The following is a 72,089-nucleotide window of genomic DNA, read 5'->3' on the forward strand; positions in this document are numbered from 1 at the left end:
ATCTCTTATCTACCTCACGAGTGGAAGATCGATGTCCTTTCCGGCCCACATCGATGATGGTTTCTCTTGCATTGCCTACCCACGTGATGGAAGACTGATGTCCTTTCCGGCCCACATGTGAGGGGGCGTGTTAAATTCTCTAAATTCTGTCCCACATCGACTTGGTGAAGATCCAATCTAATCTATATAAGTGTGGATAAGGGGCCTTTTAAGGGGTGAGTTGCCCATTTCTAATACGCCTCCTCCTTTACTGAACCGGTACGAGTGGGGAAAGACTGCCAGTGTATGGCTGCAAAATAGTTGTTTTGAAACATTATGTAAAAGATTAGACCAAATGTTATTTTAAACTGGAAAGAGAGAGAAAACAAATAAACTTATAGGATTTTTAAGGCCTTTGAGTATCATCTATTAAAAGTGTACTCATTTAATTCTTTATACACTCCCTTCTTCCACGGGAGACCACGCTCAACCTAATAAATGAGACAAGACATTAAATGAAATTAAAGTGGGTTATTTTGTCTAGCAGATGTGATCACATAGTTTCTTGGTATTTAAAATGTCATCACATTTCTGGATTTTAAATTATTCAACTATAACAATAAACTATAAAGTGAAGATATATCACCAATTGTTTGTCATCTCTTTGATCGGATTCTCCAACCAAGAAAGGTACGGTTTAGAGTGGATTGATCCTGTCCCTCTTGGTAAAACTCCTTCCCTTTGAAATCTACGAGCCCCTTCACACAATTATAAAAACTAATACTAGTACATTTTATCCTTTACTATATACCATCAAAAAGTTCCATAAACAAAAATTCCATAAATAACATTTAAATTTAAAATTATCAAAAACTAAAACTACTATAACAAAAGTGATAGTGACCCCCAATTAAAAAATTTAATCTTATCAAAGTTAATTCATAATAGTTAATACATGAAATATCTCCATGGTTTCATAATAAAATAAAACAAATAATGTTCTAATATAAAGCTACCATTTTTGTATATTTACGTATAAAATGACTTGACAATAATCGTGATGATGATTAATTATTTAAATAAATAGAAGAGTGAACTGCACCAAATGGCCCTAACTTTTCGCTGTGTAACGGCAGAGGCCCCTAACTTTTAAAAATCCCACCAGAGGGATATAACAAAATATGTAATCACAAATCGTGTATTTTCGGACCATAATACCCTCAGGGCTTGGAAGGGCAAAACCGGCCTTTTGTATGGCCGCCGCTACTGCATGGACTGTTGATGGGACCTGCGAAAAGATTTGATGTGACTGAAAAGCATGGTTCTTGTCCCCTATTATTTTCAAACCCTCGGACCTGCATTGTAATTTCCAATTTTGTAGCCATTTCGCCAAAACAATTAGGCGGTAGTTTCTCTTTCATTTTTCCCTCCAATCCACTTTAACTGCATCATTTTCGTCTGCATAACCGTATCTCACCACAATTTTCTACTAATTCTCGGAAAACGCCGCTGCCTTTCACGCCATTTTCATCAATGCCTCCAAAACGGAGATTAAGTTCCGGCCGTAGTTCTTCAAGGGGCAAAAAGAAGCCGCCAACGCCATCTTCTGCGTCACCATCACCTCCGGCATCACCTGGATACGGTAGAAGGGGTCGACCGGAGATAATCGACGTAGACCCAGAAACGTGGAGCATTCGCGATCCTCGGCTGGATTTCTTTGTTCCGGAAGACGAATATAGTAAGTTCAAATTTAAAATTCCAAGCAAGCGATTTTGACTGTGATTTAGGGCTCCGAAAATTGGTTGTTTTGTGAAATTGTTTTGATGTCGTCGCGTTTGGGAAATTAGGACTTTATATGTGAAATTGTTTGGTTTAAATTTGGAAGTTTTCTAATTCGATACAAACCCCCTAACAGGGGACCATGTCGGGATGTTTTCCGTCGCTTTTAATCACGGAGGGTCAATCTTCGAAATCAATGGACAGAAGAAGTATGTTGGGGAGCAATTGACATTCTTCGACTATTGCTGGATTCGCCAATTCGAGCTCTTAGATCTTTCCGCAATGGTGTTGCGGTTGGGGTACAATAGGAAAACCATCTGTGAGTTCTATTACGTTCATCCAATGTACAGTTATGGTTGTATGGGCGTGGACATAGGAGGTCCATTGCTGCCCATTACGGACGATCCACATCTGGCCCCTTTTCTCGAAGTCGCGGCTACTAGCACAAAGCTTGTTCACATTTATCTCATGGAGCTGACAAAGGCGGCCGCCTTGCTCAAGAAGAGGAGGAGCTTCTAAATTTTGTGAACGCTTGTAAAAAAACCACTGTGGTCATTGAAGAGCTTGACGAACCGGACCCAATTGTGCCGAAGAGTAAGAGTAAACCAAAAAGGAAGAAACATCAGCATGAGGAGCAGAGGAAACCATCGGCACCATTATTGATGCTTGAGTGGTACCCCAGGGATATCGAGTTTGAAGAGTATTTGACCAAAAGCTTAGAAGACAAACGTCGCGAATGGAAGAGGGAAGATGATGCACCAAGTAAGAATTTGATGGATGCATTTGCATCATGTAGTGCAGACCAAGCAGAAGCTGTTGTGGTGGAGGTTGAAGAGAATGATGCAGTCGATGAGTTATTGGACAAGGAGATGTCCATGAATGCAAAGATGGAGATGAGATTGAGGTAGAAGATGGAGATGAAGGTAGCAAAAGTGAACACGTTAAACAACATGAGGTTGAGGTTGAAGCAGATATAGACCATGCAGAGGTTAGTACACCACTGTGGAATATGTTTGTGATTTATTGTTTATGTTTGGTATTCATATGTGATTCATCTTTTGGTCAGATTCTCCTGCATGAAGATGAAGCAATTGTAGACCCTGATAGCGTGGCAGAGGTTAGTGCACAACTTTTGTAATATAATTGTGATTTATGCTTGTATGTATGGTGTTCATTTGTGATTTTATGTTAAATCAGATGGGGCAATCTATTCATAGTGAAGATGTTCAGCATGTTGACGATAGTGTGTACAACCCGACCCTGGATTTTTTAGTCGAACCGCAATGTCAACTGCATGCGGAAGTTCCCATTATAGAGGAGATTCCAGATGAATTGCTAATGCCCGGACTTGAACGTGATGTGGAACAAGCTGGACAGGAAGTGCATGATGGGCCTGAAGTGCATGTTGGACCGGAAGTGCAAGCTGGACCCGAGGTACAGGGTATTCCGGAAGTACATGATGTTCCGGGAGTAGAACCTCAAGAGGAGGTATACATTCCATCGTTTGAGTACGTTCCGGACGGCTGCCATCTACATAACGAGGGACCGCCGACTGATGATGAAGATGATGAGATGGACCATTTTATCTCGTTGGCACACATGTGCCGAGATGAGCAGCTTTTCACCTCATATTACGAATCCATTTTCCAACAACAGGCGAGACAGGAGCCAGAGAATGCAGACCAGCCAGGTGAAGGCGAAGCCCAACCAGTTGAAGGCGAAAACCAGCCGGGTCAAGGCGAAGCCCAGCCAGGTGGACGCGAAGACCAGTCGGGTGAAGGCGAAGACCAGCCGGGGTCAGGGGGGTCAGGAGATAAACGGCGGAGGAAGTATTCGCCTTATGTGGACAAGAGGAACATGACAGACAACCCACTTTTCGAGGAAGAAGCTGTGGACGAGTTACAAGATGTTGATGACCTCGAGGATTTGGAGGGTTTGGAGGGTTTGAAGAAGAGCGGCATAAAGTTTACCCCGTTCAAGCTCGAGAGTAATGAACTTCCGGTGTGGAAGCCGGGTGATGTTTTTAAGTATAGGGATTTCTTCTATGACGTGTTGAGACAGTACACAATAATGACCAGAAGGCGGGTGCATGTGAAAAGAAATAACGGCGACAAGCTTCGAGCCATTTGTAAAGGGCAAGGGTGTGAGTGGTATGTATACTTGAGGAAGCACGAAATACACAACGGTCATGATTACGTTGTGATGAATATGCAACGCGATCACGCGCACACATGCTCCCAGGTGTTGGATTCGAAGTGGCTGACGACAAAGTGGCTAGGTGAGCGTTATATGGAGAAGATCAAAGCCAACCCTCACATTCCACTTGCAGATATACGGCAGTGTGTCGATGAAGATTTTGGCCTGAAGATAGGTAGGATGAAGGCATATCGGGCCCGAGAGCACGCACTAGATGGCATATTCGGCTCTGCGGCAACCCAATAGAGAAACTTGTTCTACTACAAAGCCGAATTGGAGCGGCCCGAGATTCCTGAGGTTCTACTGGTGCCTAGGACCATTGAAAAATGGATGGATGCAATTATGTCGGCCAATTATCTTCTTCGACGCTTGTTTCTTGCGAGGGATGTACAGAGGACAGCTCATGACAGCAATGGGGATTGATCCCAACAATGGCTGGTGGCCGATTGCTTGGGCTATGACTGAAGCCGAGAGTTATATCTAGTGGAAGTGGTTCGTGGAGTACTTGTCTGATAACCTAAACTTGCATGCAAATGGGCCACGATATGTGTTTATGTCTGACCAACAAAAGGTATGGTCACTGTGATTTCAATATTACATAATGTACGTGGTATGTGATTTTATTTTATCTGTGATTTGATCAATACATGATGTACTTGAACTGTGATTTTGTGATAATGTTTTGTTGTGTTGCATCAGGGGCTTGCAAAATTGATTGCTGAGGAATTCCCACAAAGCGAGCATCGCTTTTGTGTGCAGCACATATACAACAATTTCAAGAAGAGATTTGTTGGAGAAAATTTCAAAGAACGTTTGTGGGAGATTGCCTCGAGTACCACCCTCGAACATTATGTGGACAAGATGGATGCTTTGCAGACCGAGTATCCCCAAGCACATAAGTGGCTTTCTGGAGTTGCTCCCGAAGAAAATTGGGTTAAGGCATTTTTCTCTCCACACACTTGTTGTGATGTGCTCCTGAACAACTTTTGTGAGACATTCAATTCGAAGATTACATTGGCTCGAGAGAAAGCAATTATCAGCATGTTGGAGGAGATTCGAACAAGTCAAATGGAAAGAATTCAGATCAGAGGCCAGTGGATCAAAAGTTACGATCACGCAGTCCCTCCTGTTATCAAGGAGATTGTTGACAAGTGGTACGCGAGGGCGTCATCGTGGAGGGCTACATGGAACGGACAGTCTTCGTACCAAGTAACTGGGCCGTCTGGCCAGTATGTAGTCAACATGCGTGATTTCACATGCTCCTGCAGATTGTGGCAGCTAACCGGAATCCCATGCACGCATGCTATCGCAACAATCAACAAGAATGGCGACGACGTGACGCGATTCGTCTCCCGATATTATTTGAAGTCCACAATGATCATGATGTATGAGAATGTCCTTTACCCCATCAATGGGGTGGACAATTGGTCCAAGTCTACTTGTGCTGGTGCGTTGGAACTGGCGCCCCCGCGGACAAAGCGACAGCGTGGTAGGCCGAAGAAACGGAGACGTGAAGAGCCCCAGATTCGTCTTCATGCGGACGGAGGTGAGTCATTGCGTCGCACCTTCATGATGAAATGTCGTCGATGCGGTCAAGAAGGTCATAATAGGAGGACATGCAGCAATGATCCTCGGACAGATGCCCGTTCTCAGGTTGGGGAGACTTCGCAGCCCAACGAGTCGCGTGAACGTGGTGAGAGTACTTTGCCTGAATCGTCAAATAATTGCCGAGAGGTAATATGCAATAAACATATATTCTCTAATTGTACACAGTGCTTTCTCGTATATACTTACTATGCTGTTAAGTGTTGCAGCCTAATGTTTCAAATCCGGGACCAAGCACTCGGACCAGAACTCAGCCCCAGAGATGCGGCCGCCGCGGTATCAAGATTGACGGGCTTTACTTAATATTAAAACTTTGTGTTTGTTTGGGATGGGTGAACAATTTACAGTGGCAATGTTGATATGATGTGTATGGTAACTACGAGTTTGTATATTTTGGTGGCAGTCATGATATGATATGTATGTTATGTATGTTACAGACTATTTTGTAACAAATTACTCTAGTATTTTGGTAGAAATGATATCATGACATATTTTGGTGGTATTTGATAAGAGTACTTCGTCGGTTTGTATCCATTTTTTACATAGTATGTGATTGTGATTTCAATCATAGTTGGGTAACTTCATTCGTGATTTCAGGCATAAAGAAAACAATCATCATCAGACATTTGTGATTTCGGTCATATTTTACTAACCTCAGTCGTGATTTCAGTCATAGTTGAGTAACCTCATTCGTAATTTCAGGCATAGATTAAAACAAAGCTTTGCAAAGCGTAATCAATCCACAGCAGAAGATAACGACGGAGTGAACACGACATAGCTATGTTATAACAGTAGAAAAATTACAATACATAAGAACAAGATAGTGATTTTTAACCGTCGGAGAGTTTTTGCCGTTTTACCAATTGTTAGCGCCAAATCATCACACTCTTCAGTTTTCATGCCCAGTTGTAACTTCAAGGTTTCAACCTCCTCAGTTTTCATGCACAATTTCTCCTGCAGAACACCTTCAAGTACCGATTTGGCTCGAACTTCAGATTCGAATTGGTCTCGCTCAAGTTTCACTCTCTGAAAGTAACTGTCTTGACTTGGGGATAGACTCGCATCAACCCATCGAAAAAACTTGCAATCATCTTCCTGCATAATACTTCCTCATTAATCTTTATGCCAAGAAAATTAATGGAAAAAGGACCAAAATACATGGTTTTAACCTTCCATATTGGACAGCGATAGTAACGTCTACCCGGGTTAGCAGCCGTCCTAGATGTCACAAGCTCAGCCTCAAGATCGTGATTACATTTCACAATTTCGGGACGAGGCCAATTCCAATTGAAGCTTGAGCTGAAAGATTAAGAAGAAGAAGAAGAAGACATTGCAACACGACCTGAATTCAATTTGACAATATAAAATTCAACTCAGCAATGCAAGAATTCAACACGGCCTGAATTCAATTTCGTCGAAAAGATAGCACATAGCACATAGCACAAAAACTAAAATTTCTGCCCAACTGTAAACTTCAACCAAGAACAGCAAAATTTTCCACATGCCCCGACTGTAACCCTACAACCATTAAATTCGACCAAGAATTGCAAATTAGTTTTTCAGATGCTAACCCTACAACAAAAAAATCAACCACCAATTGCAAAATAAAATTCCAGCTGAAATCGCTTAAACCCTTGTGGATACCTTAAATTCAGTGAAATCCAGATGAAAACCCGTAATTTCCAGATGCCGAACAGATGCCGAACAAAATATAATCGTCTATTATGTTAGAGATGGAAATATGAAAAACGAAAATGAAACGGATAGGGAGGGAATGGAGAAAGAAAATAGGAGAATGGAATTATGACGACTATACTGTTTTACAAGACAGCCCCTGCACATGCAGACTATGTGCAGGCATAGGGAGCAGGTGTAGTACGTAAAAGGTCTAAACTGCCCTTCAGCCCATTTGGACATTTTCGTCCGAAAAATGGCAAAATATACACGTTTTGTGATTACATATTTTGTTAGATCCCTCTGGTGTGATTTTTAAAAGTTAGGGGGCTCTGCCGTTACACAGCGAAAAGTTAGGGTCATTTGGTGCAGTTCACTCTAAATAGAATAATGGATATCTCTTTCATATATAGTGTATTTATTATACATGGAATCTGAAGAAACTTTCCATATAATTTAATGTTTTCCTTGTTTATATATCTAGTTGAAGCATAGACTATATATGTATTTTCCACTTGCAGAATATCTATTAGTAGGGTATATCAAATAGGATTGACACCTTGGTGAGGATTGACCACTGATTTTTTTCTTGTATTTTGGAGTATTTGTAAGTTTACTTTTATAATGTAAACTAAATCAGTAAATCTTTGGTGACTATGCACACTATTAAATTTGAGTATGTGACACTTCTTTTTTTTGTTATTCTCTGTCCACCGTTTAAAAGAGTCATTTTATTAGTTTGGATTATTCATAATTTAAAGAATTATTTTCAAAAAATGAAAATGCATATCTTTATAAAATGGATTGTTCATAATATTAAACATATTTTATTTGTTAAGTTATTTGAAAATACAAAAATGTAAAGTACGATGATTTTAATAATTATATAATTGAAGTGTGGTTGATTTTTTTCTTTATTGATTTAAAGTACTTTGATCTATTTTTTCAAAGAATATTTATTTATGAATTTCGTTTAAATTTATTAATACTTTATTCATTTGATTTGTTGATCATCTCCAATTAATGTGAAGAAATTAATGAATTGTATTTAAAAAAAATTATTACTCCCTCCGTCCCATAAAAATAGAGACATTTTCTATTTTTGATGTCCCATAAAAATATTCCCTTTTATTTTTGGTAACTTATTTCTCGCTAATAAAGTGGACCTCATTATCCACTAATAATTATGCATTAATTCTTATGCCGTTCTAAATATCCATATTTTTGTGGGACGGGGGATTATATTTTACAATTCATATGATAACGCCCTCTTAAAATAATACAAATTGCTTGATACTCTAAAATGGGAAAAATGATGTTGTTCTTATCAATAATGATTTTAGTCTAATAATCATAATTTGGAAATAGAGTATCCAGAGATTAATAGTATTATTTTTGTGTAAGACGATATAATATTGCTACGAAAGTCCAAAATTATTTTCAATTCAATACAAATCATTATTGATGAAGCAAGACTCAGTATAATTTTCAATTCGATACCTCCATTTTGTCTTTTTCATTTCAAAACCAATCCATATCTTTTTCAATATTATACAAAATCATTATCTATGAAGACTAATATCATTTTCCATTTCATAATATCATTCCTAAAGTTATTGTTATCATTTTAAAAAGGAATGCTCATTAAATTACTTTCTATAAATATATATACTAAAGTTTTATTATATCTATCTTTCATTTTCATTTAAGCATTATCTATTGTCATTTTTAATTGCAATAAGAATAAACGTAACAAATTAATTTATAGGCGGATGAATTTTTGGCATGCATGTGTTCTGTTGTGTACAACTGGAAACTAAAACATGGCAATAAACTAACAAATTAATATTTCATGAGTGAAAAGTGGAGTATATTTTATTTTCATATGAGAATTTTCCGACAATTAGGACACGAAAGACAAAACGATTGTAGATTTAAGTAATCAACCTTACCATTAATCCAAGGATTTTGTAGGCTGACTTATAGAAGCATTAGAGCATCCGCAGCGGTGGCGAAAGACGCCACCGCCGTCCGCGCCGTTGGCAAGGCGCAGGACCGCCGCCGCTGCAGCCGCGCCGCTGGCACGGCGCTGCTCGATGTATCGAGCACGTCCGTGCCAGCGGACGCACACGTGGCGCGCTCCCATTCGTCAACGGCATAGCCGTTGTGTTTAAACTTTTTTTTTTTTTTTTAAAAATCGGTATTTAATTATAAATAATGCTAAAAAATAAAAAAAATATTTTCCAAATCCCAAAAATATGGCCGTTTTTTTCCCGTTTTTTCTGAATTTTTTTGATTTTTTTTGATTTTTTTCCCCAAAATCATCTATAAATACACACATTCATCATCCATTTATCACATCAAATCATCTCTCATTCATCTCTCATTCATAATTCTCATACAAACTATCAACACATTCATCACCCACTCAAAATCTCAAATGGATTTCACAATCAACTACAAGAAGACCTTGAAATCCACAATCAACTACAAGAAGACCTAATCAACTACATGTGGGCGAAATTCGGCAACGAGTAGTGTCATTTTTAATTTTTAGGATTTTAATTATGTAATTTTTAATTTTTAGGATTTTAATTATGTAATTTTTAATTTTTAGGATTTTAATTATGCAATGTTTAGTTTTATTTGTCATTTGTAATATTTATTGTGGGTTTTAAATGAATTTTAATATTATGGAAATGTTTTTGTGTAATTGAATTTTATATTAATTGTGCTCGTCCTTGCGGAAGAGCACAGTTGTGGGTGTTGTGCTCTTGCCAGAGAGCAGGCATGAATAGTACCGCCCGGGCCCACAACCGTGCCGCTGGCAAGAGCACGGTTGTGGATGCTCTTAAAATCCTTTGAAATTGAAGTTGATAAATTTTAAATCAAAATTAGAATTAATTGTGCCAGCATAATATGATTTGACTTGGATTACACCTAAAATATGTCATCTGTCAACAATTCACAAGGGTACATTATTGATGCGCACGTGTCACCAAAAGCGTATGGTTTTTTTTACACGATGTATTGCTTTACTATAACATAGACGATTAGACGTCGTTTCAAAGAATGAAACACAAACTTTTTATTTTATTTTTCTTTATTTAGGTTTTGTATGTTTATTTTTATTATGGGATATTTTTCATTAAAAAGTTTATAATACTGCAACATTTAGTTAGATTCATAAATCAAAATACTGAATATAAAGCAAATCAAGTTTTTTTGTTCTTTTTTTTATATAATATGTTTATTTTATTATAGAATACTTTTTCATATAAACATTTAAAAATACTCCACTTAGTATTTTTGTCAGATTCGTAAATTAAAAAAATTACCAATTCTAATTATCATAGTATCAAATATTATATACACATATTGTATTTTTGTTAAATATATTTATTTTATGATTTTAACAAATCAAATAGTGCATGTTTTTGTAAATATAAATAAAAATTTAAAGTAAATACATCTACCACAGTAAAAATAAACTTAATAAAAAAAGAAAAAATAAAAGTTGAAGCTGCGTTTCGTTCTTCAGTTGGTGCGTTTTTGGATCTCATTCCCCATTTAAACCAATTTAAATTTACTGGAGATGAAAATAGAGAGAGAAAACCTTTACACAGGAAATCTCTCCCTTTCTCTCTCCGACCAGATCGGAAATCTCTATTCCAATTCTATATAGAAGAGGAAGGATTGTGTTTCCCTAGTTTAAAAACTTATTGTTTTTTTGTTGTTTGCATTGATTTATTGGTTTGTCTAGTTCGCAGTTTGATTGTTGCGTGTAACGGAATTCGTGGGTGTATCTGTAGGGAAATTAGTGGTGTGATCTGGTTAATTGAGGAGAGTTATAGGGTTTTTTTGTGACGGAATTTTATGAGAAGGTGAGAATTTGGTGGCTAAGAATTTTCGATGGCGTCGGCACAGGTATTGAAGAAGCAAGAGCATTTGGAAGCTGGAAAGAAGAAGGTATTTTTCGTTTTCTCTGTGTGGCATCTCGAACGGCGTTGATTGGGATCGTTTTGTTTGTTTAGACGTTGTTTTCACGATTTTACCTCTAGGAAACTTATTGAATAAATCTGCATTTGTTCTATTATTGATTTCAATTCACGTTTTAGTAGAATTCGTAGATTGATCTGATGCTTAATCGGCATTTTTTTTGTATGGCATTAGCTTTAAAAGTTAAGCGGCAAGTTTTGGCACTTTGTGTTGCATCCTCTGTTTGATAATTGTTTGGTGTGCTGATTATCTTCCCATCTTGATCACATTTGTCTTCGCGTGGATAGTTTATTATTTAGCAGTCTTACTGTTGTGTAACTACTAAATTGCAGCTAGAGGAGTTTCGTCGAAAGAGAGCTGCAAAGAAAGCTTCCTCTACTAATGTTATAAATGAAAAACAACCTCCAGAAACAGAAAATGTACGCCCCACCGAATCTAATGGAGTAGGTACTTCAGATACGATATCTGAAGGTCGACCGGAGACGTCAAATGATGTTCCTAAGATTGCTGAGAAGGAATATGATATTCCTAGACAAAATGATTTTATTTCTTCTAGTGATAAGAATGCAACTTCCTCTCTTTTAGACAGAAACAATGACATAATTGCATCCGACTTCGTGCATTCTTACTCAAATAATGAAGGTTACAGAGATCATGCTTCCTCCGTCCATTTGGAACAATATCAAAGCCCTCAAGATAAATTTCAGAGCAGGAAGGATGAATATGGAATATCAGTTGAAATTGCTTCTGGGGAAAACCATGCTTCCAGTTACCTTACTTCTGATGGATTAGATAAGTACCCATCAAATGACATTCATCGTCCAGAGAAGGATGTCCCGCTTGTTAATTCAAGTACGTCATCTATTTATACAGCCAATTTTAAGCCGAAAAATTTCGTCAGCTCTCTTGGTAATAGCAGAGATGAGGATTTCAAACTAACCATGCCATCTTTCATAGGTAAAACCATTCGCTGTAACACACTCATTGTTTTTGTTCTGATATCTTCTGAAATTATATGATAAGGTATGTTGTTTGTTCTGTATGTCATTCTGTGGTCTTCCTCTGGGATGGTAGAGCCTCAGCATTCTTCCTCAAATATAAGCGACCCGGCAATCGGACTTAAAGAGAAGTTCTCTGTGTTATCTGGTATGGAAGGGAAGAAATTTGGCAGTGCTTTTAATCATTCAGAGAGTACAAACAATTTGTTTTTGTGGACCTCTGATAATAAATCTGATTACAACTCCGAGACACTGAGCTCATCAAATCGTGGACCCACATCTCCACCCGCATCTGGGAGAAGAACCCGTCCATCTTTTCTAGATTCCATTCAGATCTCAAAAGGCCCTTCATCATCTCCTCCTCTCTTTAGCACAGAAAAAGATGATATATCGAGTTCCAAAGTTCACCCAGTGGATGGTTTGGCATCATCAGTTCCACATAGATTCACTAACACTACATTTTCATCTGGGGATGGCGTTGGCTTATTTAATATCACAGAACAGAAACATGACTTCTTTTCCCAGAAGCAGAATGAAGACTTTGCTGCTTTAGAACAGGTTCGTATACTGCTTGTTGTCTCTTTCACAATATTTTTGGTTGACTGAGTTTTCTTTAATTTCTTTTTGCTGGGGAGGCGATAACGGGAGCATTGCGTTGTTCTATTATCTAGATTTATGATACATCTTATTTGCGTGTGATACTTTTTCTTGTCCTGGAAATCTATTAAATATCAATATTCACCAAAACCGTGAGTGTGAATGCAGCCCTCAATATAAATAATGACAACATTTATTTCCAGAAAAATAGATGCTGATTATTTTCATGCTATAACTAAATATAGCAAAAGTGTTGCAATCATTGATAATAAGTTATGAACTAGAACGCCATCTTCGAAATCCAAGCAAACTATAAGGAAATAAATTACTCACTCCGTTCTGCATTAATAGACTAGAGTCGTATTTCCTCTTTGGGACGTTCCATCCTAATAGAGTCATATCCATTTTTGGGTAAAATTAACACATTTATCTCTTCCCTACTTTATTCTCTATGTACTTATTACATTATTCTCTCAGCTCTCTCCTACAATCTCCCCCCTTAACACACTAAACATCTCTTTCTTAATCTCCATGCTGAAAAGAAATTCCCATATTTCTGACCTCAGCATTCATATACAGTACCAGACACTTATTTGACATGCTCCACTAACCCCATAATTTATAGTCAGTTAGAGAGATCAAGTACAAAAAGTACATGTTCAATTTACGCTTAAAACTTATGTTTTAGAGCAGGACCACTTCTGAACACTTGATAACCATTCACCTAGTATATAGTATGATATCATCTGCCTCATTCTTTAGATATTAAAACCGTACTGCATGATCAAAATTGTCCTTAGAGCTGCCCAAATGTGAGATCCTACAAATGAAGCAGAATAAGGCTTATTATGCTTCATTAGAATCGTGCAGTATGTTTTTAATATCTAAAGAATGAAGCAATGCCCGCAAGAAGATAACACTCATTATTGCAAGTTGCAACACTTATGCTATATTTAGTTGTACCATGAAAAATATCTGGTATCTATTTTCTGGAAACTCATACCACTAGAAATGTTGTCATTGTTTATGCTGAAGGCTGCATTCATACTCACGATTTCAATGATATTTTGATCAAAGAGTCTACTACTACAATATAATCTGCATCAGAATGCAGAATAGTGCCTTCTGGTCATAATTAGTCCTTTTTCGGTAAGTTAATTTTTTGCGAATATAAAACAAAAGATTCTTTAGTAATCTATAAAGACTAAAGGGAATCATGCAGGGTGTTGGTGGTGGGGTGGTTTAAATTGTGCAGTTTTTTGAAAAATAATTAGTCCTTTTTCGGTAACTTAATTGTGCATCTACTTTTTCCTTTCTTCATTTTTACAATGAGAGAATTGATTTCTATTGCATTCTTTTGGTCCTTAAAGAAATAATTAATAACTTGTCCCGTTGCAGCATATCGAAGATTTGACACAAGAGAAATTCTCGTTGCAACGTGCTCTTGAAGCTTCACGGGCATTAGCAGAGTCTTTGGCTTCTGAAAATTCAGCTTTAACAGATAGCTATAATCAACAGGTTTGGACCTATCATTCTCAGCATTTGTTGCAGTTTTAGTTGCATTGCTAGTCTACATTCATTGCTGGTTCTCCATGTGACTGGAAATAAGTATTCCTGTATTGCATTTTTTGTATATCAACTGCTCTGTTTCTCAAAGTAAAGCTATTGCTCTTACCATGTGATTTTATTTGTATTGGGTGCCTTTGTGCGTGTGTGGCTAACACCAAATATCATAATATAGCTTCAGAGGGGAATATCAGAGTTTTGGCCTCTGAAAACTCAGCTTTAACAGATAGCTCTAATAAACAGGTCTGAACTTGCCATTCTCGGCTTAGGTTGCAGTTTTACTTGCTTTGTTAATCTGCATTCATGCCTGGTTCTCCACGTGTTGAATATGATAATAAGCTTATTATATAAAAGCTTCTTTTTATACCCATTTGAAGCTATTGCTCTTAAAACATGATTTTGTTTGTTTTGGCTAACTTCTATTGCAATATCCTAATAGTGTCATATGTCGACTCAAATGAACTGGTTTGAAACTCATTCCAATTCCTAAACTAGTAGTAGTGATTGTTTGTTCTAACTTTGACCGGGGCTTGGTCATTGATAGGAGTAACTAGATGAAAGGTAATGCACCTCTCTGCATGTGCGTGCATGCAGATAAATTCACACTATTCTAAACTAAAAACTTGTTCACTCTTGTGGAGGATCTTGTTCCAATATAATTTATTATGATATTAAGCACTATAACATGTTTATTTCACTCAAGCATATGGAGGATCTTGTCAAAGCGTGTATGAAGGCTGAGCCTGAGCTTATTTTTTCTGCTGAACAACAATTAACATATGTATCCCCGCTTTTTTGCTTACTTTCCTTGTATTAGTAACACACCAGATTTTACTCTGCATATGAATGTGATTAGATCATAGATAATAAATGACCTTAAGTTCACTCCCTCAGAGTTGTACCTTTTTTTTGCATTATTAAGAATCTCACAAAGTTATCTTTAGTTGAGTGAATCATTGCAGTAATTTTGAGGTCTATGAAGCACAATACTGAAACCAGGAGCTAATGTATTATGCTATTTGCCTTCTTACACTGGTCTAATTTTGTCATTTTTAAATGCTGCATTAATTTCTTTCTTTCTTTCTTTTTATTGAATGATGACTCTTTGTTCTCTGTTCCTTTAACTTCAGGGAACAGTTGTCAACCAGCTTAAGTTTGACCTTGAAAGGTTGCAGGAAGAAATCAAAGCCCAACTGGTTAGTGTTTAAAAATTGAGACTGTCAATATTACTATTGTGCACTGAGTAATAATTTTGTTCCCTTAGTGTCCTTTTACTGTTGTATGTTTGTCTGAACACCTGCATACTAAAACTAGTCCTTTAATTGTGTCTTAAATTTTCTTCAAATTAACTTAATTCCTAACCATTAATATCTTTTGGACTTAGTATCTTAGATTTTTCTCCAGCAGACTGTAGTAAGTAGTCTGTAGTTAAATTTCATAGTCTTTCCTGCTCTTCCGTGAATCACACCTCACCAACACATGTTGAAAATCTTTAGGTAGAACTTGAGGCTGTAAAAATGGAATATTCTAATGTCCTGCTGGAATGCAATGCTGCTGATGAACGCGCAAAACTATTGGCTTCTGAAGTAATTGCACTGGAAGAAAAGGTAAATCATTTCACAGATATAAATCATTAATGTGGTCTTGACCGTGCGAAGAAAAATGTAAATACGATGAGTTTATTTGGGTGTATCCTCTCGTTCAAATATTCAATCACTTCATCTTGTGTTTTATATGTGTGTCACATGATGAGGAAAATGATAAAAAAAATGTCATGGGCTAAACCACATTTTTAGGGATCCATCCAAAGAGTTGGGATTTGTATTCACGCATTAAATATATAATTTTAGCATAATGCTGTGGATATTTATAAATGATGTTAAGGTAACTATGTTGCCAAATGACAAAAAGGAATTGTCATAATACTAACCTGATCTGTTATAGAAATAAAGACTTGCATAATTATAAAAAATATGTATTGATTGTGTCAAGTCTCTTAAATGTTCTCTCTCTCTCTCTCTCTCTCTTCATATGCCTGGACATTTGATTAACACACTGTGCACATTGTTGATATGCCTATTTTGATTCTGTAGCATCAATGATGTCTTCTTCTGGTATTACTTTGCATTCCTCTGTCTCCCTTTTCAAATTTGTTGTAGTTCAAATTTAATTCTCAATCTTGATCTCTATCACTTTATTTTTTGTTTTGCATCTTCGTGTCTATGTAGGCATTGCGCTTGAGGTCCAATGAGTTGAAACTAGAGAGGGAGTTGGAGAACTCCCAAGCAGAGATTTATTCTTACAGGTTTGAAGTTCTCCGTTTATTATAATTTTTCGTTTGATTGGTTTTCCTAAAATAATTTTTGGGCGTCCTTTCTTTGTCACTAAACACTACTGTGTTTTTTTTTCTTTGTAAAAGAACTCACACATGTATTTAGTGATTCTGAGCTAAATTAAAAATACATGCAAGTCAAGTAAGCTTGATTGTGAACGTGAAATATGAAAGTGGAAAAAAATTGAACAAAGTACTCCCTCCGTCCCGGGCTACTCGCTCATTTCCTTTTCGGCTCGGAGATTAAGGAATGAGTGTATAGGAAAGTCAAAAATGACGGCTGTAGGTGAAATTTTTTACTAAAAATGGAAAGAGTGCAAGTAACTTGGGACGCCCAAAAAGGAAATAAGTGCGAGTAGTGCGGGACGGAGGGAGTATTAAATATCAAACGATAATGTAAACAATTGATATATTTTATTGATTATCAAATGGAAGTGCAATTTACAACTTTTGACTACAATTCTGTTAAAATAAAAGGTTTCAACTTACTAGTAAAAATAATAAAATTTCCTTACAACATACAAATAACGAGTTAAATGGAAAGATAAAGAAAACAGAGAAAAGAAAGAAAGCACTTGGATTTAATTATTAAGTATATATCAAGAATAGAGGACTCTGAAGTTTATAGATAATTATTGTTAATTAATGAGAGTTGAGACATGAGAATTGAGAGAGAGAATGAGAGATTAGAAGTAGGATCAGAATTAACAGCTGTAAGATTGTCATTACCTCTGTTTCAACTTTCAAATGTTCAAGAGATCTGACCTCTGTTCAAAACAATTTTTTTAATATGATGAATACAGACTGTTTGCTTTGCCTCCTCCCCCATGGTTGTTTCACTCTATAAATCTTAGCCATTAATTTCAAGCATAATGACTACAAGTCAAATTGCGTTGGATATGACAGATAAATGCGGTTAACCAGCGCTTCACTGCTGGTTTCATGGTTTCTGAATGACCCTAAGAAGTAACCTTACCTGTTAAACCATAGCTTTGGTTACACATTCAACTAAGAAACGCGGTTACGGTTGGTCAAAAGTTTGGTTGACGGTTTCAACCTGACTTTTCGTAATGGTCGAACATGTCTAATATCTTGTGCTAGCTAAGCCCCGCTTTATAGAATGTGGGAATACCGGAATAATATTGGAGAACATGGTTTAGTTTGTATTTTCTATTTTTATCAAATTATTAATTGCTTTTACACATGAATTCCACAGGAAGAGAATGTCAAGCCTTGAGAAAGACCGTCACGATCTTCAATCTACTATCGATGCCTTACAAGAAGGTAGATTTTTTATTGTTCTCTGTGGGGTTTGCTTTATCTAGAGAATTGAAGAGAGAAATTTTTTTGTAAATTAAGTTGATAACAAAAGTGGTGGCTTTCATGTGAAATGAATAATCTAGTCCGTGATCAAATGAAATTGCTTGTGAGTGTTCTTTCTCCTTACAGAGACCAACTAGTTAAGTGGCAAACTGGCGAAAAAGCTTTGTTCAGTCCCATTCTGAAAGTAGTTTGGGGAAAAGCCCTTGAAAATCCAATAAACTAACCTTGAACTTGTGAGTGGATGAACAGGTTGTGTTTTTCTTCCAGTCCGTGTGCCTGCAGCAAATTAATCATGTAGTTCAATAGCTTTATGGTTTAAATTTCCATTTCTTGTGGTTTTTTGCTTGCTTCCTCCTATATTAGGACACTAGGACTAGGAGTTGAAAATACAATTATTTACAATCTGGAATAGTAATTGTGCAGAAGAACTGGAAATTTCAAGATATTTTGTGTCTTGCGTTAATATTACTCTGCTACCTAGATGGAAATATACAGAAGATTTCAAACAATGGAGATATTAAAATTGCCTTTCCTATCTGATCACGTCCCAACTTGTCCATTTGGATTTTGGTCGAACCAAATTGGTTCCAATGGGAATGCATTGGAGCAGCATATGTTCAATATCATCTAATTCAAGAGTACCCAGCCTCAGTCGTCTTGGTTGATTACTATAGAATTAGGGTTTCATTTTCTGCTACCCTTAGTGGATTTTCCCCCACTCTATAAAAGTTTTACTTCAGTTTTCGTAAATAAGCTGCTACAATCCCTATTATTTTCTCAATGGTCTATTTTTCCTTATCTGTAGAGAAAAAGCTGCTACAATCCAAATTATGGAAAGCTTCGTCAACATCAAGCGACTTGAGCAAGACTTCAACCCCTAAAACAGATGTATCAACTTCCACGGAGGATCTTGGTAGGGATTTCCCCCATGTACTCAGAGATTTCTCTTCATATATGAGCAACCTTTATCCCGTGATGAAACTTGATCTCTTTTTTTTCAATATGGAAGGCTAATGATGAATATAATACCTCACTTATCATGAGATAGAAGAAACCTGTTTATATGGAAAGATAATTTCGTTGGGTGTACCCCAAGTTTGATAGCTTTATTTCTCTGTAGATTCATGTTCTAACTTTTGTCTATCTTCTGACTAACTGATTATACAGATACCAATACAGCCACAGAGTCTGCAGTCTCGGCTTCTGGTACTGTCGGGATTGGGGATGAGGGCCCTCGTTCTCAGTTTTCCCCTGAAAATGTATACCTCAATCTTGAAAGTCTACCTGTGGCATTTCCCTCTGATCAAATAAGAATGATTCAAAATATCAATACATTAATTGTGGAGGTCAGTTCTCTTACTTCGATTGCAAGATGATAGTGTGCTTCATTGAGTCTTTCTACCATTTGCTTTGTATCAAAGAATACCTGTATTTATCTTTGGAGAAACAAAATGACTAATGTAGATCTTTGATTGCAGTTGTCAATCGAGAAGGATCAGTTAATGCAAGCCTTGTCAGCAGAATCATCTCACAGCTCTAAACTTCTGGTAATTTACTCAGTTAATGTTGCCTTTTATGGGTGTCTTTTAGCCTACTACCTACCACACTAATTTAGATAAAATCGTGTTGGGAACTTCTTTATTTTGGACCTAAATGATTCATATATGGTGTCATGGGTATATGCCTAACTGAGCTTTGTGAACCATGAGAAAATTATGTTTTATGGCTTAGCTCCACATGATACGAAGAATGTCGGGTTTTTAAAAATAATACTCCCTCTGTCTCTCTGTATTAGATGCACGTTTCTGTTTGGCACGAGATATAAGAAAAAATGTTTTAAGTGAGTTAAGTAAAGGGAGAATAAAGTAGAAAGGAAAAAGGTAGGTGGATGAAGAGAGAAGAATAAAATATAAGGGAGAGTAAAGTAAGAGAGAAGAAATTTTTGCCAAAAAAGGAAATGACTCAGCTATAGTGGGACAACCCAAAAAGGAATACGACTCAGCTACCTGAGGACGGAGGGAGTATTATTAGGCTGCGTTTACTTTGAGTGATAGGGTGGATTGATAAAATATAATCCAAGCTAATCCATTGTTTACCTTGACGAGTGGATTAATTTTGAGCTTGTTTGACCATATTATCCTGTAAATGCTCAATCCTATGTTTTATCAATCTATCATATATTATTCAAAGTAAATGCCCCCTTACAGATAGGTTTATTTTAAAGCTTGTCAAACCTTGAGAGAGTTTGAACAAAAGGATAAAAAGAAACTGGGATATAATCTTCTATGAGGATCACCATTTATGTTTTTGATAGTAATCTCTCAAGAGCATATTGAGAAAGGTTCTGAGAAGGAAAAGAAAGAAAAAGAAAACATAACTTTTTTATGATCAATCCATCCTCACTTTCTATCACACTTTAGGTTTAGGTTAAAATTCTTAGTATATGTTTATGGTTCAGGAAATGTGGGGGAAATTGTTTTGCTTGATTGGCATGAATTGAGAAATCCACAATTAGATTTTGCATTTAAGATGTTGGTGTGGAATGGAATCAATAAGCTTCTTAGTTTGAATTGGTAACTTTGTACCCTATTTTTCTGGTATGGACGTATAGGTTTATGGTCTCTAGTTTCATTTCATATCCACTTCAATTCATCCTTATGATTTTTCTCTGTAGGAATTGAACAAGGAATTGACCCGAAAGCTTGAAGCTCAGACACAAAGATTAGAGCTCTTAATGGCTCAAAGTATGGCAAATGATAATAACCAACCGAGACATCAGAATATACAGACTTTGCCTGTAAGCATAACGTATGCTGATGAAGGAGATGAGGTAATATATATTCAACAGTTGTATGAATTTTTATTTATCTTCTTTTATTTGTTATTCTGATAAATGATAATCAGACCATAAAAATTGCTGATACGAGGCATACTGTTAGAATTAGTTATGGAGTTAGTATTAGCAAGGACCTGAGAAGTGAACCCTAAATGTTTTTTTACCCCATTTCCTGGTCCTTCGCTGATAGGTTATGCTTCTGGTGATTGTTGGTTATTAATGACTTGAACCTTTTACAGTGACCTTCTACTTTTTTTCCTTGCTACACAATGATATTTTATTTGTGTTTTTTCTGAAAATACACCTCCATTGAATGTTCAGTCCCTGGGCTAAACTTTGTATTGTGTTCAGCCGTATGTACAGAGGAAATGACTAAATTTTCTCAGAATAACCAAATCATCTAACATTCATCATTATACTATTAATCAAGTCTACAAACATTTATAATTCTTTTGCATTTATTCATGTCTGTCCAGGTAGTTGAAAGGGTTTTGGGCTGGATCATGAAGCTCTTCCCTGGTGGGCCATCAAGACGGCGACCAGGCAAGCATCATTGATTTTATATCATACACTTCCTAAGCACAAGCTTTTGTGTGGATCTTCGTTCTCCGTTCCCATTTTTGGTGGCTAGATGGAGGCTGCAGTTTGTATACAATGAGTCGTCCTACACTTCCATTCATTTCCTCGGAAGATGAGAGGACTTGGTGCATGATGGTGCCGTTTCTTTGCCAATTTTGTAACGGAGTTGGTCTGATTTTTTTCCTGGCCAATTGATTAAATGTTTTTTGACAGTTGATCAGAAAAGGGCGAAAGGAAAATATTAGGAATTTGGAAATGAAAGGTGCAATGCAGTTGCTTGGAGTGATATATATATATATATATATATCTCTGTATTCTTTATTTTCTTTTTTGCCAGATTTTTGTTTGTGTAATCATCTTGTATACTGACAAGTTGACTTAAATGAATGTGGAAAAGGATACAACTTATCCCGTTTGTTCATTTTCGGTGTCACAGTATTGTACTCAAAAGGAACATAGGATATCCTAATTCTCGAACAAATATAGCTATTTAAATTGTCTTTTTGCGCATGTATTTTAGTATTTTGTTGATGAACAGTTCCACACATCTTGCGACTCTGTTGACAACTTATCTAATACTCCACGCAATTTCATTCAAGACTATATATTTTTCCTTTTAATTTTTATTAAAGGTTAATAAAAATAATTTTTTTCCCCATTAGTTGTGTCTTCTCATTTCTTATTAAAATATTCAAGTATCTTCTTTTTCTTTAACTTATAACTTCCTTCCGGCCTATAAGATATGCACTTTTAGTTGGATATATATTTTACACATAGTTGATTAAGTAGGACAGAGATATAAAGAAAAAAGTAATAGAAGTATTAATAGTGGAGAATGAGTCTTACCTCAATAAAGAGAAAAATGTTTTGAAAATTAGAAAATATATATTCTTATGAGATGAACTAAAAAGAACATAATGCATATTAACAGAAGGAATATAAGTGTCATCTAAGAATATGGTCATCTTGAATGAGTTATGGACAGTTTTTAATTTACCGTGATATAAGATTATGTACTGAAAATCATTACTACTTCCAGTTTTAAATTTTCACATCTTTTTACAATTTTAATAATTCACGAGCCTACATTAATTTTTTCCCCTGCATGTAATATTTTTATGTTTATAATTTTCTTTAGTTATATGATTCCATAAATTACATTAATTATCTGAGTAATAACTAATTTTATTAAAATTTACTTAAATTATTGGTCACAATGTCACATTAATAAGATAACAAATGCCTGAATTTATTTTTGTCCCTCGCGATTGGCTACCATTGCGACGGCTACGAGGGAACTTGCCAAAATGGAAAAATGAGAGGGAATAGAGGGCGTATTTTGACATGTTAGAATAATCCCAAAACTCCAGAAAACGACGTCGTAGCAAAATTATGTGATGGGAAATCTAAATTGTGTGGCGCAAAATCATCAGCTCAGTTTACCAGTCTCTGACTGTTGCCATTGCTACAACCTACACTACAACTATGGCTGCTGCCGGAATCCTTCACCATAATCCCTTCTCCCTCTCCATAGTTTCACAGTCTTCTACAGGTATATATCTCTCTATCACTTCCGCACTTTTCCTCCTCTTCTTCTCCTTCTCTGTTAACATGTACCTCGAAACATGCAGAAGGTACAACCTCCAACTCTCCCAAGCTGAGAGGCGACTGGAGGCAAAAATCTAGACCAATTACCCCTGGTGGTACCTACCCCGCCAAGGATCACTGCAGGTTCTTCTGTCGATAATCCGCAAGCTTAAGTTTATAATCATTTGTTGTTCAACTATGCCTTATGTTCAACCAACTTAAGCTGATTGAGCCTTTTCGTGCTGAAATGTTGCTTGTTTTTGATGGCGCAGCCGCTGCGGGCTATGCGATACGTACTACATTGCCCATGTGAAGAACGCTTGTGCTTTTCTTGGAGATGGCATGTCTAGAATCGAAGTAACTTCTGTTTTTGCTCTTGTGGTTATATTTTTCTGGCAATTTATGGTTCTTGAACTATGTTATCAAAATATTGTCTAGTATGTGGATACTGAAGATATATTGTCATGAAACACTTGCAGAAAGACATCTTTCTATTGATGTACTAGTGGTTGATCTTATGTACTGTCTCAGGTTCTCGAGCCAAAGGTCCATGGCCGAGGCAGGAAAATTGATTCACTAGATGAGACTTATATGGGTGTTTATGAGGATCTACTATATGCTCGCAAAACACAACCGGTAGAGGGTAACGTTCCTTAGTCGATTCAAGTCACTTTGTACTTCCAATACTCAACGAGTTCTTTATTTAATCTACAGTTCATTATAATGTTTAGCATTGCTTATCTTATGTGGTTCCTAGGGTAATATACCTCTTGTAAGACATTTGGTTATGATTGTGGGTTCGGTTATGATTTTTCGGATTTTAAAGACTACTTTAGGAGTTCCCAGAACTTTATAGGTAGATTAATTTAGAGCTTAAGAAATTGCCAAAATTTGGAAAAATAAGATTATGTATCTATATTAGTAGGGAAATAGCACCAAGACCTTCATTTTATTTCTGAATTAACAAGGTTGAGCTTTACCGTCATAATTATTAAATTATTTATTTTTCTCTAATCAAGAATTTGGTATTCTATGTGTAATAGTAATAGCGAAGGCCGTGTCTGGAAATGCCAAGTATCAGTCCTGGTCCTAGAATAAATCCAACAAAAGCTTACTTTGATTTTAAAAAGTTATAAGAGTTGAACAAGAAAGTATGACAGCATTAGTGATATTGCAGATTTCTTATGCTAGTTCAAAGATATATGATTAGCCCTTCACTCGGCATGGATAAATATATACCACTTTCAAAACTACAGTCCTTTTAAGAATAACTATTATCCTTGAATATTCTATTTTACCTTTATTTATAAGATGTTTTACTTTATTTTTAAGTAATCTGTATAATCTTTAGGTATCATTTGAATATTTTAAATATTACTAAAAATGTAGCACCACAAGCAGTAAAATATATCAGTATATTTCGCAATCAAAGTAGCACATGATAACTTGTGGTTAAATTTCATCTTGTAAACTGGTGTTAAAGTTTCCAATTTGTTTTCTTGTTATTGGTAACCATAATCAGGGTATTTCTAAAACAGATCATTGGCACATTCGTATATTGGCAGTGAGGTGTTATTTCTACTTGTCGAAACCAATTCTATTTGTGTATAGAATTGAGCTGATATTTCATACACATTATTCTTTTGGTCCATATCCTACATAACTCTACTTCAATAGGGGCCCAGTGGACGGGCATAGTGACCACAATTGCAATGGAAATGCTCAGAACTGGCATGGTCGAAGCTGTTGTATGTGTGCAGAGGTGCTGGACTGTCTAATCATCCTATCCATTGCACCGAATAGATATTTATCGTTATTTAATGGTGTATGGTTTTTCTTTGCATCTCTTCTTTGTATGATTACAGTGATCCAGAAGATAGATTTACTCCTAGACCTGTATTGGCAAGGTTTGTTTCATGACATTCCAGATCTGTTAGGATCTTTAGATAGGTTTCTAAAGTAAGACATCTTTCTAGAATGTAATCAAACAATTTTTTTGAAATCAGGACTCCAGAGGAAGTGCTTGCTGCCAAAGGAGTTAAACCAACACTCTCTCCTAATCTTGATACTCTTGCTCTAGTTGAGGTTTACCCTTCTTATCTTTTGCCAATATCATTTAGTATTATGTTTGATGTAATTAAAAGTGAACGGACTTAAAACCCTAGTATTTGACTTAAAACTGCATTGCATGGCATCCTGCTGCTATAGTTAAATTGTTGGCATAGTCATGCAAGCTTGTAACTGCTTTGTAATCTTCTGAACTATAATATATCAATGAAGGAATCAAAGGGTGTTCGAGAGTCGAGAGGAATATGAGACGGGGTTAAGTATAAACTAATTGTAATGGTTTTAAAGCATAGTTTGTATCAGGTATTATCTGGATATGCTGTTCATTTTAGGGAATAGGGACTACTCTACGGTACCTATTTCACCCGACTTGTATGCACCCATTCTCAGCGGATCTGTTTAAATCTTCTACTATGTATTTGAGTGTTCAGTATCCTCAAATACAGTACTTTTGTATTTTAAGTCATTATTTCACTCCAAACTTCTTCAGTATTAAATCCACTAGTTAAGTGGAGCTTGTTTAGGATTAATTATGCAAAAATAAGTAATTTTTCGGTTACCATCTCAGGCTGCTGGTGTAAAACGTCTACTTTTCTGTGGAGTTGGCTGCCAAGTGCAAGGTATCATCATCATAATCATATAATTATATGAAATTCCTTCCTTAATAGCTTAATGGTGACTCAGACTATTTTTAATGCAGCATAATTTCTTGAAGTGCAGCCTTAAGATCAGTGGAGCATCATCTGAATCTGGAAAAGCTTTATGTTCTAGGAACTAATTGTGGTATGCCTGTCATTTTGTCCAACTCTTTAGCACCTTCAAACCTTATTTCTGATTGAAGTCGTGGAGTTGGTATTAAATTCAATTTGGAATGCTGTGTATTCTCGAAACAACTTGTAACCTGCTGAAATCTAGTAGTTGTAAATAATGTACTACTATACTGTGAAAATCTATAACTTGTACCATGGTGGTGTTATAATTTTCTTTGTTTTGTTGCTGAAGTTTCTTAGGTTAACATCTTATGTGATATAGTTCATTTTTCTTTTGTAGTGGATAATGGAACCCGAGAAGGCTTAGACAAATTTCTGAAGGCTGCTAGCACTGAACCAGAAACTGTACTTCATTATGAATTCATGCAAGATTACAAGGTTTGGCTCCTTCTAGATGTTTCCTTGAAACTTTTCTGGAACTACGTTATTGTTGGTTTTTATATGTTTCCTATGATCAGTATGAACTTTCCCACAAGTCGTCAATATCAAAGACATTGCCAGTAAATATCATTACAGTCCCTAGTTGTGTTTTATTATTGAAAGCATTTTTAATGTGATACACTAACTTGCCATGAGTAACTCATCAAGTAATTTTGCTAGGATATTAATGTAATGATTCTTAAGCTACTTGGTTGATGCTTTTATATTTTATTTTTCTTTTGTTTATCCAATAGGTTCACTTGAAGCATTTAGACGGTCGTATTGAAGAGGTAACCTGGTTTCATCATCTTGTATGTCTTTAGTGCTTAATAGTGTAATGCTTGATTCAACATGTTCTTACTAAGCAGGTCCCGTATTTTTCTCTCCCAGCCAATGAGTTAACGGATGTGATTGCTCCTTCTTGCTACAGGTATCATGCATGTTCAGCTATATACTTAAGTGACAATTATTGTGCTTGAAGGCATTATCTACAATTTGCATATTCTTCATTGCTGATGCATATAATATGTTTTTGCAGTTGTTTTGACTACACAAATGGTTTAGCGGTAAGTGTACCCTACTTTATCTAGAGCTCATTATAGTATTTTTGGTTTCTATATCAACAGTAAATAAAATCTTATTTTCTATACACTTCTGAATCTCTCTTGAACCAGATAGTCTTATTATATCCCATCTTTTCTCAGTTAGAGACTCCTGTATACACATACCTTCTTTTATGAAGTTTGTCAGCTTTATGTTGAATGTGGAATCTTTGCTGCATATAATACATGGTTTTCCACCTTTCTAGTTTCAGTAATTAACCTTTTTGGTGTGTTTTACACTTCATATTTCTACGTACAATATTTTGAAATTTGTGCGTAGCACGAAACACTACACACAACACACATGCGGCCAAGGTTGTAAAGTTAACATTAGACTTTAGAGTGCTTTTTTGTTAGTACAATGTATATACTGGGATGACACTCAACTATATATGGTTCACACTTACTATTTTGCTAGAAGAAAAACACAACTCTGTTGGAATTTAAGAATATGTCATCTCTCATTGTTCTAAACTATTCCAGGATTTGGTAGTAGGTTACATGGGCGTACCCAAATATGCCAGAGTTAGCATGACACAACATCCACAATACGTCACTGTTAGGTGATATGTGAAACTAGTGCATTCACCTTCTTCTTAGTGATGCATGCTCGCTCTAGTTGCTTATACAATTTTTTATTTGCTCAAATGGTAGAAACGAACGTGGAAAGGAGATGCTAAATTTGGTGAAAGATCTTCTGGAAATCACCCCCACAATCAGTTCGGTAATTGACATCTTCATCATTTCTTTGTGTACTTCTGCAGTATGTTTAAGATTCTGACTAGTTGGATTGCTTATTTCAGGGTAACAGACGTCCATTCGTAACTGAAACTGTGAAAGCTGATGATAATGCTAAGTTAGGTATGCAATGGCACTCTTTATAAAAATTACTCCACTTTATACATCTGCAATATAATTTAGAGCTCATTTTTCCCTCGTAGGCAAAGGTCCATCTCAGCCTGCTCCAAAACTTGTTGGTGACCTAATAGCGTTTATCTTGAACCTGGTAAAGATTGTCCCATAACTGAACAATTTCAAGATATGTAAAAGGTTTTCACATTCCAACCTTGCTTTTACGCTGCAGGTTGGTCCTAAAGGTCTTGAATTTGCTCGCTATTCGCTGGACTACCACACCATTAGAAACTACCTTCATGTCAATCGCGCATGGGGAAAAGAAAGGTATGCCAGAAAGGGAGTATGGCGAAGTAGCATAGAGATTGTGATTACTTAATGATTCTTTTGACTTTTTTGGTGCAGAGCCGAGAAGCACATGCCGTCGTATGCAAAGAAACTAGTGTCCATGTACAACCAAAACGGAGAAATCGATCAGATGCTATTGAATAAGTGATGTTCAGAGCAAGATTTGGATGTAGAGTGCAATTCATTGTATGTCAATGTCATCTCAACTGATAGGTTTGAAAACTGCAGAATGTGTTGGAAACCTACTATTTTGAGTAAAGAATTTGATGAGCTATAAATGATGAAGATTGTCTGATTAGAGCTAACCCAAGTTGTCAAGAGTCTATAGAGTTACTTTCATTACCCCCTTGACGTGGGACGTTACACACATGGGACGACGAATATTGTGTTCAAGCTTGTATCATTCTCAGCCAAGTTCTACTTCTTAAACACTTGATGAAATCAATTATATATGTAGGGTAAACATCAATATCAAGCTTAAAGAATGTAGTTTTATTTATTTATTTATAAATATCTCACACATTCAATATTGACAGATTTTATCCGAACCCATGTTGGCCACAGAAAAATGTAGAAAGACTAGCTCTAGAATACATTTCTCTTGTTTAATCAATTTGTGCAACTAAGCCACTGAGGCATGAACACATACGAGATATTTCACACATGCAAGTATTAAAGAAGGAATCCAAATGCATCCAACAGAGACTTATGGTAAGGAAAAGAAGAGCTTGAATGGCACGTTGTAATAGCAGGACAAAGTGAACTAGGACATCAAGACACAGCCGCCAACCTTGGACAAAATACACTGATTTCAATGAATGCAAAGTGCATCAAATGAAGCTTTCTCAACATCAAGGAATGGGCTTTCATCTTGAGGTGACGCACACACTTGTTGACTCGGGGTGTTAGGGGGGGCACCAGCACCCCCAACCATTTTATCGATTGTTTTCTTTTTTTTGATCCCCCCCTTCTCCTGGATTTGAGCTCCTCTTGAACTATTTTCTGTGTTTGCACCTGATCCCCACGTGTTTTCTCTTTCTTGTAGCGGATCACACGATCTAACTTAGGAAACTTCTGAGGTGAAACTTAGTTCTGTGAGCCTTTGCTGGTGATTCAATTCTACCAGCTGATGCAAGTTGGAATCTTTGTTTTCATCATGTTGGAGTGTTTTGTTTTAGCTAGATTCTAATTATGTGAGGATATGAAAGTAGTGCTAGATATGTGGCCCCAATCAAGAGAGAGAGAGAGAGAGGGGATTTGGTGCCTGAATCAGCAGGCATGGGAGTTCATGGAACATGTAAATATATGTACTATTTGGGCATCCACTGTAGTAGAAAGAAGAAAAACCACAATCTATGTTCTAAATCAGCAAAATACCTAATTTTCAAATCCCCCAAATTTCCTTCATTATATAAATCCTCAAATTACTATTTTGTGGCTCCTACCTCATAATTCTATTTTTTCATTACATCCACACATAAATTATTATCTTATTTTTTGTATATATAGAACCATTTAAAAAAATTAAATTAATTAAAACGAATAAATTATTAAATGAGCAATAATTATCAAAATTTTATTAAATTAGAAATGAGTACAAAGCATTTTCTATTAATTAATTAGCCAAAATTAACAAAGTTCTAATTAAATTATTAAATAAAACAATTAAAAAATAAAACAAAAATATGAATAAATAATCAAAGAAAATTGAGAAAAGGAAAAGGAAAGGAAAAACATGAAGAAATCATTGATAAAAGTAAAAGAAATGAAAACATAAAGAAAAAGAAATAAAAAATATAAATATGCGACGTACGCAATGAACTGCACGCGCTCATGCTGTATGCGTTAAGCCGCGTCCTTTGACTACTTCCTTGTGTGGGCCCCACGTGGCATAAAACAAGGTAGCAAATTTGCTACCTAATATTCTCTTGGTCAGTCAATAGATGTCTCATTTAAAAAAAAATTAAATATTAAAATTAAATATGTCATTTCATTTTTATTATACTATTTTCAAATGAGTCTCACACTTCGGCTAGCTTATTTCAATTTTATATAATTATAAAATTAATAGTAATATATAAAAATAAAATTTACATTTTATTAAGTTTTTTCATCCACAATACTTGATTTTTCTAAAAATCAATTCACCAAACAGCTCGAATTCTATTATTGGACGAAGTGAGGACGAAAGACTCATAGCCAAAAAACCACATTTCTATTGACTTTTCTTGTTTCTAATGATGATATTGAAAAGGTGAAAAGGTGAAAAGGTGAAGTCATGAGTGATGCTATAGGAAAAGGACTCAGATAGAGAGATGATGAAAGTGATGCTTTACTAATTCATACATTTTAGATTCTTCTTTACATGAAATCATTAGGCAAAGAATGTTAATTAATGTTGGTGTTAGGAAAAGAATAAATGTTTCTTGATCCATTTTGGGCAGGCAGCTGTGAAATCCACCACTACAGAAATGAAATGTCTTGGCCTTGATATCTATTTTTTGTGGATCAAGTTTCTCACTACTGACAACGACTTGCAACCTAGGGTTAGATCGAATTAATTAATTCTTTTCCAGTAGTATTTCTTTTATTCTTTCTTGTGTAAATTGTAGCATGTGCTATTGGCAAGATGGAAGTTCTTCAATTTTATAACTATGTACTTGTTCCTAAACAAAGCTAGTGAAGAGTCTGCATCACATTGAATACAACATTTGATGCTATTGAATAATGGTTACATGGTCCACCATATTATTGGACCAATTTCTGGAGATAGGTTCCCATCACTTCTATTGTAATTTAATACTACCAAATTGGACCATTTTAATTCCCTTTCGGTATTAATTTGGTAGTAAGGTCTTTCTCTCAAGTCATAGGTTATTCACCATTGGTCTTTCATCATAACATTTAAGGGGGTGGGGGAAACACCAAAGAGAAGTGAGCATATACCAAATAAATTAATCTCTTGACATTAAAGAAAAAAAGTTTAATCAAGAAAGCCTCATCTCCCTTTTTACAAGAAAATAAATGCTAAAATGTAAGGTTTTTTGGCACTCTTATTGAAGAGGGCTTCTGTTTTTGTTCTTTTTTGTTTTATACTTTCTTTTCTTCTACCATTTGCCTAACCAAACTCCCCTTATCTGTCAATGTGCTGGTAAAACTAGACCAAACACAAGAAAATAAAGGTAAAAAAAGAAAAAAAAACTAGAAAAGAATTTGTCATCAAATTATTTGCATCATCTTCTATTGCAGGCCACTCCCACTGCATGGCTCTTGTGCTTGATTTCTTGATTCCAAATCTCAGCTATGTCTTGTGCAACTCGGACCGCGTCAGCCGATGCACCCGAGAGGCCTCTCCTTGTAAAACCAACTGCATAAAGCCCATCTTTGCCCTTCCAACCATTTGGAAATGGTGATCTTGGAAAACCATCCTTTGTAAAGAACTCACTTTCCTACAAAGCACACACAATCATGTCAGAAACAAAGCTAATTAACATGCATTGATGAAGTGAAACATAAGATTCTAATACTTAGACTAGTGTCTAAGATTCACTTAAAAAGAGTAGTACTAGTATTTTACAAGCACCAACTCCCATAAGTATCACATAAATCTCCTCCTCACCTTTAACCATGTGGGCACATTGCTAGAGTATCCAGTAGCCATGATGACAGAATCAACACAAAGAATCTGTCCATTAACAAGCTCAACACCTTCCTCCAAAAACTTGTTGATCCCACAGACCACCTTGATGTCTCCTGACCTTATCCTTGCAAGTGCACCTATGTCAAGAACAGGGGTCTTCCCCTCAGTATGCTTCAGCTGCAACGGCCCCATCGCCGGCCTCTTCAGCCCATACCTCTCCGTGTTCCCAAGAATCAGCCGCGCCGCCGCCACCAGTATCTTGTCCGCCACCCAAAGCGGCAGCCATTTTGTCATCAGACCAGCTAGCTCAAATGTCGACACCCCAAACACATCCTTTGGCAACACATGTATCTGTCCATCAAAACAAACTTACTTTAACATGTCAGAATATTCACAAAATAACTTAAAATTGACCTTTTATTTGTTCAGTTATGTCTCTCATAAAATAATCTTATATTTTCAATGCCAAGCATGATTAAGCTTTGTTAAATGTACTTACAGAGCTGCGGACGACCATAGATGGAAGAGCACGATGATTGGAGAGATCAAGAGAAACTTCCATGCCGGAATTCCCACACCCAACAACCAAAACCTTCTTCCCGGAAAACCCCTTCCCGGACTTGTAATCACAGGCATGCACCACCTCTCCGGCGAAGCCATCCAGCCCTTCAAACTCCGGCACCACCTTCTCCGCATTCTCTCCGGTGGCCACCACCAGCCACCGGCACAAGTAGTCGGTGGTGGAGCCGTCCACGTTGGCGCTCCTGACGCGCCAAAGCCCGCATGCTTGATCGTACTTGGCGGACTCAACAGTCTCATCGAACATCGGAGATATGGCAAAGTGTTGGGCGTAGGCGTCGAGGTAGTCGATGAAGTGGCGCTTGGTGGGATATTCAGGGAAGTCGGCCGGGAAAGGGATGTAAGGGAGCTGGCAGAAGTGCTTTGGGAGGTGGAGATTGAGGCGGTCGTATGTCTTTCTCTGCCACAGCGAGGCAATGCAGTTGGCTCGCTCCAGGATCAGGAAGGGGACGCCTTCTCGCTTTAGGCCCGCCCCGACTGCTAGGCCGGAGGGGCCCGCTCCAACTATCAGGGGGCCGTTCACGAGTATGCAGCGCCGCCCGCCCGTGAACAGCTCCTGCTCTTCCTCCTCATGATCATGCTGATGCCTCATGGAGAGAAGAATGTATGTTTTAATTTGATATTGTTTGTGTGTGAGAGAGAGAAAGAGAGAAAGGGGATTTGATTTGATATGATGAGGAAAAGGAGAGGAGAAAGGTGGAATGAGTGGAGGGGGAAGGAGTACTTGAATGAGGTTTAAATAGGGTGGTGGTGGTGGTGGTGATTAGGATTTGTGAAACTATGATTTTTCTGTTTTTTCCCACATGATTGGATGCAGTGTGTGTGTATGTGAGTGAGAGAGAAAGAGAGGGCTTCTATTTTGTTATCGTAGGTTAATATTCCCCAGTCTTCCAAGAATATGCACTTTCTGGTTTTGGAAAGTCTTTTCTCTCTAATGAGGTGAGACTCATTCTCTATTAACAATACTTTAATTACTTTTTCTCTCTACCTCTCTCTTACTTTACCAATTTTACATTAAAACTCGTGCCAAACTTAAAGTGCATATTCTTTGGGGACGGAGGGAGTATTGTGCTAACTTAGGTTTAGGTACTTAGATAATGTTACGAAAATATAGGATCTAAGAAACCTTTGGTAGTTATGTTTTTTTGGTTCATTAGTGTATAGTACTTTTCTTAGAAGAGGAATATGCTTCCACTTAAATTTACGGTCGACAAATTGTTTCTTTTGTATCAGAATCTACTGCAATTATGCTACAATGATAAGAAATAGAGGATCTCAGATCCAAAAATATCGCTATAAATTCTATCCAAGGTTTCTACTCTGAATGATTATATTCGGATCACAGACTTTCTCCTCTATTTCTTATCCACATTGCAGTATAATTACAATAGATTCCAATACAAGTGAAACTATTTATGGACCATAAATCTCTTTAGAAGCATATTCCCTTCAAAGAGTTTGACTTTATGTTCGCCGATCTTATTAATTTATTACTATTATAAATATATCCAATTATAATTATTAGGTAATATATAAGATCGCTAATATACATGTACCAATCATAGAACTATTTTTCAAATTCATATATTATACACCTAATAACATGGGATAAATATAGATATTTCAATCAATAATGATAATCTATAAGTTGCTTTCTAGAAAATGATTCTATAATTTGGTGTGCCCTTCAATCAATATCTGAAAATGTGGGAGAAAGAGACTAATCTCTCAAAATAATACTATATTGATTATCATGATTGCAAATCTCAAAACTAAGCATACATTCTTCTCTTCTTTCTTCCTCTAACTAGCTAGAGCAGTGTCGAGTATGATTTTATCACCATACATATAATATATTCAAATGAATTAGGTACAAATTTAAATTGATCGAAAAACGTGAATCTTGAGATTTGTATTTAGGAGCAAATGTTGAAGTTAAACTATTAAAGTACATTCTTCCATAATAGATTTAGTGAAAGCACTAAATTTGATTAGCAACTACAAACACTTGAAAGATCTTCCTTTTTGTGTTCTTTTTTCTCATTTTTTTCTGCTTTTTTTATCTGTTTAGGTTGAGAATTGTCATAAATATTTTTGAGTTTGTTAGAAATCAATATCTCGCCTATGAGATTGTTCGGAACTCAATATATAAGCAACACAAACTTAATTAAATTTCATTCTTCTCAAAATATAAATTAATTAGAGGCGTGTATATATATAGTTTCCAGGGACACCCCCGAAAAGTTTAATACTAAAATCATATTGAAGTAGTGCTTATTACTTAAACATTGCTTGCAACTTTACTCAATATCTGGGACGATGTGGTTTGTATCCGAAGAATATCGATCCATATATATTATAGTACTAAGTTATAATGAGAACATTTGTTATGTGGGGATTATTGCTCATAGTGAACATATGTAATTATGCACGATTTTTAATTTTTAAAATAATACTCTCTTAATCTAATTGGATCATATTTTTTTTGGGCCAGTCTTATTATAATTGTATTATTATTTAAGAAAAATATAAGACACTTGATTGTTGGGTTACAAACCTATCCCACATTGGATGAGTGAGGGAAGTTGGAAGGTGTATATAATTCATGTCCAACCCTAATTAGTTTGAGGCCTTTTGGGAGTGACCCTAAAAGAAATCCATGCGGGCTTGACCCAAAGCGGACAATATCAAACTAATGTTGCAGTCGACGATCCTAACAAGTGGTATCAGAGCCCAGGTGGCTATGGGTTGTGCCTGGATGAGCCCCGGTTAGGGTCGGGCCTTGAAGGACTCGGGTTAGAGTCGGGCCCAGGATGACCCATGGGCCAGGGCTGGAACGACCCATGTTTGTGTCGACTGCGTTCCCGATGTGGTCTCGGTTTGAGGGGAGGTTTGTTGGGTTACAAACCCATCCCACATCGGATGAGTGAGGGAAGTTGGAAGGTGTATATAATTCCTGTCCAACCCCAATTAGTTTGAGCCCTTTTGGGAGTGACCCAAAAACAAATCCGTGCGGGCTTGACCCAAAGCGGACAATATCAAACTAATGTTGCAGTCGACGATCCTAACATTTTTCATGGTTCAGAGACTGAAAATAGTTCTCATATTCACAATTATGAATAATTTGCACTTCACTCCCTGCTATTTTTATTATAATGGGAATACAGAATAGTCAAGGAAAGTATATATAGCTAGGTTTACAAAAATAATTTTTAAATAAAAAGAGAGAGTTTCTTTCGGAAAGAAAAATAATAGTACTAATAACACTTTAAGGTCTTAAAATAGCTACATTTTAATCATAGTACATAAAGTAGCGTCTTGTTTTCAAAGGCCAACTAACAAACTTCGTCCGGACTTCTAAAAAGTTGAATAGTATAGTATTTATTTCATTTAGCCATTGCAAAGTAAAATACAAACTTGTACTCCAATTGTAATTTTAGTTTCATTATCAAATCGATGCAAATAATGGAGTACTACTCCCTTCATCTAATCAGTGTTAGCATGTGAGGTCATGTTTCTTTTGATAAAAAATAAATTTTTTAATGAGTTAAGTGGAGTGAAAATAAAATAGGAAAGAATAAAGTAGGAAAATGGTGATAGAATAAAATAGGAATAATAAAGGAGTAGTGTGTGTGATTTAGTTAAGCAGTAGAGTGGTAATGTCAGAGACCCAAGGTCTCGGATTTAAGTCCACCATAGCACGACCTTTAAATTTGTACATTTGCTCATTAAAAAAAGGAAAGAAAGAGATATCAATGTTAGGATCGTCGACTGCAACATTAGTTTGATATTGTCCGCTTTGGGTCAAGCCCGCACGGATTTGTTTTTGGGTCACTCCCAAAAGGGCTCAAACTAATTGGGGTTGGACATGAATTATATACACCTTCCAACTTTCCTCACTCATCCGATGTGGGATGAGTTTGTAACCCAACAAACCTCCCCTCAAACCGAGACCACATCGGGAACGCAGTCGACACAAACATGAGTCGTTCCAGCCCTGGCCCATGGGTCATCCTGGGCCCGACTCTAACCCGAGTTCTTCAGGGCCCGACCCTAACCGGGGCTCATCCAGGCACAACCCATAGCCACCTGGGCTCTGATACCACTTGTTAGGATTGTCGACTGCAACATTAGTTTGATATTATCCGCTTTTGGTCAAGTCCGCACGAATTTGTTTTTGGGTCACTCTCAAAAGCCCTCAAACTAATTGGGGTTGGACATGAATTATATACACCTTACAACTTCCCTCACTCATCCGATGTGGGATAGGTTTGTAACCCAACAAAAAATTTACTATGAATACATTTTATAAATTCGATTCCGAAAGGCAGTGAAAATCTTCATATTTTTCAATTTGTTGCACTAAGTTTTTTTTCTTTATTTATATATTGTTTGTGCTTAATTCTTTGATTGGCGGTGCTTAAGTTTTAATATTTTAATAGATAAATGAACGAGTAAATTAGGAAATGTAGTACTCCATATCATTCATCAAAGAGAGGGGATAATTAAATGAGGCATTATTTCCTATAAATGTTAATTATGTTATTTCTCCATATCCTAATCCAGAAGATTACCGAAATACCCCTCTCCTAAAGGTTCGGGTTCTACGTTGCATGCATCAATCATCATCACCGTCTTAATTATTGAAATTGGTTTCTATTGTGAAAGATATATTGATTATACATCATATATGTAAATGTAATGGTCCTGTTTCAAAATCTAAATTCAAATCCAAATCCAAATCCAAATCCAAATCCAAATCAAGCCGTCATAATAAGTTTTCTCATTTTTATTTATTCACTTTCAACAAAATTGACTCTATTCTACACATGTGCGGCACATTATTTTCATTTGGAACGAATAAAATCGCTATATATAATTTTATTTTTCAACTCAAGCTCAATAATCACCGGTTTCACTCTTCTCTGCCTTTGTATATTGTGTAGGATTCAACCAATATATATTCTGTATAGGAACTGATTTTTTGTTATTGAGTTAATACAAAATCTCTAGGCTTTGTTGAGCCACGTCGTTCAAAATTTTGATTAAAACTAAAATATTACTATTGGTAAGGGATAAATATTATAAACACATTTTCCCACATGCGGTGAAGATATACATACTTGTGAACAATTTCATTTTCTAACTTTCAATATTTTCTGTGCAGATTTTGTTACGTAGTATTATAATCACTTTGGCTTGATTATTTGTTTTGCTTTAAATTTGTGACTGATAAGTTTATTCACGAATACCTTTTTATGTCAATTTGGAATGATTTTGGGGCTACACATTCAATTGGTCCTAATCTTTAATTAGTCATGCGTAGTGCAATTTTGTCATAATCCTTTTAATGGTCCAATTGTACGATTTTCTCATAAATTTTATGCAATTATTTCAACACAAGGTGACTCATTGGACTTAATTAATTAATATACTGTGGGCGAATATGCAACAAAAAGCTCATCATGTGTGAATTGTGATGAACTTTCACCTTATTTTAGAACATATGTGAATTGCGCATATTAATAACTGAGTTACGATGATTACATGTGTCATATATGTCAGTTATAATAAGAATATATTTGTAATAATAAATATATAAGATGATATATTAATGACGCTAAATGATAGAGAGAAATGCTAATTAAAGAAAAAAACTATATTTAAAATATTAAAGAAAAAATGCTAATTTGTTTTAGAAATTAGACTATTTTTACAATTAGATTGGTACCACAAAATACCTTTACTGATCAAAGCTATATAATTTTATAAAAGTATTAAAATGTGAGAAGCTATAAATGTGTTTGGGAAAGCACGTGAAGTGGGTGCGGTCCTCACATTAATCCAAGACTTTGCACTGTAGGTAGTTCGAACAATCTTCTTTGCTCCACAATAAAAAATTATTCTCCCCACAAAGAAAATAACATGATGTTACTGTCAATATTAAATAAATAAATATACTATATTAAAGGAAAGTAATTAGGATGGTTATAAATATATATACAAAACTAGTCAATTAAATATTAGTACTTCTTCTTTTCCATTAATATTGTACTTTTTATTTTTTTTATTGTTTCATTTATAACGTCTCGAACTAAAAATTGTCTAAAAGTGGTCTTAAAATTGGAGTTTTATTTTATAGTCACAAAAATCGCATTCCTTAATCTATCAAAGGATTGTTGATTGTATATAACTAACAATGGCAAATATAAGTGACAATAATCATCAAATAAAAATGATTGTTCCTATCACCTATGTGCATCTGTTTATTTAATTATTTTTTAAAAAACTTTCAACACTAATTATTCTTAAACATTTTTCCTACTTTAAATGCATCATTTTTAACATATCCTTTAACACGAAGACTCAATAAATGAGAACATCCTAATTATGCGAATATTCTAAAAGTGTCAATTATTATAAAAAAAAATTACATTTGTCCAAGTAAAAGAGTTCTATCATAGTAAAGAAAAATGTGATAATGACATGTCTGCTGTATTGTAACATACATACGTTGTCGTAGGAGTCAACCTCATCTTTTAAACCCACACACATCACTACTTGTTAGAGTCATCAAATATGGTCCATCCAAATAAATTGACGGGTCGAACCGACACGAAAAAAATTGAAGTCTCGGGTTGCACTCGGCTCACAATATTCCGGGATCCGATGACTTTGACACATCTAGTGATTGTTATTTTTTATCTCGATAATATATAACCAACTAGTACATATAAAATCCCAACAAGACACATTAAAATAAGATTAGAGAGATCTCTTAATAAATATCAGGTGAATTTGCACTTATCAAGTAAGAGATGTGGAATCTTCTTGCTTACTTAGGTTATTGTAAAGTAATATCTGTCACAATTCATAAGAATGCAAAGTAATGAACTATATTTTGCCAAATCATATAGATTAATTTATTGGAAAACAAGAAATAAGATTGTGGTATGCAAATTAAGATGGCAAGACGGAGCATGTGCATGGAGACCTAGGGTTAGTCGAGTCTCTTCTTTTGATGCAAGAATATCATCAACTTTGCATTTGTTGTTACATGGTAGTTTCTCTTCCAATGGCTTTGGAATGGGAGTACAATTATCACAATCCTTTTAATTTAATACTACTATATATTACTCCAAACATCTAAATATACATAAATAAACCCAAGTTGTTCTCGTGTGTGTGGAAGTGCGTGACCACACTTCGATTTTATTTGGGACTTTAATTTACAAGTACTTTTCCTACAACTCAGATGTTGTGGACTCTATTTTAACTCGACATGGAGTTGTATTAAAAAACAAACATGTATATTTGTTTTTGAAGTAGTGGGTTAAAGCTAATCATTAGTTGTATTCTTGTTGAGTAGGCTGAAACTCCAGTAAAGTAATTGGATATTCTAGAACGAAAATATTTTATGAAAGTAGCAAAATTGTTTAGTTTAGACATTTATTAATTGGTTTGATAAGATATAAAATTTGCAGCAATATCCCAAAAAAATTTCAGTTCAAATGACCCTAAATTACTAGAGAGTATGCAATCAGATAAAATCGACCCGAAAGTAGCCCGAACACAATAAAATTAGATCTTCAAAATGAATAAGTTCTCATTATGGAGTAAATTTTCAAACTCTTTGTTTTTCAATAATTTGAAAGTTAGTGTAGTAATGTTTTCAAAATATATGTGAAATTGTACTTTGATAAAATGTTTGAAAGTTATACTCATCAATTTAACTTTTCTATATTTACTCTACATTGAACATTGAATGTATAGATTTGAAAATAAAAAAAACGATATTCATTTGGAAAATATGTGTAGTATTATTACATTTCTAAGAATTATACTACATACTCCCTCCGTTCCATAGTAATAGAGGCATTTCATTTTGCGCACTCATTTTGACAAAATCATTATAAATAGTTAAAGTGGAGAAAAAGTAAAATAAGAGAGGGAATATTGTAGATAAGACTCTTCTCTACATTATTCCCTCTCTTACTTTACTCTCTCTCCACTTTAACTATTTAATATCATTTTTTTAAAATGAGTGCAGAAAATGAAATGCCTCTATTACTGTGGAACGAAGGGAGTATTAATTTCGAGTTAAAATGTTGCTCATTTATGAGTGTACTGCTTATTAGAAAGATGGATTCATCAAGAGAAATATATAGGTTTTAAAAAAATGTCAGAAATTTGTTCGAGTGCAATTGTCCGTACGAGTCAATCCGAACTCGAATGTACAAAAATTTCTCGCTTGAAAATATTATTATCCAAATGACCCATAACCAAATAGCCGATATCCGATAAGGATGGATTGAACCTGAATGGGTTGACCCGATTTACACTCATACTTAATTATAAGAGTGAAATAGTTTAATAGTATCATATATGTATCTACATACCGAAAATTACTAGCAACCTCACCCATGATCCAATAATAGTTGGTGTGCACTTTAGGATTATGTGGGCTTCGTGGAAGATGTTGTTTTCTCTTGATACACATGAAAATTTTCAATTTATGATTCATTTATTCCCAATGATGTAAAAAACAAAAATTAGGAACGTGAGACTAAGTTTTTACATAGAGAGAAAACCAAACAAATTTTTTTTAGGAAAAATTGCCTAAAAAGTCACAAATTTTGGGGAAAGTTTTGTTTTTTTCACAAACTATAAAAGTTGCGCCTAAAGTCACGAACTTTATCGGATCGTGCAAATTTTCCAAACTACCGACCTGACGACATATTTCCTTTAAAAACATATCCCACGTGGCATGGCGGAGCGTGACTTGGCAAATTTTTGACTGGACACAAAACGACGTTGTTCTATGCTTTTTTTATTGAATTTCCTTTACACGTCGCCGATTTCATCCCTAAACCGTTTGTCGACGATTTTACTCTTGTCGATTACGTTTTCCGTCGATTGAATTGGGGTTGAAAATTCAAAATTAGCCAAAAAGAGGTTATATTACCCGAGTTTAGGGTTAAGCCTGAAATTTTGTCAAGTCATGCCTTCGGCATGCCACGTGGAATAAGTTTCTAACGGAAATATGCCACCGAGTAGGGTAGTTTGGGAAATTTGTACGATCCGATAAAGTTCGTGACTTTAGGCGCAACTTTTATAGTTTGTGGGAAAACCAAACTTTTTCCAAAGTTTGTGACTTTTTAGGCAATTTATTCTTTCTTTTATGGCTAACAAAAGATTTTATCATAAGAATAGCTAGACAAGAAAAGATGAGAAATTTTTATCACATTTTTTAGTAATCTCCATTTTATAATTTCATATTTTATAGACTGGAAAAATAAAGAAAAAGACGCAGACCGAAAATTATTTCCATCATTTTCCCGAGGAAAACTTTCACCTTATAAACAAGTAAAATAAAATATGGTATACTATAGGCATAAAAAGATGCCACGTGGCAACATCATACATCGTAATTAGCTCTTACGTTAAAAATCTAAACCGATGATTAATATCCGAGATGGGATCCGCAAGGATCTTCATCTAATTGGCCACTTTATTTCTTCAAAAAGACAGAATTGGATTTATTTTTATTTTCATACTACTAATTATTATCATCTATTCAATAACGCATAGTACATACTTGTGCTCACTTATATACTATGTTTTGCTGTTAAATCAAACGATATACTCCCTCTGTCCCAGATAATTTGTCCCATTTTTCCATTTCGGTCTGTCCCACATAATTTATCTCATTTCACTTTTTACCATTTTTTGTAGTGGGACCTCATATTCCACTAACTCATTCCTACTCACATTTTATTATAAAATTAATATATAAAAGTAGGACTCACATTCCATAACTTTTTCAACTCACTTTTAATTGTATTTCTTAAAACACGTGTCCGGTCAAAGTGAGACGAATTATCTGGGACGGAGGGAGTATATATACTACATTTTGTATGAATTTTATTAAAAAAATCGATGTGGCACTGGCATATGATATTACAAAATGTAAGATTTTAATTAGCTAAATTGAAATAAATTTGCACAAAATTTTACGGAGGAAAGAAAATTATTATAGGCTCAAAATCAGTAATCATACACTATTAGACAATGATTATATTTATTTTCTTTTCTCTAGATTAATAGAAGTATAGTATGATGGATGCCCTTTTAATTATATTTATTTTGTAATAGTAATAGTGCAAAAGGTGTTCTATTCGAATTGGGGTTTGACGTGTGCTATTATTTGAACTTTTAGATGTACTATTACATATTTTATTTCTAAACATCTGTGTTAGTTGGATAAGAACTGGTGAAACTTTTGGAAGATTATCATGATTATTATGTGTACTTCATCTAATATTGAATACACGAACTATTTATTTTAATCCCTAAATCTTTCATGTTTGTTTCCTTTAGGCTTATAATATTATGCTCCTATGTAACTTAATTGCTAACATGCACACCAATACGTTTGTATTCGCTTTCGGAGCAAAAGAAAAAAAAGAAATAGGTGCCTTAATTAATTAGCAAAGTGGTAGTATATTTATGATAACTTTTTCTTGGTCAAAGAAGAACATTTTCGAGTCGAACCACTTGAAAATTATTAGCTAGCATTGTGCTTAACCAATGATTACTAAGTATATGACCCAAAAGATACTTTGCCCCTTTTTCTACATTATATTAATTGTATTAATGCTTTAATTTGCTATCTTAACTTGAACTTTTCTTGCTTGAATGAAGTCTAAGAAAAGAACTTTCCTTGTTTAGTTTAGGATTTTTTTATGATATATTTATATAGGTTTCAGCCTTATAAATCAAAACCCATGGGTTCAATATATAAAGAGGATTTCGACCTCGTAGTTTTTTTTTTCGTTTTAGTCGAGAGGGGTACTGAAATTGAATAACCTCACTGTTATAAAAGAGTAGAATCCTTGAGATATATAGTGAAATTGACATCAACAACCATGACTCTTACAGGTCTCTTATTTTTGGATCCCACATCACAATGTATCCTATCTCTACAATATCTGAACCCGTGCATCTCTCAACTATCTCTTCTATTAACTATTCATGAGTCTCACTATTTTATTTCTTCAATTTAAAATGCAACTAATAAAAAATATTTAATTTAAAATACATATTTAAAAAACTGAAATTTTTACAAATTAAAATCCTAAAAATTAAAAATGTAAAAATTAAAATTTACTCTGTATACTCCCTCCATCCCACGTTACTTGAGGCGTTTCTTTTCGGCACGAGATTTAAGAAAGTTGTGTTTAATGAGTTAAATAAAATAGAATAAAGAATAAAGTAAGAGAGATGAGAGAGGGTAAAGTAAAAGATAGAATAAAGTAAGAGAGATTAGATGTTTTGTTTTTAGCCAAAAAAAGAAATGACTCAAGTAACTTGAGACAACCCAAAATGGAATACGACTAAAGTAACTTGGGACGAAGGAAATATAATTAAAACATGTCACTCGATCTGTCGGGCCATATTCCAAACATTGATATATTTGAAAGTCCTCCCTCCGTTGTGAATTTTGAATTTTTTTTATTAATTTGATTTTTTTTTTCAATTTTTGGATATTCTGGGAAATTTTATTAAATTTTTTTTCAATTTTTTGAATTAAAAAAAACAGTTGAACTGCGACGCCCACTTGCGGGCCGACGAGTAGGCGTCACCGCCCAACGTTAGCACGCCACACCCCCATGTGGTGTGCTAGCTAGCCAACTTACTTACTCCCCCTCAAGAGCCACTCCGCGAGACAAGATGAGTGCAACGCTGTCTATTGTGTAGCTCGTGTCGGCGAGACAAGTAGAGCCATGCCAGAGACGCTGGTTTAAGAAACCTTGGGCATCTCTACCCACATTCAAGGTTGATATGTAGTTGCATTCAAGGGCGGACCCATGTAAAATAGTAAAAGTAGTGGGGCTAAAGCCCTCAATAAAAATATTTTTTAAATATTTTGCTTTTATAAATTTTTGAAATACATCTAATTTTAATGTTGTATAAAAGCCCTTACAAGTAATCTAAAACACCCAAAAATATAACTTTGGAACAAAATTAGAAATCATAGCCCATATCGATACTTTTTTTCTGAGTCCGCCCCTGGTTGCATTTACAACCTTCTTGCCATTCTCAACCTCTTTTTTCTTTTGATGTTTTATACACGCTTTTGTACTACCCGAATTCGTCATTATTCCAACATTTCATTGAATCTCTATCTTTTCTGGATCGACTCTTTCCTAATGGATGTTAATGTACCCTGATTTTTCCTTACCTTATATTTTCTACTTTCTTTCGTATTTAGTGTTGTTCCTGAAGTGGATTCGGATTCTTTACTCGAATCTCCTTGCTAATTATCCAAACATGTTTTTATCAAAACTAAACTTAGCCTTCAACACAACAACAAACTATGACAATCTAAATTTATAATCATTATGTTGATATTTTTAATAGAATAATTAGTGAAACTCACTTCTTTCTTTCTTGCTATTCCTGTTTTGTTTCTCCTCTGTCGTTGTTGATTGCTCAAGTTAGATTGTCAAACTGATCCAGTTGGCCAATGTATGCCTTTTACCTGCGAATGCCGGTGAGTGGATCTAGTGGAAACTCAAACTGATCAACTTGACTTAATCCAACTTTGAGTGATGCGCAAATGAAGGAACTCGGGGCGTTTCAAAACCTTAACCCACAATACTATAGATTAGTAAAGGGAAGTAAGGATCGATCCCACAAAGACGATGTGTTCTACATTTGCTGCGGATAAAATGGGAATGGCTGCGGTCACGCTCTACAGGGTGGGTTAAGTTAAACTACTTGGTTTTACTGAACTGGGAGACTAAATTAACTAAACTGATCCGTTCACAAAAAAAAAAACTAAACTAAACTCTAATTGATCAATCCATACTGAAATTTCCTGAAACGACCAAACAAGGTAAAAATAAATGAGTGTCAGTCTCCTGCAAAATGCACGATAAAGTAAACCTTTTCTAACAACTTCATCTTCTTCACATAATCAACATGAAAAACAGAGCATAATCAGATTTGAACATTTCCGAACACTTTGTAGTCCAACAAACTTAACATAACGATTTGAAATTTAAATTCCACCCTAAGAATTAAACGCATCTACGTAAACAAGCAACTGAGCCATAATCATGCGGAACTCACAAATAGACTACCAGATCTACTACTTTCAAAGCTAAATCAGACATTATCAAACTGTCAATCAACATAAACCTGCCTAGATATACTCTACGCGACTACGAACAACCAGATCTGAACACCCCAACACCTTTCATTCAGAAATTCTAAGCAATCCAGATAGAAAAGTGTAAATGGCAACGTAGATTCACAACAAGCGAGATCATGCATAAGGAAACTAAACATGCTCATGTAAAAACGGAATTCATAACTTCAAAAGATTCCAAAAACTACCAAGTCAATAAGCAACAACAACCGAAAGTAAATTGTAGCAACAAAACACGAAATTAAAGATTGTATCTTCGCCCCTTCTCGGGACGGCGTTACAAAGCTTTAGATTTTGATAAAACTACCACCCAAACTAAACTAGACTAGAACTCAAGTGTGTGCGTGACAGAAATCAGGAACATGAAGTGAAATGAGCTACCCTTTACGCCCTAGAAGAGAGCTGAATTCCTAAAATGTATTTCTTTATACTATGTGTAACCCCCCCTCATACTCACGCTTGGCTTCCTATTTATAGAGAGGCGTAGGGCTCTGATCCCTAGGGTACCGTCCTCTCAAAATGTCATTCCTGCCCTTGGCTTTTGGGGTGGGGCCCTCAGCTCCATCTTCTACGTGGGAAACTTCTGCTGGCTCCGTTTGATTCTGACTTGATCAACTCAGCACTGCAGTTTTTGACTTCATTCCCTGATCTGTTCTTCCGCCCAACTGATCTGTTCATTTTCTGAATATGGTGGAATTCACACACACCTGGCTAATATTTGCACGTTAGATTCACAGAAATGGGTGTAGTTTTATCACAGCACACATGCATGAAACGAGCCTTATCAAACTGCTCACACTTAAACCATACTTGTCCTCAAGTAAGACAAGTTTCGATGCATGGTTCTTATTCAAAGACATTATAAAACAGAAGTAAACATGTAAAAATCTAGGAAAGGAAAAACACATAATTAAAAAGAAACACATTGTCATGTAGAAAGAAGAAGAATGAACTTGTTTATATTTTTGGCAATTGTTCCCACAAGCTTAAGGTCAATCCAATTGTCTACAGTCTCAGATTCTTTTCCATCACCCCTTCTGCCTAATCAGCTTTTCAGTTTGTCAAGATAGCTTCTATCATTTTCAACGGTTGGATTCGCTCATTCCTTTTGCCTAATCTGTTTGTCCGTTTGTCAAGATAGCTTCTATCCTTTTCAATTGTTGAATTCGCTCAGTCACTCAATCTTCACCAGAATTGTTAGGACTATTCTCTCATTCATTTTGTCATACATGTCCTTCTTGTTTTTTCTTCTCTTTTCAACTGCCCTTCTTGTTTTTTCTTCTCTTTTTTTAGACTATACATGTATTTTTTTTTGTTTTTCTCTTGCCAACTTGGCTATAACTCATCCTTACTATCCCTTCTACCTAGTTGGTGAGCTTCCACAGTCTATCCCTTTGTTCACATGACATGAAAGCTTAAGGGTTCCAAAAGAAAGGACCATTACAGTTCAGGCTCAAAAGGTATTACTAGGGGATGCCCTTACAATGAGGCAGGTTCATAAGGTTCGAAAGAGTTAGGCTTAAATGGTTTATTCCTATTGCCGTTAGTCCTTACTAGCCTATGTCATTTCCCCCTAAGCATCAATGGCGGCCTCTCTATTTTTTATTTTAGTAGAAATTATTCTACTTTGGCTTCTAACTCACATTTTAGAGGGCTTCACAAAGAATCTTGATTAAAGCATTTACATCGTTCTTACATCCTCCAAACTGACTTTAGTTTATTGAAGGAGAGAATCTCACAAATCAACATGTATCATCTCTTCAATCACTCTTACTAAGGGAATCTTGCCTTTATTTATTTGAACCAGTTCATATCCAAAACACATAAGTCCAAAACGACTAACATAAGACTCCTAACTAATTCAAACTCACATAAAGCTGACATTAACTACACTAACTGTGCCTCCTCCCACTTCATTTTAGCTTGTCCTCAAGCGAACTTGATGAAGTGGAAAACAGGGTTGTTAGTGTCAAAACATGAAAACAAAACTTCTCACACTTAGACCAAGCAATGGGCTAAGTGGAAGAAGTCAAAACACATCATATTGAAAACACAAACATATCAAACAAAAAAACAGAGAATCTTCTCACACTTAGACCAAGAAGTGGGCTAAGTGTGAGAAAAACAACCAGAAAACTTAAACTACACAAAACATGCTATATAACAAAAACTTCTCACACTTAGACCATGCAATGAGCTAAGTGGGAGAAGAACACAACGTAAACAATCATAAACATGTATAGAGAAAAACTTCTCACACTTAGACCATGCAATGAGCTAAGTGGGAGAAGAGTAAACATAAACATATATACACGCAAATAGAAACATGCTCAAATGAGAAACATAAAATTAAACCAGAAATTAAAAATTACTTGGTTCGTCTAGTTTTAGTATTTCTTCTGGCTCCCTTGGAAGCTAGACTACCGTTCCAGCTTGACCCTCCTGGCCGTCGATGAGGTAGGCTTCTTCTCAGTGGGTGGTTGGCTGGCGGTGGTGGTGGTTTTCCTCTTCCTTGTTACTCTGATAGGGGTAGTGTCTGGACTGGCATCTGAACTAGCTTTCTGTGGCTGTTTTTCTTTTGAGGTAGAGGTGGCTGACATGAGTTGTTGGGCAATTTGATTGTTTTGCTCTGCCAGGTTAGTCATCCTCTCAATCAGAGAGAGGGCTTTGGTCATATTTTCCGTCTGGAGCTCAAGAAACGGTTGTTTCTTGTCATTAGCCTCGCCAAATTTTTTCATCATGAACTCTATAATCCTCTGCAACTTTTCCTCAGTGGCCTCTGGCTTCGTCCCGGTAGGTTGTGGCTTCTCTTCAGAAGGAGTCTTTTCCCCCTCAGCCTCCACAGGCTCATTATCCTCTTCGCTCTGCTCGCAAAACACCACTGCAACCCCATTCTTCTTGATAATTCCATTGCTAATGAGATAGGCCGTGTCAAACCATTCTGGATCCTCACACATCACTATGGAGGACTTGGGAATCGTTAACCTTGGCATTATGTTCCTTATCAGATACACTCCAGGCAGATGGCAAGCGTACAAGTGACGGACAGGATGGTGGGCTATTTGTGGCATGAATGAGCCAGCCAGTAGCCTAAATGCACCTTAACCTCTTTGATCATGCACCACATGAAATATAATTCAATCGTGGTGATCGTTGCGTTTGATTAGCTAAGGAGGTTGTGGGCCAAGAAGACATGAGCCATCCTCAGAACGGGGTCAGCAATCTCCTCCCCTGTTGACACATTGGTCTTGAAAGGAGCTGCACCTTCGGCTCCTATCAAGTTCCACGCTTCCTCAACGTCGAACTCCTTAGTGTATTTGGGTTGGCCAATCTCCCGCAGAGACCACTCCCATGTCCTATCCTCCTCGGGACTCAACAATCCCAATCTCAATGACCAGTCTCTGATATTCATGACCATCTCCCGATTGAACACTCTAAAATAGATGGACTCCTTATCTAAATTAGTAGTGTGCTCAAAGTGGAAGGATGTGAAGAACTCATTCGCAAGATTAACCGGCACCTCACATGGTGCATGCTCCAACAACCAGTCAAATTCGATAGCTCTGATGTATTCAAGGAATTGCTCCTTAACTCCTATCATCCGCAGGGACGGATAGTGTATCTTCCTTCCTGATTGTGATGGCCTTGACTCCGACACTCTTCCAGCACGATTCTTTCTCAACTTCAGGTCCTTGAAATAGACCATAGCCTCCAGCAGCTTTTGGTCATAATCATTATGTTGATATTTTTAATAGAATAATTAGTTAACAAAATTAGCAAATTAAGCTAGTTAGATTACACCCCTTTAATGAATATAGTTAAATTAATAGTATATATTTATTTAGATTAATTAGCTCCACAAGTTCAAAAAGTTTGAATAGTAGCTGATGATATCGCATGGAGGGCACGGGAAGTTCAGTTGTTTAGAACTTTTTAATGATACTTAATTTTAGAAAAAATTAAATAAAAAAAATAAGCTCTAATCCGTGTATTTAGTATTGGGAACCTTGGCATGATCCTCATTGACCGGATTGAATCATAATCATTATATCATGGATAGATAGAGATTTCGTATTGCTTTTAAAATGTTAAATTCATTCTGCAATAGTAAACAATTATTTGGCCATAAGAATATTAAATTCATTCGGAAAGAATAAATTTTGTAAATGATCAATCATTTTTTCAACAAATTGATGATTATCATTTAAATGTCTTTTTCAACAAATTGATGATTATCATTTAAATATATATTTTGGACTGAGCCATGCTTCTTTCTGCACTACACGTATAATCCGCAGCCTTAACTACGGAAAAACTACATACGTTATATATGTAATAAACACATTCCACCAATTAAACCACTCAATATATATCGAAAAAAGTGAATAATATTATATTAATCCAAACAGATATTGTTAAAAACTAATATTTATTCAACTTGTATTGTCACAAAGATTACATCGAGTATTATAAGAAGAGCAGCTATACACATAAGGAAAGATTTTGCCCTAATTCTAATTACCATAATCTTGGTAATTTACAATTAATAAGTAAAATGATATAGAAACTTTAATCGTTAGAATAAATGAATCGAGAAAAAAAAGGTATATAAATCAAAACATAAAAGAATTGAGAAAAAAAGGTATAGAATTCAAAGAATGAAGAAAAAAGGCGCAGAAATCAAAACAAAAATATGAATATGAGTTAAGCAACTATGGGGATTCGAACTCAAACCCTAAGCTTAGAAAATGGAGAGCACAACCACTTGGCCAAAGAAGCCTTTTAAATAAATTATCTCAATAAAAGGTATTAGTATTCGAATTTGGGGGTACAGTTGTACCCCTTGTTCCAAGGTGGATACGCCACTGATCCGATTTCATTGCTCTCAATTCTACGAAGAAAAACATAATACAAGAAAGAGACATGTTGCAATGTGATAACATACCTAATTATTTAACTTTGCTAATAGTAAAAAATTAATATTTTAGAGAATCAAATAATTGGTGCATAAGAGCAACAATTTAATTAAAGTCCCAATAATTGATTAATAACCCACATTCATCATATACATTTTTCCGTATCCAGATTCGATTAATTAGGTCGGCAGCTTATAAAATGAATGAAGATTAATAGTACTTTGTTATTTTCCAGTATAAAAGTAAGTAACCTTTCAACACTAGGACAATGAATACTACCCATCTTTTAGTTTTGGGTTGAATTTGTGATTTGGGTATTAATTATAGGTGTTTGATTTTATCTTCACTACTGCTAACTTTTATGGCTGTTTTTACCTCTCCAATCACATAAGTAGTTCATTATAAGTTCAGTGATTCGATTTCCGATGTTATTAATCACATATTCTGCCACGCTTCGCACAGGTCAAAGATTTTCTTGTTTTACTGGAATCAATCTAATAAAAATTTTATTTGAGTTGCAAATATTGAAATTCAAGAATCTAGCATCGATCTAGGTAGGTATTAATGCGTACATGTGTTGTTGTGTATATCTACTATCTCATGCTCATCACATTCACTTTATATGTCTTTCTGCGACTATTACACACCTATTAATAACAATAAAATTATATCCGAGTTATTATTGATGACATCCACTATTTTGGTGTAAAAAACTCTTTGAAATGAGAGGAAATTAAATAGGAACAAAACTTGATGAAATGAAAGAGTGGGAGTACGATTATATTACAAGTCAACTTATCTTAAGTTCATTCAACATATATTATTATTATAACTGAATGTCCTTAATATACAGGAAAATATTAGTTTGTAGATAAAATATATGTAATGCGAGATCCATAGTCATATAGAGAGAACAATGGAGGGCTCATATGATTACATAACATTTGACCATTGCCCAAGAATGGACACTAGGCCCCAAATACATTATACTACTACATATATTCGGATTCAAAATTGTTTTGGTATGTCCAACTAAATTTGACTGCGTGGCAATCTTTAGTTTCTAATTGAAATTTGAAAGGTGAGAAATTATCTTGCATAACTAAAAAAAATGCTTGTATTCAAGTAAAATAAATTAATGTGTATGCCATGTGTGGTATATACAATTTTACTAATGGCACAAGTCCTTCATTAATTGAGGATCTCATGCGTTCATTTATGGGGACAAAGCGTGATCGCCGTTGATGTATTTTCTATCTCTAATATGTATATGCCGATATATTTTTAAATTTTTTTTACAGTATGAAAAGTATATTTATGGGCCTCCTTGTTCTATTCTCTCGTTCCTTTTAAATACAATACAGTAATTATCATTAGGCATGGGACCTTTATATTATCTTCTCCCATGCAAGTCCATATTTATAATTAGTCTTTTACTAGCTGGCTATCACTTTTCACATAATATTTTCTTTAATTAGGATATGAATTAAATAAGTAATTAATACTGTCATAAGATAAAAAGAAGAAGAGAATCTTTTTAGTTTGACCGTGTAAATATAGTCTGTCATGGCAGGTAATAATAAGTAAATAATAAAGCCCCCACATGTATACACCACCTCGCTTCTTGTCGTATTCCATGATCTTTGCAATAATGGTAGCCTTGCCTTGACAACTTTTTCCAATAATTTTCACATGATCATAACATAACAAGATTCTTCTGTATGATCTCATAACAACGAAAATTACTAAGACTGATAATGTCCGAAGGTCTTAAACCAATTAAACATTAGTGAAATGAAGTTTTCCACTATATATATATAATGCCATAATTTATTTTTGGAAAGAGGAACACCAAAACCCATAATGGAGATTGAAACAAAGCTAATTTGGAAGGAAACCATCAAACCATCTTCTCCAACCCCAAAATCACACCAAAAATACCAACTTTCGTTTCTCGATCAACGTGCATTTACAACATTCATTCCCTTTCTATACTTTTACACATCAAATCCAAAATTCTCCGATTCCTTAAAATCAAAGCAGTTGAAAAAATCCCTATCGGAGGTCCTCTCCATATACTACCCACTTGCCGGCCGCATCGTCGCCAACCTCTACGTCGACTGCAACGACGCCGGCGTACCCTTTTCCGAAGCCGAAGCAGACTGCGACGTCTCGCAATTCATCACCAATCCAAACCCTAAAAATTTGGAGAAATTTCTACCTCGCGATGACTTCAAAGATCATTGCCTGGCTGTCCACGTCACCTATTTCCGCTGCGGCGGCCTCGCCGTTGGGATCCTCCTCTCGCACAAGGTCGCCGATGGATTATCTCTCCACTTGTTCGTCAGCAACTGGTCCAACGTCGCCAGAAACGGTGGCAGCGGTAACGTACCGCTCCCGAAATTCGACGCGGCCTATGCTCCGCCGCTTGACATCCTCAGCCGCCGGCCCGCGCCAACAGGATTCATTGAGGAAGTGGTCGCCAGAAAAATCCTCACGTTCCCAGCATCGGAGATCGCTGCCATCCAGGAAAGGTAGATATAAATCCATAGGGTACCATTCTAATACCAATTGTTAATAGTAAGTCAGTCATTTTTTAGTTTCAGTACAAATATAAGTCCAGTTAAATTTAGATATGAGTACTATTGAGTTCGTTAAGATATACTTTTGGGTCAGTTAAATTTGGAACATAGTAAATATTTTAAGTTTCAACACAAATGTATTTAAATTTCAACACAAATTTAGTTCACAATCATTTTTAGGTTCATTAGAGATATACTATCAATTAGGCCATTTAAATTTAGCCCATAGTCGGCAGCCTAATATGATATTGACAGAAATCCACAAGGTGGCATTCTAAAATCAATTGGTGATACAAAAGTGGCTCATGAGAATTATATAATAGTTTCAGTTCTCTCATTACACAGATACGGAATGTTGTTATATTTATTTTTCTTTTATTTGCCAACAAGGTACACCATTGGGGGGCGTCGTCCAAACCCGGTGGAGGCTCTGCGGGCTTTTATATGGGCCCGGTACTCGGGCATAAGATCCGACCCAAGTAAGATGTGCATTGTGTATAACTCGATCAACCTACGGAGCCGGGGTGACCCGCCGCTGTCCAGATACCACTTCGGTAACGTTGTTTTTGTTTCGGGGGTGGAGGCGACGGTCGGGGATGGAGTGGCGAAGCTTATGTGGAATGTGCGGGAGGCCTCGAAGGCGCTAGACGCCAGCTATGTTGGTGGACTGAAAAAGAGGGAGATGCAGTTGGAAGAGATAAGGGTTCAGGTTGAAGCTAGTAAAGTGGAGGAGAGATTTCTGTTTTCGAATGTGTGCGGGTTTCCTTTGTACGAAGCGGATTTCGGGTGGGGAGAACCCGACCGGGTCAGGTTTGTCGGGCTGCCCTACAAGAATATGGCATTTTTTATGGATACAAAAACTGGGGATGGAATAGAGGTATTGCTCCAGTTGAGTGAACAAGATATGGAAAAATTCCAAGCTCATTCGATGTTAAAGAGTAATTTGTAATTATGGAAAAATAAATTAATTTACTACTATAAAAAATGATTCTCATTGTTAAAACTCCAAAATTGCCCTATATCTCCTCATTTAATATCTATTTTTATATGTGTCATGTGTGTTATGAAAATTACCAACGCATAGATCGAGCTGTTTCATAGTAGTAATATTTTATTTTAAATACTGGTATAATATAATTATATACAGGTGGAACAGTTGGACGATGTACTAATTTTTATGCAGATAATTTTGAATATTTAGATGTAGTTGGATGATAATGATGTGATCCTGATGTTAATACATCTAAGTTGGAGATCAAGAGTGTTGAACTTGAACATGTTAGTATGTCATGAGAAATTCCACTGTCATGATCTCACAAACCTTAGCATGCTCCTATAGTTAGTGCGCTTCAAGTTTTCTGCACAGCATTGTCTCAGTTTTCGTCATGATCGGAGGTCCAAATATTTTCTGATCGTCTTGAAATTTTGCCTCGTCAAGTGGTGCTGGAAGTGAAAGGGTGGTGGGGCTCATTGCTGGTCAGAGGAGAGGGTTCACGAAAATTGGTCGTTGTTTGCATTTTTGCTCGCATGTGTGCAAGCACTGTGGTGTGCTCGGAAAAAAGTGTGTTAGTTTATGAGAGACAAAATAACGAAGAAATGACACTAATAGGCTAAAACTACAACGAAAATTGGATCGAACAATACACCGGTTTGTGATTGAATCGGTTAATCCGATTTTTAAAACACTCTGAATAAATTAGTATAGTTGACATTTTCCAAATATATTCTCCCAAGTGTATAATATTCAGAACAGTTCATGTGTGGCAGCCGGCTTACTATCACGTTCAGTTTTTCAATATGACAAGTTAGATGCATTTGATCATGAGCTTCTCACTATATATATAACGATATAGTGCTGTGTATATTGGGATGACATACAAACCAAAAACCAACAAACAGCAAATATGGTTATAGAAAGAAAGGTAATTTCAATAGATATCATAAAGCCATCTTCTCCAACCCCTAAATCCATGCAAAAATACCAATTTTCATTTATCGATCAAAATACAGTTTTATCATTCATTCCCGCCGTCTTCTTCTACCCTTCAAACCCCACAATTCCCAACTCGGAAAAATCAAAGCTGCTGAAGAAATCCTTATCGAATGTCCTCTCCATATACCACCCTCTCGCCGGCCGCCGCGTGGGAAATCTCTACGTCGACTGCAACGACGCCGGCACACCCCTCTCCGAAGCCGAAGCAGACTGCGACCTCTCGCTAGCTGTCGCCGATCCAAACCCTAGTAATTTGAAGATATTTCTACCCCACGAGACAGATGAGTTCCATGATCTCTGCCTGGCTGTTCACGCCACCTATTTCCCCTGTGGCGGCCTCGCCATCGGGATCCTCCTCTCGCACAAGGTCGCCGACGCATCATCTTACCTCTTGTTCCTCAAAACCTGGTCCGCCGTCGCAAGAAACGGCGGGGGCGTGCCGTTGCCCAAGTTTGAGCTCGCCGCCTATGCTCCACAGGTATTCTCAATAAAATAAGTTTGGGTCGTTTTCACTCGTAAAAGCGCATTTATATTTTTTGTATTTTTATCAAAATATATTTATTTAAATAGTACTCCCTCTGTCCGCGAATAGGAGTCCCGTTTTTCCATTTTAGTCTGTCCGCGAATAGGAGTCTCGGTTCACTTTTATCATAAATAGTAATAGGGTCTCACCTTCCACTAACTCATTACACTCACATTTCATTTAAAATTAATATATACAAGTGGGACCTCTATTCCACTAACTTTTTTTCACCCACTTTTCTTAACATTTCTTAAAACCCGTGCCGCCCATAAATGAGACTCCTAATGGCGAACGAAGAGAGTACTAGTATATTATATTATCTTGCTCAATTCAACCCCACGATTATTAATTTCTGGATCAGCCATTTTTGACAGCTGGACATCCTCAGCTGCCAGCCTCCGCCGGGATTAGTGGAGGGAGATGTCGCCACCACGATCCTCACATTCGCAGCAGCGGAGATCGCCACTCTCCAGGAGAGGTACAACTCCCCGGGCTGTCGTCGCCCGAGCCGGGTGGAAGCACTCTCGGCTTTTATATGGACACGATTCGTGTCCGCAACGGGCGCTATATCCGACCCGGATCAGATGTGTATCGTGTATAATGCGATAAACCTAAGGAACCGGGCTGACCCGCCCCTGTCGGATCACCAGTTCGGTAACTTCATTGCGCCTTCGACGGCTTTCGTGAGGGCCGGGGACAGCGGCGTGGAGGTTGTGCGGAAGGTGCGGGAAGCTACGAAGAGGATAGACGCGGGCTACGTGGCCGGGCTGAAGAAGAGGGAGCGGCAATTGGAAGACATAATGGGGCATGTTCGAGCCAGTGAAGGTGTGATGGTTAAAATGTTCTTCTCGAGTCTGTGTGGATTTCCTTTTACTCAAGTGGATTTCGGGTGGGGCAGACCGGCCCGGTTGAAGACCATCGGGTTGCCCTTCCAGAATTTGGTACATTTTATGGATACAAATGGTGGGGATGGAGTAGAGGCACTCATTCAATTGAGCATACAAGATATGGAGAAATTCCAAGCTCATTTATCACTCAATAGTAAATTGTAATGGCACTGTCGGAAATTATTGTAATTGTTAGATTGATGCTCTTCTATATCCTATCATTCACCACCAAATTGTTTGGTCAGCTACTGTGGTACATTATTACAATGGATTCAATATTCAATGGATTAGAATGGTTCTTAGTTCTCAATCATATCATAGATGTTGAAATTTGATGCAATAAAGTGCAACAACACAACTTTGATGGCTATGATATAACCTTGGAATGTAATGCAGTATTCGATAGTGTACTCAATATATAGTAGTTGTTGCAACATGTACAAAACCTGTAGGTCCCACACAGATATCAATCGCAGTGAATGTGATTAGATGTTTAAAATCTGCTGTCTAAAATGAATGCAAATACAACCAAACAACAACAAGAATGGTACTCCCTCCCTCCGTCCCAAAGAAGATGGCTCAATTGGGAGATGACACTAGATTTTAGGAGATGTTGTTTTGTATGTTAAGTGGTGAGAGAAAATATAATTTTATAATTAATGTGAGAGGAAGGTTTTTTTAAAAGAGAAAATATGACATCTTTTGTAGGACAAACTAAAAAGGAAAGTGTGATATCTACCGTGGGACGGAGGGAGTATATAGTAAGCACTAAGCAGCATTATCTGCTTTTGCAGGTATTTAATGTAAGAGAAACATAACATACCGTTATGGTAATGAGAGATCCAAGTTCACCTTCCTGGCAAGGAAATTGATGTCAGCATTCTGCCCCTATTATTGAACTGAGTCTCCACAAATTTTCCGAAGCGACTGTGATCAAAGAGCAATTGAAGCAAAAGTTGATTGAATAGATTAAAAATGGAATTCATAAAGGTACTTTGCAGTCAAATTTTGAATTGACCTTGAATTGTTATTTCTCACTGTCTTTGCGTTACCAAAAGCTTCAAGAACCGGACTTGACTGCAACATAAAAAGAGTTGATGCAGGGAAGCAAAGCACTAAGAGAAGTAAAAGAGCTATATTTTTCACTTTCTTTGATTGTCACAGATCACAATAAGAATCACATACAGAGTTTGATATTATTCTATTTGAATTCAAAATAATAAATCAAGACACAGACCTCGAGTACTTGCTGCTCCACAGTCCGCTTCCCCTCAACCCCTACACTGCCCCCCATGTATGCATATTAAAGCATGATAACAGCATGCATCTGGCCAGATCGTTTTGTCACTTATGCCAGTAAAAATCAGAAGAAAAGTAGAGAATGACATGATAACAAAGGTATAGTATATCAATGTGTGGGTCAAGAAGGAAGCTGCAGGAAGATATGCACAGTCATTTTTGTTTGCTTTTGGAACCTCTAGAATGTCATATCCATGAGAAATATACTTACATATATTTCATTAATATTATATCGGCATTTCAAATTGTACAAAACACCCGGTTCATGCAGGTAAGAAAGCTTTGTTATATCATCCACGCCCTCTGGCGCAGCCTCAAGATCTTGCGGATAAACATTTGCAGCATTAGCTACAGCCTGAAAGATAATGCAGAAGTTGATTGTCTCAAAGAAATTTTTCTTGAAAGCAATTAGCTGCAGAACACTCTGTATGGAAATATTTTTTATCAAAGAATATAATTATGAATTTCAAACCAAATCCACTGGTGGATTCACAAAAAAACATTGTCGAAGTTGATTGTCTCAGTATAATGCAGAAATTATTGGGAAGCTAAGGCACCGACGTAAATGCCAATTAGTTTAGTGACAACATTTATCTATTTCTAAGAATATAGATCTGCATATGAGAGTTTGGTGTTAATATTATAGCAATATGATATGATAAGAAGGAAGAAAGTTAAAAATGAAAATAGAAAATGGAGGAATAATATTTTTAGGAAGAAAAGGCGAGAGAAAGAGACTTTAAATCCAAGGAAGAGAATATATTTGGTTATTCAACTAGCCCTGTACTTTGAGTTCCAGGAAAAAAAAAGAAAGAAAAAAAAGTTTTTCTATGTATAGTTGCTTGCCCTGTTGAAAACAATATAATTTGAGTCCATTCTATGAGAAGCAAGCCTCATTTAAGGGAAATAAATTGAATCATATAGACATCACATTTTCCTCGAATGTCTTGAGTGCATACTACCCATGCCAAGGAATAAGAAGGCCGTGAACTTTTGATTAAATTGCAGAGCACATCTCAAGATATACTTACTGTCTTTCCTGATGTACAATTTACTTTACTCTCTTCACCATTTACTTCGACAACTACCCCATCTAGCCAGGCTTCATCTAGATCCTCCACCCATACATGAGATCCAACTGCTATATTGGTTGCAACAGTCTGTATGATAAGTGAAGTTGACATTAGTTAAAAACTAAGAAATCGATAAATAATAACGTACAAATTGGTAAACGTGTTCACTCATTAAACACAATGATTATTAGTGCTCGGCATCAAGACCTCATTCTGCAAATCAAACAATTTCAGAAGCTGGGCGTACATCTGGATATATTAGTATTAGTATATTGACTTACAATTGGTTACACGATAAAAGAAAATTACTAATGATCAAATCCCAAAGGACTCTTCTTTCCGTTACAAAACCCAGTCTAACATGATGTTTGAATCTACTCATCTTTCGACTAAAATAATGTTAGGTACCAACAATTAAAGCTTTCTGTTTCACAAATTGCATGTTGCACACTCCTGACCAAAATTATTACTAAAACTAAACATGTGTAGGCCGGAAAGGTTTCAAACTTCACTTTTACCAACTAAAACCTTAAAAGGCCATGTTGATCTACATTTGCTAATTAAGAGCATTAGAGCATCCACAACCGTGCTCTTGCCAGCGGCACGGTTGTGGGCCCGGGCGGTACTATTCATGCCTGCTCTCTGGCAAGAGCACAATACCCACAACTGTGCTCTTCCGCAAGGACGAGCACAATTAATATAAAATTCAATTAAACAAAAACATTTCCATAATATTAAAATTCATTTAAAAACCACAATAAATATTACAAATTACAAATAAAATTAAAAATTACATAATTAAAATCCTAAAAATTAAAAATTACATAATTAAAATCCTAAAAATTAAAAATTACATAATTAAACTCCTAAAAATTAAAAATTACATAATTAAACTCATAAAAATCGAGATTTAGAGAGTTGTTTAGTATAGTGTCATTTTTTGTGTTTGAAATGAGAGTATTTATAGATGAAAGTATGAATTTTGGGGTAAAAATAATGAAAAAAAAATAAATTAAAAGTGTGGAAAAAATGGATATATATTATAAGGAAGTGAGAAAATATTTTTTTTATTAATTTTGAATTTTTCAGATTTTTTCGATTTTATTAAAAAAATAATAATAAAAAATGATAAATCAACGGGCCAATCAGAAGCTGCCACGTCGCCACCTCGTGCTCTTGCCGCTGGCACGGACGTGCTCTTAGCTAAGAGCACCACCCTGCCAGCGGCAGGGCGCATCAACGGACGAGCTCTGTCCTTGCCAGCGGCAAGGACGGCGGTGAGCATGCTGCTCACCGCTGCGGATGGTCTTAAGTTTTTATGTTATAAGGGATAGGTCATAGCCAAAGAGCACGAAGCCCTAGGCATGAAAAATCAGTAATTGTGCACAGGGGCTGCTTTACTATTACTAATAGTTCTGCTTGTAACAATCTCTCAAACCTTCTCCTCAGGCTAACATAAGTGTAACAATACATAGTCCAATATAGTAAGAGTCCAAGTAATCTAGAATTTTGTATAGAAGTACGACAATCTTAAATCAAACAACTAAATCATCATCTGTGCCATCAATTTCACTCAATATTTCAATTCATTTTGCACATCTTTAAAGCCAGAATAACATCTCGACTCTGGCTTGATACTTTTAACAGCAGAAACAGCTTAGGCCTAATTAACCTTCCAAAGTGGAACAAAAGCTCTAAGAAGAGTTGGCCTCTGGCATCATGCTCTGCAACACCATTACAGAGTAGAGACTTTATTCTACATATAAACTAAGATTTCGACGTCTTATATTACTTCTGGAGCATGTAGCCATAAATTGTGAAAACAAGCGATTTGAATAATACGTTACCCCTGAGAGCTGTTAAAACTTTGCTATGATGAACGCATGCACATTTTATCATGCTGTGTTTACAGTAAAAGAACAGAATTTCGAAAGGAAGGAAAAAGAAAACATTGGACGTAAAAATATCTGCTGAAAGGAAAACTAAATTCTACTGAAAAACTTAAAAGTACCATTAGCAGAAATAACAGAAAATTTTATCATAAAGCTACTTAATTATCGCTAAATCGAAACTAAAAAGAAAATTTTATCACATTCTTCACCTCTTCACCATACATTTTTAAATATATTGGGTAAGTATATGATGAATATTAAATTTCTTCTATTTTCTCAACACTCAAATACCTTATACAATAAAATTTAATTAATAAATTGACATATAAAATGTTAGTAGTCATTAAAAAAAAGTCACATAATGTATTTAAATTTTTAGTATTGTCATCCAACTAATAAAAATATTATTATTTTAACTTTTAGTATTACCATTCAACTAATTGAAAATTATTATTTCAATTATTCAGTAATAAAAAATAAACTAAAATATTAATAGTTATTCTAAACAAACTATTTCATTGTGTAATAAAAATTACGTATTTTATAAAGATAACTATATGTAATATACTTAATGAATTAGTATTTCCATTCAACTAATTAAAAATCATTACCGCGATTCTTTGAGTATCGTATATCTTAACTTAAAAATTATGAAATGAATATAAAATAGAAAAAATAAAAAGGGGAATGGGAAGCAAGCCCAAATAAGAGAGCTAAGGTAATAGGCGAAATAGAGCAGCCAAAGGGCTACAGTTTAGAGCTGCAAGATCAGCCACATTATGTCCCATTTCAACTTTCATCATCTGAGAATCAAAACCAAGGCTCAACCACAAGCCCAACCACAAGCCAAAATAGAAGAGTAGAGTTCCCATTTATGAAGGCTCAAGGAGCCAGCCAAGAGAGGGAATCTATTTCCCCAGAATTTCACCAAATAGGCAACAACAATTGGATTAACACATAGTAGAGATAAGCTGGCAGCCCCAAAATAGGAGGCTTTGCCCCCAAGTTTTCAGACACAAGAGGCCAAGGTTGATTGCCTCCCCACCCCTTTTTCCTCCACCACTTTGACACCCCAAAATTTCACAAACATAAGAATTTCAGCGAGGAGGGAGAGGAGAGGCAGCGGCAACGCGGAGGAACAGCCGCATAAATCGAGGATTCACCAAGTGAGGTAATTACCTCAACACCATATTTTGCATCATGTAGACAACCTCAGTAGGTAGTCAAGAACATAGGAAATCAGGGAAATAACCATGACAGTTAAAGACACGATCTCTATGAACAAAGGACGGGGTATTTCTTTTCTTGTTCTAGACTAAAATTTAGATTCCATAACTGTACTGGAGTTTTTTTTCTTCCGGCTTTGGGAGAGACTCATGACTCCTTTTAATGAGACGCATCACGGAGATGCGTCTTTCACAAAGACGCATGAAGGACATGCATCGTTTAATTTTTTCAATTTTTTTAAAGACGCACAACGCTTATGCGTCTTAGGGAGAGACGCATCTCCCTCATGCGTCGCTTTTTTTTTAATTTACGGACGACACATGAGCATCATGCGTCTTAGGGAGAGACGCATGAGGCTCATGCGTCTCTAATTTGCATAAAACATACTCCAGAGGCAGTAGCTTCATTTTCCAAGCGAGAGAAAGAGAGAAAGAGCGATTTCGGTGATTTCTTGGCGATTCCCCGTCATATTCCAGTAAGTTTCCTTCAATCTTTGAACATTGCTCCCTTATTCTACGTCGTCCACGTTTCGAAAATGGACAGGCAAAGGGCAATAACAGACAAGAGGTCAAGGTTTTGGATTCAAAGTGCACTTGTGGGAAGTGGCAGATGTGGAGAGTTCCTTGTTCACATGCGTGCGCCGTTGCTAGAGATAGAGGTAACGCTATGTTTGAGCTCATTGATAAACACAACCACAAAGCTACATGGGAAGCACAGTACTCTGGTGGCCCATTTCACGCACCAAGACATGAACACTATTGGGCTAAACCTGGATGGAAATTGCATATCACCCATGAGCAGTTGCTTCCTCGAAAGCGCGGACAAGGCAGAACAAGGAGGATTCCTAATCAAATGGATGTCCGCGAGGAAGATGAACCGAGAGCTCCCCGTAAGTGTAGGAATTGCGGCGTAGAGGGGCATGACCGAATAAATTGCTCAGTCGGTCGTGTTATGTAAGAGCTCCCCGAAGACGAATATTGGTCTGATGAATTGTAATTTCTTTAGTTTCAATGAAAGCTTGTTTCTGTTTACTCATTGGTTTGAGTGAGCTGATATGCTTTGAATAATAAATTTATTAGATCCATCCAGCTATTTTAAGTTGGATTGTTACGTACATGCTTTGAACTGTTGGATTGATTTATTATATTTGTGCCATGATATTGCTACTACACAAAATTGTGCCAATTGCTATATTGTTGTTAAATATTTTAGTAATACTAAACAATTTAACCGCAAAGTCATCAAATTACTACATTATTTTTGAAACAATTTAGCTGCAAAGTCATCAAATGATATCATAGTACTTGACACAAAATTGTCTTCACAATCACAAAATCAAACAAGCTGTGAAGTCTCAAAATCAAACCGCAAAGTCATCAAATTACTACATTATTTTTGAAACAATTTAGCTGCAAAGTCATCAAATGATCAGATCATAGTACTTGACACAAAATTGTCTTCACAATCACAAAATCAAACAAGCTATGAAGTCTCAAATAATAAACAGTACAATGACACCACCACAATGCCTATATTGCTCTCGTTGGAAGCTGTGGTGCAGCCTTGTGTTTTCTCAATTGCTTCACGCCTTATCGTTGTCTGCTGCTCTTATCGTTGTCTGCTGCTCTTATCGTTATCAGGTATCGTTAAACACACGGTTGCAACTAAATTAATTCATCTAATTACTGCTCTAATCCACAAGAAATAAAAGGTTAAAGCTATATATAAAAAAATGAAGAAACAAACTAGCCTCATTCACCAACATCACAACCACATTACTAAATTTTTTAAGTCATTCACTACTTATACGACGATGGAGCTTATTTCGACGGTTCAACCCCCTTATTCTTCCTGGTTGACAATCTCTTGTACACTTTGCTCATGATCTTCCCAACCCCGCCGCGTGATGAACCATCCGCAACTGGTCGAGGTTGGACATGGATGTTATGAACAACCTCTTCTTCCTCATTTTCCTCATTTTCCTCATCTCTTTCATCATTTTCTTCTTCTCCTTCATCGTCATCTTCTTCAACTTGTACATGAGGCACAAACTGATAATTTTGGAAGAATTAGTCGACTGATGCTCGGGCTCCACTCCATTGCGGCACATCTTGGCTTTGTGAATAGGGGCGACGAGTCCAATCAGGCTCAGGCTCAGGCTGGCTTGGAGAATACAAGGGACGGTCCCACTGTGATTGGGACTCATGCGCCGGATACGAAGACCACTGAGGTGGGTCATGCTCTGGATTCATCGGCTCTAGTATTACGTAATCTGGATGTGGCTGCGACATCCTAAACTGCTTTGTGAAACCGTGTACACCAGTCCGAACACCAGGCACTCCACGACGTTGTGGAATCACTTGTGGTTGATAAGGCATGACCACATCTTGATGTTGAGAAGCCGGGTACTCCATGAGATCGGCGTTGTTCGTCGAATGGAGGCAACGCCTAGCAATTTCTCGAATCTGGCGCATTCTTGGGTCCATTTCTTCTTCAGTAGTTAAATGAAAAACCTACTGAAAACCCTCAACCTAGAAAAAAAAACATACAAATATCAATACGATACAATCTATAACACATGAAAACATATAGTTTAATATAACAAACTTATAAGTAATCTCATCGAAGAAGCCGACTCGTTCATCCCAGTAGTTGACCGTACCCCAGGCTGAGTCAGGTACGTCACTGTAACCTTGTTGTACTACGCCATATACCCTGGACTCATAGGAATATTCATGGACATCGGTGCAGCGTCTTCGGTTGCCTTGAACCTTTCATACCTCAGGTTCCACTCCCCAATGTAGAACTGGTGCGTGTTTTCCCAATTGTTACCCTTCTTACCACGCCGATCATTTTTGCCCAAATGATCGGCATTCTTTAGCATCCTGTCTACATATTGAGGAATATCCTGATACCGATTGAACTATTGCCTCACTCGTCCAGCCTCATGTGCCTCGACATAGGCCCAACACACCAAGTAGGTATCGCACAAAGAGCATCCATTCACATCACTGCAGTAGTCAGGCAGTATGCAATGTGCGTATGGCGTCCAGTGAAACTACAGAACAGCAATGCAATCGCCATATTAACTTCATAATAAATTCATAAGTTAAGTCTAAATTGAAATAATATTCACTTGGTCAGGTCTAATCAGGGATATTTGGTCACGGTAATGCTCAACCGACTATCTAGGAGCATTTCCTATTTGAGTTGTTCCTTTCCACCTATAAAGAAGATTGATGTAAAAAAATAACCCAAGATACATAAACAAATAAATATTTAACTATATACCTGGTGCCACATGGGCATTCTTTCCCACGCCCATAGCTGCAGAAGAATCATAGGCCCGCCCAACTCTTTCCTCTTATCCATGGAAGTCTCGCACAGATAATGATAAAGGTAGGACAAAGTCGCACTTCCCCAACGAATAGTCTACACCTCTTCCGGATCCTCAAACGCATTCAACCACATAAATGAAACCTTACACCCCGTGGTGTCTGGTAGAATGAGACCTCCTAACAAAATTAGGGCATGGATATGTGCCCTTTGGATGTATACGTATGTAGGTAGGTCATCACCTAGAGGTATCCTCGTCTGGTTGATCAGCGCGATCATCAGCAAACCGCCTTGCTTTGTCTCTATGGATGTATCCGGTATCCATCCCAACAAATCGCGGCACTTGCTAGGCCAATCTGGATAGCCGACATGGTGGTCACGCCCTGTGAAAACGCGACCGTCCGCTCTCAAGCCCCAAATAGCTTGCACATCTTCCAAGATCACCGTCGCCTCTCCGATCGGTAGATGGAAAGTGTGCATCTCCGGCCTCCAACGCTCAATCAAAGCCGTGATCAGCTCATTGTCGACCTTCATCGACTCCCACAATCCATCACGCCTTTGAAACCAAAGGCGTCAAGCCAATACCGCACATTCTCATGAATGTCTACGTCCCATGTCTTACTTTCTGTCCTTCGGACTTTGAATACTTGTGTTGTGCCCTATTTCATTAGTTTATTTGAAAGGTGATGTTTCTGCAGATATAGCACGGACGGGTCTTCGGGTCCATATAATAATTGTCCCCTTCAACTTGAAGTCTCCATCTAATCTAATAACATATTCACAAAACAACAATTACAAACTCACATTTACAATACAAATAACATATACATTCAAATTCATCGTCAAAATAACAAAACATCATAAATCAAATGATTCACTCCAATTCAACACGATTCATGATTTATAATGCCTAATTTACATGTAACTACTAAATTAGAAGGTTAAATTAAAAGATACATTTCAACCCATACTCTATTCTCCAATAACAACCAAAATCACAACACCAAGCATCTCAAACATATCAAAAACTATACAATAGAATGAATTTCACCAATAATATCCATTACAATTAACAAAACAACAAAACATCGGCTAAAATTGAGCAATTTGTTATAAACCCTAATTTACAAAATTGAGAGAAATCTAAACAAAATATGCAAATTAACAACAAATAAGAGAGGAATGTTGAAAGATTGAAGGAAACTTACCGGAATACGAGGGAAAATCGTCGGATTCACCGGAATTGCCAAGGAAATCGTCGGATTCGTCGAATTCGCTGCCTCTCTCTCTCTCGCTTCTGCGGGAGCTACTGCCTCATACTGTCGATTTTATGCAAATTAGAGACGCATGACGCCCATGCGTCGTCCGTGAAATTAAAAAAAATAAAAGACGCATGAGGGAGATGCGTCTCTCCCTAAGAAGCATAAGCGTCCTGCGTCGTTCAAAAATAATCGAAAAAATTGAGAGACGCATATCCCTCATGCGTCTTTGTGAAAGACGCATCTCCGTGATGCGTCTCATTAAAAGGAGACGCATGAGGGTCATGCATCTCTCCCAAAGCCGGAAGAAAAAAAAACTCCAGTACACTTATGGAATCTAAATTTTAGTCTAGAACAAGAAAAGAAATACCCCAACAAATGACTATCCCAGCCACAACAATCATTAGAACACGGTAGCATAGATATCCAAAGGCTCATTTCAGGGAATAGAGTCACCATAGTAGAATATAAACACAGAATCTTGAAGTAACACCATCACGCACAAGGCCAAGTAATCTTAGATTTCTAGCAAGCTAAACCCCTTTTTTCCCAAGATCATAACTTTAATCCACAAATTTGCAAAAAAGGGAAAATCCTCAACATAATATCTGCTATAACTCAAAGGATTGAGTAAGGGGAATAAGGGAGGGGGACTTAACTTTAGAGGAAGGAGCTGTCCGGTGACGAGCGAGCGCTGACGCGACGGCGGACCTCAGAGCTTCCACGCGCGAGCCGGAGAGAGTACGCGCAGCGCTAGGAGCTCCCCGACACTTGTTCGGCGGCGGCACTGTGATCTCCAGAGGAAGAGTCTCGACGGAGAAAATAGAGAAGGAGATGGAGAGAGAGAGAGAGGCGACGCCTTCTCTGTCGGCTACTTCGTCGGGCGAGAGGACTCAACGGAGAGAGGGGCGGAGGTGCTGCTGTTAAGATTTCCCCGATTTTCAGAATTGGGATTTAAAAGTTTAATTGGTGAAATGGAGGAAGGGAGAGAGAGATAGCCGACGAGCTCCGACGACACGGAGAGGTGTCGATGTCGCCGGAGGGGGCGTGAGAGTGAGGGAGAGTAGGCGCTGCTCGCTTCTTCAATTAGGGATTGGAATTGGAGAAGGAAGTGAAATGGGGGAAGGAGTATATTGGGTCCTTATTCATTTTATTTGGGCCACACTAAATAATGAAGAAATTGGGCCAATGAAATTATTTTAGTTTGGGGCCATTTTAATTTGTTGGACCTTAGTATTTTAAAAATGGACTCAAAGGAGTTATTAAGGAAAAAGTGGGCCGATTACTTTATGGACTACACTAATCATATGTTGGAATGTGGGCCAAGAAATTAATTAATATGGGCCAAGGTTTTAATCGTTGGGCTTAGATTTATTTTGTAGAGCTTGGAATTGAATATGTTGGAATTTATTTAAGAATCGAGTTGGAGCTTAATTAATTAATTCCCGAATAAATTATTAAATTCCCAAAGATGGAAGTGATGAAGTGGGAGAGGCGAAAGCCGACCAGCGTCGCCCCACGACGCTATGGGCGGCCTTAAGAAAAATCTGAACAAAAGGATTTAAGAAAGGGATTTTCCAAGAATCCATATTTTATTAAATAAGTGCTCAAGTGATTATTTTTTTTAGAGAAAATAGAATTTCTCCAAAGTTAGTAAAGTGAATAAATAAACTCTGCAGAGTAGTGAAGCCGAGACAGGATTAAGAAAATCCTATAAGCCGAGACTAAGATATAAATGCTATCCAATAGGATGCATGCATTCTTTTCTCAAGAGAAATAGTTCAAGTATTAATTAGCGTGCTACGCTATTTATTTTCAAAAGATAAATTGCTCAAGGGCAGGTGAGGCCAAAGCGAGTAATTAAGTTGAGGAATAAGGATATCAGGTGGGCTTTCTTTTAATATCCAGCACTATAGTGTGGATATAAAACAAATACTTGTGAAAATTATGAAAAATCATCTTTTCTCAAAATGGAGCAGTGATTTTTTTCAAGTTGTTGTCATGCCGTAAAATGTTTGTTTTGAGGCCTATCTGTTAGGGACTAGATGCCTGCGGGTTTTGGCGATGCCAAACCTAGTTTAACGAATTCGGCTCCCAATAGGACCACAAATCCTGTTCGGAATAACGTGCACAGGTGCTGTGAGTCATCCAAGGTTGGCCGACCATGGTGTCCGTTGAAGGTGACCACCTTCACGGTACACGCTTCTCATATTTGGCGAGAGTTTTGAAAGAACTTAGACTGCAGTCGGACTTTTAAGATCACAAAAGAATTTAGTATGCTCGGGCCTTTTAAGAAAAACCCCCATGTGATACTGTTGATGGATGACAACTATAAAATGTATGTTTTACTTTTCGGCATGTGTCCACTGAGTACTCCCGTACTCAGCCCTGCATGTATTTATAAATGTGCAGGTTGAACGTCAAGAGGATGGAGTAATGATCGGAGTCGATGTTATTAAATAATCAAGTGGATCTTCCCACGATTCGTGTCTTCATACACGAAGTCGTTTAGTAAGGACTTATTCAGCTGTTCTTTTGTTAAGTGAGAATTTCAGAATCTCACCATCGAACTCTGATTTATTGATGTGATGTTTATTCTCTTTCTAAGACCATGTAATGGTATACTTGGCTTCTATTCTATGATATGAATCGACTTGGCCTTTGTGCAAATTCTCAAGTTCTTCCCCTTTTCTTTCCCCCCTTCTTTAATCCTCCTTAGTCGCGGTTTACCCGAGTTCGCTATCCTTAGCAAAATACGGTCGTGACAACTTAATATCTTAGTATTATCATCAAACTAACTGATGATCATTGAATCGATTTTTTTTGTATTCAATATCTTGACTCAAAACCATGAAACAAAAATAAATTTGTTATAAAATAATAACAATAATCATTCACATCCAACTATTTTATTATTCAACAATTTTAAAATTTTAAATTATAAAAATGACTATATATATATAATATATATATACTTAATTTGTTTGTGCTCTCATCCGACTAACTGAGGGTAATTACGTCGATTTTTTTGTACACGAAAATTGATTAAACGATAATAATCATACACATCCAACTATATTTGTATTAAATAATTCTAATAACTGTAAATTATAAAAATGACTACATGTATATAGTTTGTTTTAGTACAATCATCCAACTAATTGACGATCACTACGTCGATATCTTTGCATAGTCTACATCTTGACTTAAAAATCATGAAATAGAGACAATTTTGATGTCATAGTAACAAAAAAAATGAAAACGATAAAATTATTCAAATCGAATGATTCTTAAATTGTAAATTATAAAAATAACTACAGTAATTCTTAATTTTTTAGTACTATCATCCAACCAATTAATAATAATTAAGTTGATTTACTTATGTACTCTTCTTGACCGAAAAAACATGAAACACAATTAATAGTCATTCACATTCTAATTTACTATTATTGAATGATTCTAAAAAAAGTGACTACATGTATATATTTAATTTTTTATTATCGCCCAACTAATCGATAATCATTAGATCAATTTTCTCGTGACTCTACATTATTTAAAAACCATGAAACATAAATAAATTAAATATGTACTACTAAAAAATACATTAAAGCGATATTAGTCATTAGCATCAAAAAATTGTAAATTATTGAATGACTACAATAAAAATTGTAAACTATAAAAATGATAGTATTAGAATATGTACTTAATTCATGAGTATCGTCGTTCAACAAATTAACTATCATTAAGTCAATTTCATTTTATTCTATACATCTAGAATAAAAAATCATGAAATGAAATTAAAATTGATATAATATTAAAAAAATAAGTAAAAAAAGATATTTGCATCGAGCTATTACATGATTGAATAATTCTAAAAATTATAAATACCCTTCATGTTAATTAATAAAGAAATAATGATTAATATTTTCTTAATATAAAAATACCCATAACTAAAAGTAAATTAAAATAAAAAGTATTCACATATCTGCCTTTGGATATAATGAAAAAGGAAACAGGCTAAGGAAAAATAGTATTAAAAGAAAATAGCACAAAAATAAAAAGATAATGCAAGAAATGTTAAATCATTATGGCTATAATATTTTCCCAGGTATTCCACATATCAAATGTAGAAATGCTTTAGTATTTTAATTTTTTTAATATATTAAATTATTTTATTGTCACAATATTGATGATTTATATCACATGATAATTTAAAATAAGAAATTAACAAAAAAAGATCGAACAAGTTATGAAAAAATAATACAAATGACAAAAAAAAATAGATACAAAAGTATAAAATGATCAAATATAATTATTTTTAGAAAATATACGGTATTTATTAAATTATATAGTATTAGTAATTATTTTATAATTAAATATAGTACTTTAATTATGTAGTGTGTTAATTAGTATTACCATAAATAATTCATAATCTAAATCAATACTATTTTCCTAAACTAATGGAGTTAAAAATATTCAATATTAAATAAAGATAAATTAGTCATAAAATTATATCCTAAAAAATAGAACTAAATTAGAGGGTATTTTGTATATCCAATTTTTGTTAATTTATCTTTTCTCATCATGTATATGGGTGCAAATGTTACTTTATACATATCATAAGAATTTAATACAAATGTTTTAAAGAATAAAGGTCAATCTTGGTCCTAAACATGTGACCATAATATGAATTTGGTCCAAAACATTCACTTTTTGAAAAACAAGTCTATAACAAATGAAATCCTTGTCGCAGTGGTCCTTTTTTGACAGTCCCGTCAAAAACCTAACGGTCATGCCTCTGTGCAATTAGCATTGACCGTTAGTTTTTTGACGGAACCGTTAAAAAAAGGACTACTTCGGCCACTTTTTCATTTGTTATTGACCTGTTTTTCAAAAAGTGAATATTTTGGACCAAATTCATATTTTGGTCATATCTTTAGGATCAAAATTGACCTTTACTCTTGTCTAAACTCTAAACCCTTGTTTCAATATTTAAGAACAAAATGCAACTAATATCTGAAAGGAAATTAAACTTCTTCCGAAAATCATTTCAACTCCGGCCCAGCCCAGCCCAGTCCAGCCCAAACCCACCACAACCCACTTTGCAAATGGTGTTGGGACAATGGTCTAATTGAAAACAATGTAGTTTTAGACATAAGTTGTCTTTGATACATATCCCCCAAGCCCCAACTATAAAAAAGAGTTCAGTACTCTATACATGTATTGCTTCAATAAGGATATACTCATACCCAAATGATGCCTATAATATACAATAAATCTATATACATAAACTGCAAAACATACTTGTGAAACATAATTTTTTTTTTCTGGTAACAAACAACAAATGCTTCATTTTAAGTTTTTGCGCATAGCAGCAGAAAATCACCTGAAATTTTCCAATAGTAAGCAATAACAGTGGCATCGTACCATTCAAGAATTTCCAAATGCAGATTTTCACTTGTTACCAGTAATGGCGAAATGCGGTTTTCAAGCAGACAACTTCTTGCCTGCTGCTGCTGGTTGAAATCCTCCAACACCCTTATAGTTAGATCTCACTT

The 72,089-nt window shown here is 36.1% G+C and overlaps 5 protein-coding genes across 8 annotated transcripts in view; 3 read left to right on the forward strand and 2 right to left on the reverse strand.

The window, feature by feature from the left end:
- Nucleotides 1-10,825: 10,825 nt before the first annotated feature.
- LOC121796022 (protein BLISTER-like) lies at nt 10,826-21,884 on the forward strand. 2 transcript variants are annotated; one of them, XR_006049692.1, is made up of 14 exons: nt 10,826-11,202; nt 11,565-12,189; nt 12,307-12,788; nt 14,226-14,345; nt 15,524-15,589; nt 15,890-16,000; nt 16,622-16,698; nt 17,942-18,009; nt 18,854-18,961; nt 19,216-19,394; nt 19,527-19,595; nt 20,723-20,878; nt 21,361-21,598; nt 21,677-21,884. XR_006049692.1 is itself a non-coding variant. In XM_042194709.1 (13 exons), exons 1-13 carry the CDS (start codon nt 11,146-11,148, stop codon nt 21,439-21,441), a joined length of 2,199 nt encoding a protein of 732 aa, XP_042050643.1. In that variant the 5' UTR covers nt 10,826-11,145; the 3' UTR covers nt 21,442-21,884. The 2 variants fall into 2 exon arrangements, 1 of the variants encoding a protein (XP_042050643.1); XM_042194709.1 differs by having other exon boundaries at nt 21,361-21,884.
- Nucleotides 21,885-22,868: 984 nt separating this feature from the next.
- On the forward strand, nt 22,869-28,414 carry LOC121796023 (7-hydroxymethyl chlorophyll a reductase, chloroplastic-like). The gene is made up of 19 exons (XM_042194710.1): nt 22,869-23,015; nt 23,095-23,194; nt 23,323-23,407; nt 23,582-23,693; nt 24,728-24,812; nt 24,916-24,957; nt 25,057-25,135; nt 25,686-25,737; nt 25,838-25,900; nt 26,168-26,265; nt 26,562-26,597; nt 26,676-26,737; nt 26,846-26,873; nt 27,393-27,472; nt 27,564-27,633; nt 27,713-27,770; nt 27,851-27,915; nt 27,994-28,088; nt 28,167-28,414. The coding sequence occupies exons 1-19, from the start codon at nt 22,949-22,951 to the stop codon at nt 28,255-28,257; spliced, it is 1,368 nt and encodes a 455-aa protein (XP_042050644.1). The 5' UTR covers nt 22,869-22,948; the 3' UTR covers nt 28,258-28,414.
- Nucleotides 28,415-31,065: 2,651 nt separating this feature from the next.
- LOC121793691 (probable indole-3-pyruvate monooxygenase YUCCA3) lies at nt 31,066-33,017 on the reverse strand. Its single transcript, XM_042191734.1, has 3 exons — nt 32,249-33,017; nt 31,729-32,100; nt 31,066-31,558 (listed from the first exon to the last, which is right to left on the reverse strand). Exons 1-3 carry the CDS (start codon nt 32,918-32,920, stop codon nt 31,343-31,345), a joined length of 1,260 nt encoding a protein of 419 aa, XP_042047668.1. The 5' UTR covers nt 32,921-33,017; the 3' UTR covers nt 31,066-31,342.
- Nucleotides 33,018-53,655: 20,638 nt separating this feature from the next.
- Nucleotides 53,656-56,610, forward strand: LOC121797017 (stemmadenine O-acetyltransferase-like). The gene is made up of 3 exons (XM_042195759.1): nt 53,656-53,980; nt 55,053-55,513; nt 55,933-56,610. Exons 1-3 carry the CDS (start codon nt 53,656-53,658, stop codon nt 56,608-56,610), a joined length of 1,464 nt encoding a protein of 487 aa, XP_042051693.1.
- Nucleotides 56,611-71,659: 15,049 nt separating this feature from the next.
- The window catches only part of LOC121796024, a 7,664-nt gene continuing 7,234 nt past the window's right edge, over nt 71,660-72,089 (reverse strand). For 2 of the 3 annotated variants that reach the window (XM_042194711.1, XM_042194713.1), the window contains one exon: nt 71,660-72,089. This exon is cut by the window's right edge and continues 1 nt beyond it. In XM_042194711.1, coding sequence (XP_042050645.1) covers nt 72,019-72,089 — 71 coding nt within the window. In that variant the 3' untranslated portion in view covers nt 71,660-72,018. The other variant, XM_042194712.1, reaches the window with a different exon arrangement.

Source organism: Salvia splendens, chromosome 3, assembly GCF_004379255.2.
Source record: "Salvia splendens isolate huo1 chromosome 3, SspV2, whole genome shotgun sequence".
NCBI classification, from domain to species: domain Eukaryota; kingdom Viridiplantae; phylum Streptophyta; class Magnoliopsida; order Lamiales; family Lamiaceae; genus Salvia; species Salvia splendens.

What these genes read in the sequence shown, in the direction of transcription:
- LOC121793691 (XM_042191734.1), bottom strand. Translation starts at nt 32,920, where the DNA reads ATGAGGCATCAGCATGATCATGAGGAGGAAGAGCAGGAGCTGTTCACG. An exon ending in CTATGGTCGTCCGCAGCTCT is followed by an intron (nt 32,101 to 32,248) that starts GTAAGTACATTT and finishes TTTGATGGACAG; the next exon opens with ATACATGTGTTGCCAAAGGA. An exon ending in ATGTGCCCACATGGTTAAAG is followed by an intron (nt 31,559 to 31,728) that starts GTGAGGAGGAGA and finishes TGTGCTTTGTAG; the next exon opens with GAAAGTGAGTTCTTTACAAA.
- LOC121796022 (XM_042194709.1), top strand. Translation starts at nt 11,146, where the DNA reads ATGGCGTCGGCACAGGTATTGAAGAAGCAAGAGCATTTGGAAGCTGGA. An exon ending in TAATTGCACTGGAAGAAAAG is followed by an intron (nt 16,001 to 16,621) that starts GTAAATCATTTC and finishes GTGTCTATGTAG; the next exon opens with GCATTGCGCTTGAGGTCCAA. An exon ending in GCAGAGATTTATTCTTACAG is followed by an intron (nt 16,699 to 17,941) that starts GTTTGAAGTTCT and finishes TGAATTCCACAG; the next exon opens with GAAGAGAATGTCAAGCCTTG.
- LOC121796023 (XM_042194710.1), top strand. Translation starts at nt 22,949, where the DNA reads ATGGCTGCTGCCGGAATCCTTCACCATAATCCCTTCTCCCTCTCCATA. An exon ending in TGTTCTAGGAACTAATTGTG is followed by an intron (nt 25,901 to 26,167) that starts GTATGCCTGTCA and finishes TTTCTTTTGTAG; the next exon opens with TGGATAATGGAACCCGAGAA. An exon ending in TCACCCCCACAATCAGTTCG is followed by an intron (nt 27,634 to 27,712) that starts GTAATTGACATC and finishes TGCTTATTTCAG; the next exon opens with GGTAACAGACGTCCATTCGT.
- LOC121797017 (XM_042195759.1), top strand. Translation starts at nt 53,656, where the DNA reads ATGTGGAATGTGCGGGAGGCCTCGAAGGCGCTAGACGCCAGCTATGTT. An exon ending in AGCTCATTCGATGTTAAAGA is followed by an intron (nt 53,981 to 55,052) that starts GTAATTTGTAAT and finishes ATCAAAATACAG; the next exon opens with TTTTATCATTCATTCCCGCC. An exon ending in TCGCCGCCTATGCTCCACAG is followed by an intron (nt 55,514 to 55,932) that starts GTATTCTCAATA and finishes CATTTTTGACAG; the next exon opens with CTGGACATCCTCAGCTGCCA.